This window comes from Nannobrachium achirus (genome assembly GCF_963921795.1).
Source record: "Nannobrachium achirus genome assembly, chromosome: 16".
Lineage (NCBI taxonomy): Eukaryota > Metazoa > Chordata > Actinopteri > Myctophiformes > Myctophidae > Nannobrachium > Nannobrachium achirus.
This window is the reverse complement of record NC_137823.1, coordinates 50,662,315-50,734,403: the sequence shown is the minus strand read 5'-3', so window position 1 is coordinate 50,734,403 and position 72,089 is coordinate 50,662,315. Positions and strand designations below refer to the sequence as shown.

At 41.4% G+C, this 72,089-nt stretch overlaps 2 protein-coding genes across 2 annotated transcripts; one reads left to right on the top strand and one right to left on the bottom strand.

Moving 5' to 3' along the window:
* Positions 1-45,618: 45,618 nt before the first annotated feature.
* baalcb (BAALC binder of MAP3K1 and KLF4 b) lies at positions 45,619-49,399 on the top strand (the record flags this gene model as incomplete). Its single annotated transcript, XM_080745023.1, has 3 exons — positions 45,619-45,805; positions 48,269-48,471; positions 49,250-49,399. 3 exons carry the CDS (start codon positions 45,619-45,621, stop codon positions 49,397-49,399), a joined length of 540 nt encoding a protein of 179 aa, XP_080601149.1.
* Positions 49,400-51,206: 1,807 nt separating this feature from the next.
* On the bottom strand, positions 51,207-55,907 carry nme6 (NME/NM23 nucleoside diphosphate kinase 6). The gene is made up of 6 exons (XM_080744371.1): positions 55,760-55,907; positions 55,408-55,503; positions 53,837-53,939; positions 53,298-53,337; positions 51,578-51,738; positions 51,207-51,378 (listed from the first exon to the last, which is right to left on the bottom strand). The coding sequence occupies exons 2-6, from the start codon at positions 55,498-55,500 to the stop codon at positions 51,227-51,229; spliced, it is 549 nt and encodes a 182-aa protein (XP_080600497.1). The 5' UTR covers positions 55,501-55,503; positions 55,760-55,907; the 3' UTR covers positions 51,207-51,226.
* Between the last annotated feature and the right edge of the window lie 16,182 nt (positions 55,908-72,089).

Below are 72,089 nucleotides of genomic sequence, written 5' to 3'. Positions count from 1 at the left end.
GGCTCTGTCTTCCCTGCCTGGGCTTTTGGTAGCCATTGTACTGGAAGGAGTGTCTTGTAGGTCAAACTTTGAGCCCAAGACACACCAATGGACAAGCCAAAATCTCAAGACACAGTACCTTGAGATTGTAGACCTGCTATTTATGATATGTTTTTAATATAAATATTATACAATCCCAAAAAACAAAACAAAAAAAACATCACAAAAACACAAACAAATTAATAATGAATGAATATATTATGTATTTATTCTGGTGTAATCTACACTGGATAACACAAGATTGGACTGGATTACTATACTATGTACGATTCGGTAGAGCTACTCGGACCACAAGGTCATGGGTTCGATCCCGGGCACCACCAGGGACAAACTCAGCATATGAGTACACGTACAGTAGCATGGCTTGGGTGCGGCGAGTACTGGGAGCTGATGGCAGGTGTAGCGCGCCACCTCAGCGATCCATCTCCCAGGGATCTAACGGGGCTAGACTCCTGCGTTCTCGGCTGATGCCGATAATATATAAACTAGAAAGGTGCAATTCTGGGAAATTGCAAGTTTGGTTGCACTGCGAGGAATACACTGGTAAATTAATTCTGTCTTACCATTTATATTATATAATCCTGTCTGATTGGATCATTATATTGTCCAAGATGATCTTACAACCCAGATAACTTCAGTTAAAAGGGTAACAAAAAACAGGCTCACTTTAGCTGGCATAAAAGTTCTCTGACCTGGAACAATAGTGTATAGAAAAGATGAGTTATGTTTTCATTTACTGTTTTCTATCGTTTTAGTGATTTTAATTATTGTGATTTCAGTGGGTGGGCTCATGCGTACAAGTAATTAATATATATTTTACACACTGTGTGCCCTATTTTTGCAATCAGGATTTAGGGGATCCTAAATCCTCAATTTGGGGGTTTATTATTTAGGAAGGGCCGTTCCTGCACAAAAGTTGCTATTTTGGGCACCTCCTATATAGTAGGTGGTTTGGCATTACAATAATATAACCAATCACTGTTCCAGATGCCATTGCCTTTAAAAGAAGACTTGCAACCCATTAATTGAGGATTTAGGTACCCCTAAATCCTCGAACTTGAGCTCTTTCCCTCTCTTTGCATAAAAGAGCGGTGTTGCCTTGGAATACAAAATATTGATACAGAGAATTATCACTCACACATTGCTCGTTATTGAGAACGTTAAATTAGAGCAATCAGCTTGTGTTCTGGATTAATTCAATGAAATGGTCTGTGGTTATAGCAAATGCAGATTAAAAACATTCATTGTATTAGTCTTTGATAAGCTTAAAGCTATACTGTGTAAGATGCTCAACTAGTGGTCAGTAGCCCTATAGCAAACCGTGGTCGCGTTCGCGTCTTTCGGCCGTTTTTCGTACCTTCACACCCCCGCGTCTGCCTCCACCTCGCCGAGAGCTATCTTTAGAGGGGTCCCTGGTTCCTGTGCGTTCAGGCATTCCGGAGAAACGGACTCCTTCACCCTGCCTGGTAGGCGAGATTACCTTTTGAGCATAGAGACACACGGGCGACTACAAATATGGCCGCCATAGCGACCCCACTTCAAGATGCGCTGTGATTGGCCGGCAGTGTATAACCCTCGCTGTGATTGGCCGGTAGTGTGATGACGTAATTTTGCCGCGAAATCCGGTCCCCGGTCAGAATCTTAGAAAACATATTTACAGAAGGCTTTAGGGGATGAAATTAACGGAGTTGGTGTTCTAAAACTTTAGCGATTTAACAGTTAGGACAATTTTATGATTTGTTTTATAAAAAAAGTTACATGGTATAACTTTAACTGTCAACTGCTGATAAAAACATGATTTTTGAGTGTACAGGTGGTACTGACAGGTCAGGTTGACATGCAAGGACAGGGGATCCATGGGGACAGAGCAAATTGCCTTGCCCGCATTTTGCGGGGTGGCAGTGGCACAAAGTAGGGCCCTATAAGCCCATTCCCAAGATGCACCCAATCTTTCATGGGCAGATGTGACTTATGGAGGCTAGAAGTGTGACTGTAATAGTAATAAAGAAATCGCCGGCTTCTTGTGTCTAAAAAGACATATTTAGCCACTTGTACGCATGCCCCTACCCACTGAAATCAAAATAGCTCAAATCGCTAAGACGATAGAAAGAAGTAAATGAAAACATTATAACACTCATCTTTTCTTTTCTCTAATTACAAGAGAGACACAGCATAGGTGCAGTAATAACTAGTCAAAATGGATCCTTAATTAACAGAGGATTTGTGCTGCGTATACAAAAGCCTGACGACCTGGGTTTGAGTGCACAGAGATGAACCTTGGCCTTATGCACCACCACAGCCCCGGGGTTATGACTATGGAGCCAGTGGTGGCAGAGTACTGGAGCCGGGAGAAACAGAGGTGTACTTATGGTAGTGCAGGCGTTTCGGGCAGTATTTTGATGGAATCGTGCACTTTATGAAAGAAGCATGAAATTTGGCACACAGTTAGAACATGCCATATGGAACATTTTTGGCTATAGGGGCATCGCAGATTTGTCTTGGGAAACTTGTGGGAGCCAATCAAAGTTGGGCTCTCATAGACTTTACTATAGAGTAAAATAATACAAAAAATAAATATGCTTTAAGTAGCATGTGAGGGGTCAAACTAGGTGTTTTTCGGGATTCTGAATCCAATGCAAACATTTATTTTGCAGGAAAACCATTCCTTGGGCTAAAAACGGACCCCATATAAGTGATAAAAGTATGGTTTAGTGATGAGTCATCACTTTTCAACAGTTTTGTGGTGGCCGTTTCTCGGAAAGGAATGTTTTTCGTGCAAAACAAATGCTTGCATTGGATTCAGAATCCCGAAAAACACCTAGTTTGACCCCTCACATGCTACTTAAAGCATATTTATTTTTTGTATTATTTTACTCTATAGTAAAGTCTATGATAGCCCAACTTTGATTGGCTACCACAAGTTTCCCAAGACAAATCTGCGATGCCCCTATAGCCAAAAATTTTCCATATGGCATGTTCTAACTGTGTGCCAAATTTCATGCTTCTTTCATAAAGTGCACGATTTTTGCCTGAAACACTCCCACTATGGAGGCTTAAATCAAAAGAGAGCTATAGGGACGGAGGAGAGCATGTATGGTTTCCATACAAAAAGCAGTGGTGTCTGGTGTGTAGTAGGGCATTCACCAAATATTCAAATATTCGAATATCAAAGTCACTATTCGACGTTGTTCAAGTCGAATATTCGCTTTTTTTTTTGTCAATGCCCCTGGTGGATGAATTTGTCAATGCTCTATACCAGGGGTTCTCAAACCTTTTTAGGCTGCGACCCCCAAAATAAACATATTTGAACTGGGGACCCCCACCCTGACAAGCACTTGGAATTGTAGGTATTACATTTAATGTGACTCGGTTCCGCAGATAAATATTGTGAAAATAGCAGATCTACATGCTCACAACGCCTCGTTGTGAGCATGTAGATCTGCTATTTTCACAATGCTCGCCTCTTGCTTGCTTAATATTTAATAGTTTGGCCAGTCCTGTCGAATATTCGACTATTCGAATACTTTGAGGTCGAATAATTCGAATACTAAAAATCACTATTCGTGAATGCCCTAGTGTGTATGAAAGGATATTATAAAGGTCTGTGTGTATAGTCTTACAATCCTGTAACATTGATCCTTATTATCTGACTATTACTACTGTATATGTATAGAGGCAGATGGCCTGTTTTCACCTCCCAGATGTTAACTACGTGAACCCTAGCATGTCTGTGAGAATAGACAAACATCTGTAGCACACAAAGTAGTGACTCAGGTGAGGAGATCGTTGTGGTTTTTTGATTGATTGAAGAATTTATTAGAAGTTTGCAATAGAAAAAAGTACAGTTTCATGACAGTACAAATCACTGGTACAAGGTCAACTAAAAGGAGATCCTAGAAAGCCGAGGCTTATTTCCACAGGAACCACACTTTAAGTATCTCATATAACATTGAAAGACAGACGGATAGAACATAGTACTTTATCTAGGATAATATCAGTTTCAAAAGCATAACATCAAAATACAAAGGCAGAAAAAAGAATAATAAAAAAAGGGGGGGGGGGCATGGGGGCTTAGTCTATTTACAAGTCACGGGTAGCAGCTGTCTGAAGTTGACTTTTCATACCAATTTTGAAGGAGGCTAGGGATTTGCTCTCCTTTAGGGCTTGAGGAAGGGCGTTCCACATGTTGATGGTGTAGCAGGAGAACGAGTTAGAGCCTTGTTTAGTGTTAAATCTACGTTGATGATGATTAGTGGAGCTGCGTCTGGTGTTGTGGTCGTGAACATCCTTGACCTTTAAGAAGTAGTTTGTCAGGTACATGGGAATCTTGGAGGTGTAGTGTATCTTGTACACCAGGCCCATTGCAAGATGCTGTACTCTGTCAGCTACTTTGAGCCATCCCACGCTTTCGTGGTGATGATCGGTAAGGTGGGTCAGAGGAGGGAGACCAAGCACAACCCTAATTAGTTTGTTTTGGGCTGTTTGAAGCTTCCGTCTTATATGGTTTCAGTTAAACAAAAGGCATACCGTATGTTCAAAATGCAGTCTTGAATACTGCAGGTTGAATGTTTATAGAGAACATGCCTCATTGTCCTACTTTCTTTTGCACAGTATAAAATACCAACTAAACACAAGTATTTACAAATTCCAAAGTCGTGGTGATTGCAGCAGATAAAAAGCATTTTTGATTGATCCCGCAAAACTAAGTTGCAATGAGAGTGAGTGGTTGACACGTATAGTTACAGTGCATCTGAAGAATTAAGGGAACATTTTGTTCTCTTAAATTCCTTGAGCAGATTGTCAACTCTGACCTTGAAATCATTTGCATTCACTTTACTGAGGGAATGTTTAGACCCCAAAAGAATGGATTTGATTTTACCAAGGTGTAATGACATGCTTGTTATGGGAAAGCCAGAGTTCAGAACTGAGAGCTTCCTCAACTTGCATATTGTCCTCGCCAGAGACCAGGAGTGCTGAGTCATCAGCTAACACAACTGCGAAGAACTTTAAATGTCAAAATGATTGATAACTTTGACAGAGATTTAAGTCTTTGAGGTTGAGGAGTGTTTAGTTGCATTTTAGAAGGGTTAGAAGGGAATCACTGAATGAAGGATTGATGTATGTAAAGTCCTTTGTCCACTTAAAACAGGTATAGTATACAAACATTTTAAATTAAATGAAGAAATGTGAAAATGTAAGACTGTAGATCAGCTCTGAGATGATCTTTATCCTGTCCTCCATCCGTTAGCACCCAGACCCATTTGCCTTACTTTAAACCAGGGGTCTTCAACAGGGGGTCCGGGACCCCTAGGGGGTCCTCAGAGTTACTACAGGGGAGCCGCCAAATCTTTGTGTGATAGAAACTTTTTTGCATCCATATTCGGAGAACTTTAGACAAAAATAGCAGATCTACTGTGAGCTTGTAGATGGGCTATTTTTGGCAAAGAGGTTTGGTGTAGGGGAGAAAAAAAGCAGACTAAGTACAGAGTGAAAGGTCAAGTTTATTAAGTATTGATGGTTCAAGTGGTTAAATATCTGAAAACACAAATTGACATGAACCCAAAATACACTGATGATTGTGCCGTCAAACGATGAAACTATATGGTATTTATGCGTTGTGGGGGTCCCTGCTTAATCTCTCTCTCAACTATAAGGGGTCCTTGGGCTGAAAACTTTGAAGACCCCTGCTTTTATACAATATGAATGGTCGTTTGGAGTAGTAGGAAATATGTAACATGGTTATGCTGAGCGTCACCTGTCCCTGCATGACTAATTTGTTTTTGTCGTGGTTATTGAAGGATTATACATTCAGAAAGGGGAGCAGTGCACTGGTGGTTTCAACCATGTCGGGGCAAAAATAAAACACAGCAGAGCGGGATCCAATTAATTCAGTAATTTTATGTTTCAATTCAACCTTATCTTTTAGACCGCTGAGACAGAAATTAAAGCCCTTTAATGTGTCATAATTATGTCTCTCTGAATTAATCTGTTGTGTAAGTTCTTCAGACCTCTCTAGTGTTCTGAAGTATTAAAGGGCAGAAAGGCTGTTAAGTCTCTCACCCAGAGGTGAAGGATACCATTATAATCTAACAACTACATAATGCTTAATTATACTGGCTATGCTCAATTAATATGTATCATTTTGTTGTACAATGTGCCAAAAATAGCAGGTCTACAAGTAAGGACTCTCAGGTTTTTGTGTAATTTCTGCCATTGTGCAATGCTGTTGCTCCTATACGATTTGTGCGACACAACTAGAGCTTGACTAAATGGGACTGGATGTAAAGTTGAGTCTACTGTAGGCAATAGGCTACAGTTTAAGTGATCAATCATACCGGCACAATTTTGTATCGATTGTATTTGTTGTTAGGTAAGATTTTATATTACTTTCCTGTATCATTATGATTATGATGATAATTATGATTATGATGATGATTATGAATATTTCTCTTACTTCTGCTAGGCTTCATTGTTGCTCAATATGACACTCGTTCAATTAATTAATACATTCGTGTTAAAGGCCACTTGATAAGCAAGTATCCCATTAAATGAATTTCAAATAACTGTGGAAAGTGAAAAGGTAATGGGAAAGAAAAAAAAACGTTTCTATAGTTACAGTGCTATTTTATAGTGCATTATATCTATATAACATTCACACAAAGAACATAAAGGAACTAAATGTCTCACAATATCTGGCTATCTTGAAAGGAAACTGGAACTGGAACTCTTACAGACTTGAGCATGCATTAACATTTCTCCTGCCAATGCTTTCAATTCTTCCATTTAGCAAAGACATTATCTTCCCCTGTTTTGGATTTCTTAATTAACTCTACGTCATACTTGGCCAAAAACCTTAGTGTTTGCCCTTCACTGTCACTGTCTCAAGCCAATGCAAATGAGGAAGAGGGTGAACAAATAACATAAAATAAATAATAAAAAAAATCATTCAACGCTTAAAATCAGAGTGCTTTTATACAACTATTTCAAACGCAAGGTTGTGCTTGGAGTGTCATAAAGAAAACTGGGCTGGAAAAGAGTTTTTCAAAGATAACTAAACCCAATGTAAACTTCTGTCTGCACTCTTAGCTGTCTGAGTGTATTAATTATGTGGGAGAATGTCCAGTAACAGAGGTAATGGAAAAAAGTAATTCCACCCTTTTCAGTGTTTTGGAAAAGTTCTCATTTCCAGGTAGACGTGTCGCATCATTCAACAAACAGTGTGATCTCTCATCATCTCTGGTAATCAAATTGCTTGTTTTCCAGGCTTGTCCACCTCACATGGCCTCATGAGCTGGTGCATGAACCCTGAGCCATCTGTGATCCATTAGCGAGATGAGTAGGGTTTGGAGAGGGGAAATGAAGACAGAGCTGTTAGGCACACGTTTTTGCTTAGAACCAAACCGCTGCAATGTTGGTTATATATGGGCATACAAGGGATTCTGTTAGGGATCTCCATATATGGGCATAAAAGGGATTCTGTTAGGGATCTCCATATATGGGCATAAAAGGGATTCTGTTAGGGATCTCCATATATGGGCATAAAAGGGATTCTGTTAGGGATCTCCATATATGGGCATAAAAGGGATTCTGTTAGGGATCTCCATATATGGGCATAAAAGGGATTCTGTTAGCTGTTAGTGATCTCCATATATGGGCATAAAAGGGATGCTGTTAGGGATCTCCATATATGGGCATAAAAGGGATTCTGTTAGGGATCTCCATATATGGGCATGAAAGGGATTCTGTTAGGGATCTCCATATATGGGCATAAAAGGGATTGTATCCCAGATGATGCCCTGTTAGGAGATCCACACTAACAGAATCCATATATGGTCCTACCGACAGCTGCTATAAGCCAACCCTGGCTATAAGGTCTGAGTCGAAGAAATGCTTCTTTCCTGGCAAGAATTGCCCCTTTATACTGTAGGGCTCGTTTGTGTATTGTATGACATCACGCCACATCATCGGCTGAGGACTGTGTGATGTCATCATATCTCCATATATGGAGACATAAGTTGCTCATGCCCAAATATGGGCTGGTGAGGTCAGACTTAGTGTGATGCGTAGGTTATCTCCATATATGGAGATTCAACTTCAATGAGTAACCATGGCAAACTGTCAACTGCCCGTATGTCTTGATAATTGGTAAAACAAACTTGTGGCCTATTTGTGGAGATAAGCGACCAACGGTCGCTTATCTCCCGATTAGGGAGTCTTACTGGTATATATTGTATAGTATATATAGTTTGTATATTTTCTTATTTTGTATTTGTTTACCCCATTTTCTCCCCACCAATTTAGTCATCATGCCAATTCAGTTTCACCCTTTGTCAGCCTTCTGATTGGTCCCTGACTGACCTCTTTCTGCCTTGTCCCGCCCTGGTTCCGCCTTTTTTATGTTGAATTTGCCAAAACATAATTTTTGGAGAAATAAAAACATGCACACTATACTGCACCTGAGAGGCTCCTTTTTACTGAAACCAAGTTTAAAATGAGAATTGAATACACAAAATAACAATAAGAAGCAACTGAATTTCAATGGTAGTGGATGGAGAGAAAGGACATTTGTCCCACCAAGACACAGCAACCAATGGTTGCGAAGAGAGGCGGTACAACAGGCGGGACTTGACAAAGGGTGAATTGATTCCTCCCCACACACACGGACGGTTGTCAATGCTGTTGTATCTGACTGACTCACCTGCTGGTGAGGAGCCCCCACCGGGAGGATGTACAACCTCCGCCCGACGCTCCCTGATGACAGGTGCCGCCCCAGTCCAAGCAAGCCGCGGTCGTCAAGGCATCGCCTGCGGACACTATAGTGTCCGTAGAGGGGCCCACATGAAAATATATTTTAATTGTAATTTTGCGCATATAAAATGTGAACTGTTTGTTTATGCTTATTCGTTGTAATGATTAAAATCGCTATGATTTATGGCTCTGGTTGTCCGCCACGGCACCACATTTCATTTCCTCATTTCCTCAAGGCTGACGATGACGAGGAGGGGAGCAGACAGAGGGGGGTGGGGGGAGGGGAGGCGGGCATGCAGACAGACAGATCAAAGATCAAATAGGGAGCTGCCGTTGTATCAGGGGCGTCAATTGGGTATGGCAGGGGTATGCAGCTGCCATACCCTGGGTCCAGGGGGAAAATAAAAGTTACTTTTAAATATAAATCCATGAACGTCTCTTTGCTATCTGTACTGGTTATTATGTTGTTAAATGACAGTAAAATAACTATGATAATGCTAAATTTAACAAAATGGTCACTTTAACAAGGTATTATAATTATATTCTCCCCTTCTTGACAACATGGTATATTCCCAGGTTCCGCAGGTCAGCTGCACAGGTGCAATGCATTATTGTTAATTGTGGCACGTTTACTAACAGTTTAGCTGCACTTGAACAACCATTCCAGGCTGCCATATCCAGCCCAAAAAAAACATAGAAACGGGGGAAAAAATGTAATGTACTTCTTAAAATGTATCATGCCTGTTGCTAAGGTATGGCAACATGACTGGTGTCATGACTGGCAAGACAGCAGTCATGTTGCCATACCTTAGCTTTTTCTGAACTGACGCCACTGCGTTGTATCCCCTTCTATCCCTTGGAATGCACAGGGCTCTCCCAATATAATATGACTCAGACATATTGGTGGCGATGGTCGGATCGTCGGTGCAACGTAGGTGTGAGCAGTGGTGCATTGGTGATTCAATGTTTGGGGGGTCGCTTATCTAGAGACGTCCCACGCACATTGCTTAACACCTACTATACAGGTCTATTGATATGCATATAGCCTCGTTTCTTTGTTAAAACACTGTGTTGGGACACAGAAGCGTTGGCGAGGTGTGAGTTTTGGGATCAATGCATGTCCGTTTGCATGAGAGGCGAGACCCCTGCTCAGAAAAAATATGGGCGTCGGGGGGCGCTCGACCCAAGACTAATTCAACACTGGGTGTGAGGGCCACGTACTGTAGCAGCCCGAACCTCTAGCTATTTACATACTGTAGGCCTTAAGTGATCACTTTTTTGCCACTCTCAGTTGTTGTTTTTTTCTGAAAGGATGCCTCAGGCTTTTTTCTTTGTTTTTTAAGTGAGTGAATGGGGTTTGGCATTCCTGTAACTTGGCTTGTCCCCTGACAGGGTGAATAAACTGTCAGGGGGGAAAATATTGTCCCAATATGTGTGATGGTTCAGGAGATGGACTGCTCTGTAGCCCGAATCTTGTATTTTATGAGAGAGTATTGTAATGTGCCAATTTCAAGGTCAGAGTGAAATAGCACATGGATTTTTCATTTTTGATGTGCTACGTTCCACCACACTTTGTATCTATGATGAAGTGGTCCAACTTATTCATTGTTTACTGACTGTACATGCTACTTGTGTGTGGATGTAATATATTCTGTAATGTGACATGTTACACTATGTGTAGCCAATACTCTTACTGTATACTTATAGGAGTGCAAAAGTTAATCAAATACTGGTACATCTATTTAATTGATTATAAGAAATAATCAGTTTGAATGCAACATTTTCAAAAATGTTCAAAAACAGCTACAAGCACACAACAGTGAATGAATAATCGCTGATATATCTTTTTGTATTTCTTCTGCGTATATCAAAACAAGAATTGACACAGTCAATATATAAGCTGGTCAGATGAAAAAAAAAATGTTTTTTGAAAAAAAAAAAAAAATGTTTTTTGAAAAAAAAAAGTTTTGGAAAAAAATGTTTTTTGGAAAAAAAAAGTTTTGAAAAAACTCGGGCGTGCTCAAACAACAGTAATAACTGCGTATTACCTTACTGTACTTTACTGTACTGTATACTGTACCTCACTGTACTGTACTGTACATATTCTGTGTTCTATATCTATGAAGTCTGTGTTCTAGATCTATGAATTTTGTCACCCCCCCCCCCCCCCCCGTGTATGTGTGTGTGTGTGTGTGTGTGTGTGTGTGTGTGTGTGTGTGTGTGTGTGACTTTTACTTATAACTGAGTACATCTACAGTGCAGTATTGATACTTTTAAGATACTTTTAAAAAAACAAGTGTAAAACATTTGAGTACTTTTTCCAACAGCTACTTTCCCCCATAGCCTGGAGGACTCCTGCTAAGTTTACAGTTGCCATATAGCCTATTACTCTATAAATCTATCTGTGATGTCTGATTTTACTAAAACTAGCATGCTTATTAGGCAGTAGTGGGAAAAGTACTCGCATTCTTTACTTAAGTATCATACAAGTGGAAGACTTGTATTCAAAATTTACTTGAGTACAAGTATAAAAAGTATTTGTATTGAAATGTACCAAAAGCAGAAAGTACGCATTATGCAGAACTTAATGTAACCAAGGTGTTCAAATAAGTGTATTGATTGTAGGCATTTTCCAAAATCTTGTGGTATTTCACTGCTACATATCGTTCTAAATATATGCTTTCTTGTCATTTAGTACAATGAATGTGTTACCGTGTCTCTAGAAATGTGCTCATTATTTGTGAAGATACTAACTGTAATTCTCAAAGACTCGCATTGGTTCATTCAGCACATCGTTTTTGCTCTGTTTCATTTGATATTAAAATGCAACTCGAATTAATCTACTGTGTGGACACTGATCAGATGACAGGAAGAAGCAGCTCATCAATGAATGTACTTTGTGTTGCTTTTGTAAATTGTGTAGGGTACGATATTTTCACGACTTCACACCAAAGCCCATATCATGGTCATAGAGTTAAATCATTGACAACTTGCATACTCGTTCAGTTCATATGTTAATGCAGATGGTATGCAGATGGTGTGACACATCACCTACTACAGCCTACAACGATGCCCAGGGCAACACTGCATATTGTCTATAAATGGCTCACAGTTTAAATAACGTACGGTTTATTTGGACAATCATCTGTAACAGATGAAGTATAATTAAATACGACGTGATTAACGTTTGTTTGACATCCTCATCACAATTACATTGGATGCATCGCGTTGATTAAAGTGAATGGCTGCTATAGTTTTGCTAGTTTTCATCACCTAATCACCTTCCTTTCATAACCTAATCTCTACGTTTAGAATTGAAAGAAGAAAAATAATGTTAATGTTAGTATGAAGCTAATTATAAAGCTTAAATGGATGATGATGTCAACAATGACTTGTGAAAATCAAAGAATGATAGCCGATCTACAAGCAATCATACAAACATTTTGTACTTTGATGCCAATACTTTTGTACTTTTACTCAAGTATAGACCTCTCTTTTCTTCTGTTTCATTTATCACAAGCAGGCTGGCCACAGGCACCGCCTCAGTGTGAAGGAATGGTGCTCCCTGCTGGACAAAATATGTCATTACAGCAGTACAGATCTGGAGGGCCTGGCCAATGGATCATGAGCTCGGTGACCATGTGACATGGACAGCCAATCGGCAAATAGGTCCCCTGAATGTCTCAGGACAATGTAATCTGTTTAAAGAGCTGGTCCTGCTGACCAGCTAAAAATCTGTAAATCGTAAAACTGTAGAGTGCAGACTCACTCCCTGTCTTCTGCCTTAATCTGAGGACACACCTCTTCAGACTTAGCCCATGCCCTAGCACTTACCGTAGCACTTTCCCTAACCTGGGCGACCTTGCAGGCTTATGCAAAGGCTTAAATGTTATTCAGACAGCATGTTATGTAGACGGATGCCAGGTCATTGTTCTACTGTTTATCTACAATTTTAGTTACTATTTCTATTTCTATTACTATTACTATTTCTATGCATGTGATGTTTTACCTTGATGCTGTCCTTGCTTATTGTAGAGAGTCTGATAAATTCCTGAATCGTATATTATTGTAAATTGTAGTATGATTGAATAGTAGTTACTATGTTTTATTGTAGTCTACATTTGATGGCGTACAGAAATTGTGAAAATACCCAATTTACAAGTTGTGAGCACTTTATTTATTATAATTGTTCATTGTAATGGAGACAAAAGATTGAAAGTAATTGTGATAGTGATTTGAAGTCATATAGCTTATCGCCCAGTCTTGGATCCAGACAAGGTCACACTATCACTTTAAGCTCCTGACTTGAAAGCACAGATCACAGAGAAAGAGTTAATGAAAAAGAGCTACTGTGCCTTTCAGCGGCCTGTTTTTTGAAAAGTTCTCATTTCCAGGTAGACCGAGCCTTACCTCATTGCAGGCCACGGCACGGGGCGGAGTGACCGCGGCAAGGGGCGGAGTGAACGCGGCGGTTATCGTGGGCTTCGGTGACGTGTGCAGTGGGGCGACGGTGAGATTCGAACTAGTGATCTCTGGCACTCAAGTCGGCGACGCTATCCATTCAGCCATCAATGCTGATGTTTATCGTGGGCTTGCCCAGGCCTTACGGCCTGGGCATAAATATAACGATTGCATTCACCACGGCTTCGTAACTCGCGCGGCGCTCCGCCGGCCGCGCGGCCCTGGCCCGCTCTTCGCGGCCACTCGCGCCTGCGGCGCTCGGGGGCGAAGAGCAGGACCAAGGTCCGCTGGCCTGCGCGCCGCTTGCAATGTCGTGGACAATAATGTAGCGTTCACTCCGCCCCTTGCCGCGTTCACTCCGCCCCTTGCCGCGTTCACTCCCCTTGCCGTGTTCACTCCCCTTGCCGCGTTCACTCCACCCCGTGCTCCGGTCTGCAATCAGGTATACTTGGGTAGACCTGTGGAATCATCCTACAAACAGTGTAAACTCTTGTAATCAGACTCTTGTTTTCCAGACTGTACCTCACATGTCCACATGAGCTCGTGCATGAACCCTGAGCCATCTGTGATCCATTAGCGAGATGAGTGGGGTTGAGAGAAGAAAGTGAGGAGAAAGCTGTTAGGCTATCACAAGTTTACTTAGAATACAAGCCGCTGCAATGCCATGCTATGTAAAAGGTTATCTTCTTTAGTCAAATGTCTGTGTCTTTTATTCTGTTTAATACGTTGTTCATTTTAGTTTGTTTGTACGTTTTAGTGTATTTAGGAGGGGATATGAAGTTCTGTAACAGACTTTTGAAAGTTTGTAGTACATGTTTTCTTCACTGTATTTTCACCGTGACAATGATATTCTTGATGGTAATATGCCAACATTGATCAAATCTTTTAACCACTTAGCATCCCTATTCTGGGACAAAACTTCATAGTGTAGAAGGGAAAAGGGTATGGACCCATGGGGGACCCCAGTCAATGAAGAATATAGGGTTAAGTCATGCACAGGATACATGTATGTTTCATTTTGTGCTATTAGTGTTTGAGTGGTTATCCCCTAACAGGGTGAGATACTGTTGCCATCAAGTGGTGTGGAAAAATACTGTCCAAGATGTGTGGGTTTCTCGGGAGATGAGCTGGTCTGTAAGCAGGAATCCCTCTTTTATCCTGAATTTTATGAGTATTGTAATGTGCAAAAAGTTTACAAAGGCACGCACATCCAAACGATAAAATCCGAGGTGCTAGACAGCACAGGTGGGAACAGAAAAATTGAGTCGGCACTGGATCATGCGCCCATGGATATTCATTAGATTATTACCTAGGGGTGTCGCACAAAAGTCTGGGCCCTGGGTACAAGGATTCACTGAGGGCCCCCTATGAATGTTCTTCATAGGGGGAGGCCGAGGGGGTTTAACCCATTTAGACTTGGGACGCATTATTACGAATACGTTACATTATGTTTTGTGCTTTTAACTATTGAAAAATAGCAGATATACAAGCTCACAGTGTTGCACCGAGTGCCGTGCTGCGAGCTTGTAGATCTGCTATTCTTGAAAAATCGTGAACATTTGTGCAAGTCTGAATATTTCAAATAAGGCCCCTCCACCTTGGGCCCTAGTAAAGTCCCACTTTTCCCCCCCTTGTGACGCCCCTGTTATTACCTACAAAGGGGACATTTTGTGCGCCAGACTGAGGAAAAGCTATAGGGGACAACTTTGGTGATAATAATCAAATAAATATCCACAGCAGCATGATCCAATGTTTCGCAGACTCTATTTTCTATTTAGAGTATATTGTAATGTGCCACTTTCAAGGTCAGGGTGGAATAGTACAAAGATTGTTTTTTTCCCCCTGATGTGCTTTCCTGTGCACTTTGTGTATGTAGTCTATGGCAAACCTATTCATCGTGTGTGGTGATTGTACATGTCAGCCTGTGGGCCACACATGCTGGGCAAATACATGTATACAATCAGGTATTTGGCCCAGCAACCCCACACACTGTGGGAAGGTAATTTAGTCTGTATAATGTGACAAGGTATGATTCACTGGGGAAATCCATGCCTCTGCTTTTGAGATCCCTCTTCTAGTGATTCATTTTCATGGCCAGTGGGGATATGTTTTATCCCTGCTTCTGGTCCGAATCAAAGAAATGCATTTCCTATTGGGAAAGGTAGACTTGAGTCTGATATGTTTGATTGCGGGCGTAGGTCGCTGTTTAGTATGAGAAATGTCACATCTTGATCTGTCTGTCTCTGTAATGTTTGGTTTGATCTTTTATTGTGCTCTGACATTTCTGTGATGTCAGGGGAACCAAATCCGGGAACCAAATCCCTTTTATGCCCATATGGAGATCCCTGTGCTGCCAGGGGACCCAAATCCCTTTTGTGCCCATATTTGGAGATCTCATCTTGACCTTATCTGTCTGTCTCTCTGGTTAACACTTGGTTTGTTGATTTATTGTTGATTGATTGTCACACTCTGACATCATGCTCTGACATCACTGTGATGTCAGGGGAACCACACTTACAGAATCCCATATATGGAGATCCCTGGTGTCATCAATATTAAAAAGCCCATATCTGTGAATGCCAATATACTGTATATACATGTCAGTCTAACCTATATACTGTAGATTATACATGTCAGTCTAACCAGTGTGTATGTTAGTGTGGTTCCCGTAACAATATATGGAGGCCAAGGACCTCTTAGTCGAGAGAGAGATGAAGCAGGGACCCCCACAACCCATAAATACCATATAGTTTTCATCGCTTGACGGCATAATCATCAGTGTATTTTGGAATACTGTCATTTCAGATATTTAACCACTTGAACCGTCATACTTAATAAACTTGACCTTTCACTTTGTACTTAGTGTGCTCTTTTTCTCCTCTACACCAGACCTCTTTGCTGAAAATAGACGATCTGCTGCGAGGTGTTGTGAGCTTGTAGATCTCCTATTTTTGGCTAAAGTTCTCAGAATATGGACGCTAGGGTTCAAGTGGTTAATATAAAAAATCTGAAAAAAACTTCTATCACACAAAGATTTGGAGGACCCCCTGTAGTAACTCTGAGGACCCCCTAGGGGTCCCGGACCCCCTGTTGAAGAACCTATAAAATATCACTTGGAATGCATCATGTCACCAAGACAATTAGGAAGAGCTCTGGATCCATACTTCAAAGGTGATGCAAGGTCAGACTATCAATTTGAACCACTTAACCCTACTTTGTTGACTGGGGTTCCCCAGGGGTCTAATACTTGACCCCCTCTTTTCCCTCCCTCTACAACTAATCTCTTAGCCGAAAATAGCATATTTACAAACTCACTCAGCTTGTAGATTAGCTATTTTCACCTAATGTTCAAATAAGGACACTAGGGTTCATGTGGTTTAATTTCCTGATCCATGCCACACAGTCAGGGCAAAAAACAATATATTTGTCAGACTTTCTGTTACTACAAAGGCAGAGTGCAGTAACTACGTTTTCGGACACACCAACTTATTTGTGTCGCCCAAAGGTCAAATTAGCCTTCATGATATTGGGGGATGAACAATTAGCTCAAGAACAGATATATAATCAGTGTAATATCACTTTTATGCCTTTATCTCATTTGGCTGATCAGCTGTAACACTTTTAAACCCATTTTTTTGTGAAATTCCTGTACGTAGTTACTGCACTCTGCCTTTGTAGGGCTAGTATACTTCTCACTTGATGCAAAGCCAAGTCTTTCACAGCAAAACAAACTTTACAACCATCGTGGTGTTTGTGTAAAGTTAAGTCGAAGCTCAGCCCACCAAATGCAATTTACATTGCGGTACCTTCCATACAATCGGATCAAAAGTGTTTCGTACACTGTATGGTTACTAGTGCAACAAATCTACTGTACAAGTAGACGTGGACATATGAGCGTATCGGTGGCCTCCGCTGAAGATGCTGCCATGTTTTTTATTTTTTTATTTTTTAGGTTTGACGGACATCTGGGCTTGGGGTAAGGGGTTGAAGGTCGCCCGTGCCCGTTCCTCCCTTCTGAGTTGTGTGCTTGCACTAATCACATCCTCAGCCTTGACAGCTCATCCATCTTCCTCATCCCGCTCTTCCCTCTTCTGCATCCTCCTCCTCCTCATCGTGGCCCTTTAACCCCCCTCAGGGTAGGCTGCGGGGTTGTGACCTCATCGGCCAAATGGAAACCGTCTCCATGCATCCCTGTTAATTAGCAGGTGAAGCCATGAGGAACACGCTGGCCTCGGGGATCACATCCTACAGCGTGGAGCGGACGCAAGGTCGGGACACCATGACGCCGGCAGTGACGCCATAACTTGCCAGCCTATCGTAGATTCCTTTCCTTTCCTTTCCTTTCCATGCTCTGGTCTGAGTGAAAGGGTTTTAGAAATATGTATTGTTATTAGGGATGGGACGATACGCAATATTATCGTTTATCGTGATGAAAAAACACTCACGATAATCGTATCGCGGAGATTAAATTTATCGTGATATAGTCCTCCGTCATGCACTGGGATCAATTCACCTTTTATTTGCCGAGCTGCATATCCGGTACCACTTAAACCCTGGTTTAATTGGTAAAAGGTACTTATACATACTTGATACAGTCTTGTTTTCATTCTCTATCAAATGTCTTTGCCAAAAAATAGACGATCTACAAGCTCACAACACGTCGCAACGCGACGCGTTGTGAGCTTGTAGATCTGCTATTTTTTGGCAAATGTTCCACCCCAGGTTAATGGATTTTGATTATCGCGATAATATCGTAAATCGTGATTTCTTTTGTCACGATAATCGTGATATGAAAATGTCATATCGTCCCATCCCTAATTGTGATTGCTGCAATCCAGACCAGAACTTATTTTAACGAATAATACATTTCAAGTTACCAATCTGTATGGCAGTGTGTTATAATGATACAATATAAATGAAGCATCGCTTTAGCTCATGCAGGGCACAGGAGTCATATACTGTACAGTGTACACCTCAGCTGTAATCAGCTGTCAGCCTGCTGATTGCTTTCATCAGCCACTCTTTACACCAATCACACCTAATTCCCTCAACAAGGCGGTCCGTTTGAAAACGGCTCCCTTATACTCTGCTTTTCAATTTCTGCAGTAGCGGGGCAGTTAAGGAGAACAATACTTCAGTTCTGGAAAGAAGCACCAACATTTTACAGAGTGTACCTCTTGGGTCATTCTTTAGAAAAATCACATTAGACACTTAATTTTCAAAATGGCCGCCAGTTTTAAAGATGGCCGCCTTTTCGGATATGTTTTACAGGACGCCAGCCAGTTAATATCGAATTTTCATAATATTAAAGTTGTTTTGTAGGTTTTAAAACATCCAGAGTTCATTTATTACACTTTTAAAGCAGCCAGAATAACCTTTCTGACTTTTGGTTGGGGTCTTTCCTCACCTGGGACCTCCTGGACAGACCCCTGAGCCTATTTCAGTAATCGCTCTGCTCCTGCTCCAGAACAATGTTAAATTAGATCTGAAATATGCTCTGAAATAAAAAAAATGACTGGTAGCAAATAACAGAGGTCTTCCACGGGGGGTCCGGGACCCCTGGGGGGGATCCTCAGATCTACTACAGGGGGCCTGCCAAATCTGAATTTCTTTTTGAAACTTCGAATGTTTTTATGTATCCTGGTTTTATGTATTGTACTTTGATGGTTTATTACTATTCTCAGTATTATTTATAATGTTTTTTTGTGTTAAACAGTTATGGTTGACAGCTGTTACTGCAGGGATTGCAATAATGAAGGTATTGCAACTTTTCACTTTGGGTGCAGAACATTATTTCCATTTATTGCACTGCACTCACACTGACCAACACACACACACACACACACACACACACACACACACACACACACACACACACACACACACACACACACACACACACACACACACACACACACACACACCTCTTTGTTATTGTCACCCCAAAACCCTCACCTTATTAGAGCCCATGGTCAATTACGCCCAAAGAGATTCACTACAATACAGTAATTTCAGACATGCAGGATATATTCGTCTTCATCATCATCATCTTCAATGTCCAACCTAATAGTGTTGACACAGTCTCCACCATAGCATAGAGTGAAAGGCAGGTTATTTGAGCAGCTGCACCGTCCCTTACAACCTGCTTTGCAGACACATTTGATGAGCTCAAGTACTGCCTTTGGAGCAGGGAGAGCAAGAAACCTGACTGGAATATACCCTACACTCTCTGAATTCCATCTATTTTCTTCGATTGGTGGAAGCACAGGGTATGGTATGGTCAGGTATGATTTATCCTGCACAGAGTTGGCGCGGAGGTAATGTGGTAGCAGTGCAGCACGAGTTGGAGGTAGCATCTCACCCTCCAAGTTCATTGACAGAAATAGTTCCCATCTGAGTAATCCCAGGGTTGTTGGACCTTTTGAACTGTAAACATGGCATGCAAAATGTTCCGACTGCAATGTTGCAATCTTTTTGGTGATTCCAACAAATGTTCTTCCCCAGTCAGCACCTGAAAAACTATGTACGCAAAGGAACCCTTGACATTTGTAACATCCAATAACTTGAACTCACTCAAATATATAAATTTCCTTTTTTTGTACCGGAGGCAAGGACTTGATAAGGAATCGGGGTATCAGCCTCTTCATGTGTTTGCACTTCCTCAAAATCATGTCCCTTGATGAAGGTATCCTATTATGATGCCTACTTTGTCATACCTGACAAATTGCCCTGAGCTTCCATCAATTGAAAAAAATAGATGGAATTCAGAGAGTGGAGGGTATGTCCAGTCAGGTTTCTTGCCCTCCCTGCTGCAAAGGCAGTACTTGAGCTCATCAAATGTGGCTGCAAAGCAGGTTACAAGGGACGGTGCAGCTGCTCAAACAATAACCTGCCTTGCACTCTCCTCCCTGCAAATGCTATAGTGGAAACTGTCAACACTATTAGGGAGGACATGTATAGTAGTGAATTTCTTTACAACAACAAAGAGGTGTGTGTGTGTTGTGTTGTCAGTGTGAGTGCAGTGCAATAAATGGACATGTTAGACTGCGCGCCCAAAGTGAGAAGTTGCAATACCTTAATTCTTGCAATCCCTGCAGTAACACCTGTGAACCTGTCTAACACACAAAAATGTAATAAATAATACTGAGAATACTAATAAAAACAGTTAAAAAAAGAAAAGAACTTCCCCATCAAGATACGGCAGGCCCCCTGTAGTAACTCTGAGGACCCCCTAGGGGTCCCGGACCCCCTGTGGAAGACCCCTGGGTATTTGCTACTACTCATTTTTGCTTTCAGAGCCCAGTTACAACAAATTTAATGCTTCAGTTATGATCTAATTTAACATTGCTCTGGAGCAGGAGCAATGCGATTACTGAAATAGGCTCAGGGGTCTGTTTGGGGGGTCCCAGGTGAGGAAAGACCCCAACCAAAAGTCAGAAAGGTTATTCTGGCTGCTTTAAAAGTGTAATAAATGAACTCAGGATGTTTTAAAACCTACAAAACAACTCTAATATTATGAAAATCGGACATTAACTGGCTGGGGTACTGTTCAGAGGCAGCCATCTTGGAAACATGGCAGCCATTTTGATTTTTCAGTGTCTAATGTGTTTTATCATAGGAACAACCCCTAAGGAGTACTTGTGAAAAGTTTTAGGTTTCTTTCCACTTCTGAAGTATTTTAGTGCAAAAATGCATTTATCTGCCCCGCTACAGCTCGCTGCTGCTGCTGGCATAAAGCTTGCCTCCACCACCCCAGCCTCGACTTTATAGTTTATAGTTCAGACTCAGAGTCTTGCATTGCTCAAACGTTTAAACTGAAATGTTAAACTGAAATGTGTGCATTGTTTAAACTTAAATTCAATGTTTGCACGGCTCTAATCTGAATTCCATGTTGTATGGCTTTAATGTTAAACTGCATTCGAGTTTGCATGACTCAAGTTGATCAGTCTTACTATGGGCCTGCTCTTGTATAGCTTTGGGGGTTTTGCATAGCGTTTCCTGATTTTTGTTTAGCATGCTGCATCTGAACATCTTAAGAGCGGAACATCAACGGCAAGTTTAACTTTCTTTATTACATTTGTTGCAATAAATGGTTAAATCTTTATGATGTGAGAGTTCCTGACTGAACTAGCTCATATGCAGTGGTTGGAGCCAGGTGATCTCCGGAGAAGCTCATAAGCCCAATATCTCCCCTGGCCAAGCAGGGATTCCTTCTTGGATAAGGGGGAGATGTTTGGCCTTCCACAAGGGGGACCCTGGATCAAATTTCAGGTGTTATAGATTTACAATTATCGCTCACTGTTGGGAGAGGACATAAAACTCACAGATTGAAGGTTTAACATGTATTGTTATTAAACCAGCAGCCTTTTTTCCCCATTGCTTTATAAATGCCATTGACATATCCTTTATGCTTAGAGGTGTCATATCAACACCTTTTGATTGACAGTTGTTCTGAATACATTGACATGGCATTTTTTCCTGCAAGCAAATCAAACTGTCAATGTTTCATATCGTCACTGTCGGGCAGAAACCTCGTATCTCCAAGTTTCAAATGTGTATGTTTCTTCGTAAAGTAAAGCCGTGCTTCATCGTTCAAGACTGTCACACAAAACTAGTGAAAACAGCCGCTCCACAAGCACACAACGCCTCGCGATGCAAGGCGTTGTGTACTTGTAGATCGGCTATTTTCACTATTTTAAATCGTTTTTAAAATGACAAAAAAAGGGAAGGTTTTGGACATACAAGTTTTCCACCCGACGATATAGTATCACTTACTGTACTGTACAGTGTGCCCACAGATACTGAGTGGTTGAAGCCCCTGTCCTTGGAACCACTTATACCTACTGACCAGGGATCAAATTATGCCTCCCACATCGTCACTGTTGGGTAGAAACCTTGTATCTCCATCATTCAAATTTGTAGGTTTCTTTCGTAAATAAATAAGATTGCTGTGAAAAGACAGCAGATCTACAAGCTCACGAGGCATCGCATCGTTATTTGTTGGAAGCTTGTATAGATCTGCTATTTTTGAAAAATGTTTTAAGTGTTAAGTGTGTCTCTAGGTTTTTTAAATACATATTGAAAAGGTATTAATAAGAGCTTGTTACTAAATAATAACTATTGGATCAGTCGGAACACTGGTTCTTTTTTTTTCTCCATTTCCGGAAAAGTAACAGTGGATACAGTACAAGGTTTCCATCCGACAGTGACAATATGCTCTCAGTTTTCCTACTGTCTGTCTCAATGACAAAAACAAAACAAAACACTTAGAGGGGTATACTGTGTTCTCTAAATAACATAAATGGATAGATAGCTACATTCATTCATTAATTAGCTATTTTAAGAGTAGCCCACAACGCGTCACTGCTCACAATCAGCATTATGATCCGTTATCATCATCACCCGTGATTAGCATAAACATTGAACTCAAGGCCGCAGTCAATTAACAGTTTTTCGTTGAACTGACTTGTTCAACTTGACTTTGTCGGCATAGGCAAAATGCTTTATAGAAATAGACATGAATCAGCACTATAGCGTCTGCCAAAATGAACGACAAAGTCATCCAATAACAACGCCACAGGATACTGTTGGTCAACACCCGCTTTTTGGATCAGATGAATGTTGAAGTCGGTCCAATTAGCATCTGGCTAACGTAAAGCTTATGCATCAGCTGTGGTTGTTGGGTGTCTTCAGTTAATGCAAGTGGTGAAAGAAGTGTTCAAAATGTTGTGTGCCTCAGGATTTAACGAAGGTAAGGGGATGTACTGTACTTGTACATCAAGTCGCCTCACACCAAAAGATTGGCTGCCCAAGTGCTCTGTGATAACATGGATTCACTCACATGTGGTGGAACGTGGGTGAGTGAAACCATTTTGTTCCCAAGGCTACTTTAGGATGATGGTAGGGCATTGAACTAATGAGTGTGGGGAACAGTGGCCACATGATCCTGGTATCAGCAGCAACACCTGAGGGGTGTGATGATTAAGCACTTAGATTGCCTCGGGGAATGTTGAAACATGTAGCGTCCGTGCACCCTCTTGATGCCACATTGATTCACCCCTTAAGGCTTTCTATGAATAATTTCCAAAGCATAAAATCTTCATGGATCCCTTTTTTTTTGTATTCGACAAACAGAAATTATGAGAACAACTATTAAGCATAGGCTCTTACTTTTGCCAATCTACTGAGCTATACATTTGTACCTACCAAATAATCAACCGTTCAATGAAGAGAAAATAAAACAAAATGTGTGCCTCCTCTGAGCAAAATAGCTCTGGAAAACTGGTCCTTTTAAAGTAATATTGGTACCCATCTTCAGATAAATCAGTGACATACTGTGAGACGGTGAGAGTGCCTCTACACAGGAAAATCCTGAGAAGCAGAAGGGACCTGTAGGTGTAAAGATGGACCATAGGGTCATAGATCTTTACACAGTTAATTTGGACCTGCAGGACTTTACAGTGTACGCCTCACCTGTGTAGTGGTGATTGCGACCGTAGTGTAAGTGTAAGTAACTCCGTCCGTCCGTCCGTCCGTCCGTCCGTCCCTCCGTCTGTCTGTCAGTCTGTCTGTCACACCTCACACGTCACACTTTTTCCCTGCTTATATCTCCGCAACCGTTGCCCCGATCCATGCCAAATTTTGCACACACGTTCCTTGGCTGCCAAACTACAACCTCCAAGGACCCCCGGACCCTGGGGGACCCCCAGATGTAAAAAATGACCAAATGCGCAAACATGACCAAATGACCACCCCAACGGGGCTGCTCACGGGGAATTCCCGGGGACCACCGACTCCTGGTGCTCCAGAACGGATGCAAAAGTGGTGGCGCCCCCAGTGGAGGACCCCCTACACTGCAGCTCACATAAAATGCCGTAACTCCGGCTAGGAGCGACCGGGACAGCCGGGGCCGGTACCTATTCGTCCGCCTTGCCGGCGCGGAGACCCCACCCCTCATTTCTCACATGGCCCTCTTCTAGCGCCACCATGAGGCCGATTCTTGCAAAACACATTTTTGGACACTGCTCCTACAATTTTCCCCCTAAAATCACGCAAATCGGTACACAGTATGTCTACACTCATCCCATCAACATGAATCTGTCCCATATAGCGCCACCTCCAGGCCGATTTTTAAAAACACATTTTTGGACACTGCTCCTACAGATTTTGCCCTAAAATCACGAAAATCACTACACAGTATGTCTACACTCATGTCATCAACATGGATCAGGAAGATTTTGGCAAAACACATTTTTGCCCTATTTGTGGAGATAAGTGACCTACGGTCGCTTATCTCCCGATTAGGGAGCCTTACTGGTATACAGTGAGAGGCATAGGAGCAGCCAGCCCCTGCCGTTCCTTACACTTTAGATCACTTTCCCCCGACAGTTGTGTGATTAGGTGAGACGTCGTCAACTCCCACTGCTAGCATTAAGTCACACTGCTGAGAAAGGTTTTTCCACCTCTACTTTTCCTCATTTCACTCATTTCACTATGTTACCTGACATGCTTCACCCGAGGTAGATGGCTGTGGGGAGTTTTGTTTGCATCTTTGAAGGAAGGTGTCTGGAAGGACTGTATTGGTAATGGTTGAAACAATGCAAGACATTGCTGAACTCATGCACTGCTATGCTATAATAACACCTTTTACCATGCTTAATTTATGCTCTGTCATACAACAGCATCACTCGCCGAAAATAGCAAATCCAAAATCACAACGGGTTGCAAGACGCAACAGGTTGTGAGTTTGTAGGTCAGCTATTTTACTCCCTCTTCCGACAAGCCATAAATCTGGCTTAAGCGGTGGAAATGAGGGTACCCAGCTCTGAGAATGGTGTTCAACATATAATCCTTGGCTGTCCTGTCTGTTCCAGTTGTGAGGAGCATTTATCAAGCCGTGAGCTGGGGATGATACCGTTTCCATTACAGTGAATCAGCAGTGTATGAAACGGTCCCATCTGCTGCCCTGCCTGTTCCTTTGTACTGTTATGCACACATCTGCCCCTCTAATGTGGATTCATTCTGTTTCATATTGATCCTGTAAGAAATAGGGTTTGTCAATGATGTCTGTACAGATGGAACAGCTGGGTGGAGCAAAAAAAAAAAAAAAGCTTTTACAGGTGAGCTAACTTAAAATGAGTCCAGAGGCTTGTTCAAGGGTACTGATTCTTATTGTCAAATAAGATAACGTGTAGCCCAGTGATGTCATTACGTGTACATCCCGCATCAAAAACTCATTCAAGTCGCCCAGGGACTCATTCATGTCATGGTCCTGGGGTCCCGGGGATGCGCCTCCATTGGAGTCCATGTTAAAATAATTTACTTCTTCTACTTAAGTTGCTATATTAGTTTAGATAGTTTAATTCGTTTTTTTATGTATTGTGTAAGATGAACACTGTAAAGATTTATTATCAGTTAAACCTGGAACAGCTAAAAACTATTTTCACTAGTGGTTCTCAAAGTGGGGTCCTGGGTCCTTGAGGGAGTTCCAGGGGGTCCCCAGATAAATGATAGTTAGGAACCAAATAGAACTTTATGGGTCGGTAACTCGGTGAACAAATGGAACCAAATGCACCTGTTCCATTTGTACTCTAGTATTTTAACATTTAATATAAATTGGGGTCCCAGTGATATAAATATAATTAAATGGGTGTCTGTAGCCTAGTGTATTTAGAAATCCTAGTTCTAAGTTCAAACATTAGCCAAATTGTAAAATAAATATAAGAAATAGGCAAACATTTTGAAAATAGACGATCTACAAGCTCACAGCGCTCGAAAACATTGTATTGAGGACTCATAAAACTTTTCTGGGACCCATTTGAATGACCACCTGTGGGTCCCGGGACCCATTAATGCTGTTGGTACAACATAGGTTCAGGAGGGAAGACCACACCGGAGAACTATCTCCCCACTACGTTATTGCCTTCAATCTGGCTGACTTCTACTCCTCCCAAGCTCACCTGCTCGTGATCCCATTGATAACAACTCCTCCCTTATCTCCTCCCTGAAACCAACCAAGGGTTGTATTTATACACGACCGCCTCCACCTGCTATCCTCTGATCCGTTTCTCGCATGGACACACACAAGCTCAGGCTCACCAACGCGTGCCTGGGTCAACCGAACCGATTAACAATATTAACTACAAACGTAGGCCTACAATTCCTCCTCCTACAACCCACAACAGATGCCTCGTACTCCAGCGATGCCATCACTTCTATCCAGCACCAGCAAGCGAGACCAAACACCAACCTTACAGTCTGTTTTCATTCCGTGGCCACTAACTTAACATGTTCGCCAGCGGCCCGGTTCACACGCCGTCTCGCGGCAGTCCCGGCTCGGCACATTACAACACCACCCCAGTCCTATCCTCACACAACCAGTCAGTCCCGTCCCGACCGCCACGGTGTTTCAAGTCACCTCCGCGGCTAGCGAAATAGCCTACTTCTCCCACGCCGCCATTCAAGCCGGCTCGTTCCACGGGACCTCCGCTAGAACCCACAGCGATGACGTCACCCCCGATCCAGAGTTCTGTCCAACACCCAAAGCTAAGTATTTTTCACACACCCGACTCCTATACCCACAGCACGTCCTCACCTACTCATTTGCCAACCTCCATCATTCTACATTGATTCACTGAATACTATCAGTCCCAACAACAATACAGGCTAGAGCAATGGTACCGTCGTGACTGGTTCACCTTGTCACATTTCACTCAGGTTTTTCATATCACTTACTTCAGCCTCCTCCATACCAAATGCATTTCTATGTCACAACGTTTTCACGTCACAAATGTTCAATAAATGCAACTCTACTGGCGCTCCGTACCCGCGCTGTAACAGCCTCCATTTCTAACCTCCATTCCCCCCGTTAACCCACGCCGGTTAATTCCATTATTCATTCCATTATTCACTCCAGTGTATTAATTCCAGTGTATTCATTCCAGTGTATTCATTCCAGTGTATTCATTCCAGGTCCAGTATTCATTCCAGTGTATTCATTCCAGTGTATTCATTCCGGTGTATTCATTCCAGGTCCAGTATTCATTCCAGTGTATTCATTCCAGTGTATTCATTCCAGTGTATTCATTCCAGTGTATTCATTCCAGGTCCAGTATTCATTCCAGTGTATTCATTCCAGTGTATTCATTCCAGGTCCAGTATTCATTCCAGTGTATTCATTTCAGCGTATTCATTCCAGTGTATTCATTCCAGTGTATCCATTCCAGTGTATTCATTCCAGTGTATTCTTTCCAGGTCCAGTATTCATTCCAGTGTATTCATTCCAGTGTATTCATTCCAGCGTATTCATTCCAGGTCCAGTATTCATTCCAGTGTATTCATTCCAGTGTATTCATTCCAGCGTTTTCATTCCAGTGTATTCATTCCAGTGTATTCATTCCAGTGTATTCATTCCAGGTCCAGTATTCATTCCAGTGTATTCATTTCAGCGTATTCATTCCAGTGTATTCATTCCAGTGTATCCATTCCAGTGTATTCATTCCAGTGTATTCTTTCCAGGTCCAGTATTCATTCCAGTGTATTCATTCCAGTGTATTCATTCCAGCGTATTCATTCCAGGTCCAGTATTCATTCCAGTGTATTCATTCCAGTGTATTCATTCCAGCGTTTTCATTCCAGCGTATTCATTCCAGTGTATTCATTCCAGGTCCAGTATTAATTCCAGTGTATTTATTCCAGTGTATTCATTCCAGGTCCAGTATTCATTCCAGTGTATTCATTCCAGTGTATTCATTCCAGTGTATTCATTCCAGGTCCAGTATTCATTCCAGTGTATTCATTCCAGTGTATTCTTTCCAGGTCCAGTATTCATTCCAGTGTATTCATTCCAGTGTATTCATTCCAGGTCCAGTATTCATTCCAGCGTATTCATTCCAGTGTATTCATTACAGCGTATTCATTCCAGGTCCAGTATTCATTCCAGGGTATTCATTCCAGGGTATTCATTCCAGTGTATTCATTCCAGGGTATTCATTCCAGGTCCAGTATTCATTCCAGTGCATTCATTCCAGTGTATTCATTCCAGTGTATTCATTCCAGCGTATTCATTCCAGTGTATTCATTCCAGCGTATTCATTCCAGTGTATTCATTCCAGTGTATTCATTCCAGGTCCAGTATTCATTCCAGTGTATTCATTCCAGTGTATTCATTCCAGTGTATTCATTCCAGTGTATTCATTCCAGGTCCAGTATTCATTCCAGTGTATTCATTCCAGTGTAAACTCACTGGGTTCATTCCACCATCCATCAAACCATTCACTCCTCTCCAACCCGGCCAATCCCCCCATCCACAACAGCAACCATTCACTCACCACAGTCACGGCGTTCCGCCGCCGTCCTGTCACCTAAGCAAAGGCGTTTCCGCCTTCTCCCTGTCACCCAAGCAAAGGCGTTCCGCCTTCCCCTCGTCTAAGCAAAGGCGTTCCGCCTTCCCCTCGACTAAGCCAAGGCGCTCGCCGACCTTCCTGTCACCTAACCAAAGCGTCGTCGCCGCTTTACTTAGCAGGTGTTGTCGCCACCTTCCTGTCACCTAACCAAAGCGTTGCCGCCGCTTTACTTAGCAGGTGTTGTTGCCACCTTCCTGTCCCGAGGCACCTCCCTGGCCTCTTCTTTTTCCCCATTCTACCTCCAAACGTATTTCCATGCCTCCATGTTCTCCAAATAGAAAAGAGGTCACTGCTACGATTACCCTAACAGGTCCGGTATTTTTTCCAGGTCCAGTATTCATTCCAGTATTCACTCCAGTATTCACTCCAGTATTCACTCCAGTATTCACTGCTACGATTACAGATCTTGTCGCGGCTTCTTTTGGGCCCTGTACTGTCCAGCCGCTCCGTCCTCATACACCCGTACAACCACTCGTCACTCCTATCTACACCCCATATCGTTCACACCGATCGAACTAAACTAACCTTCCTTCACTCTCCCGGGTTGTGCCCAGGACAAGATCTCAAGGGTGTTTGCCTCTAACTAATGCATGGATCAACATTCCATCTGACTTAACTTACAACTAATTCACACCAATGATGCTATTCATCCGAATTTCTAGCATGGCCCAACTACCTGTCCACTTCTCACCCTGTCCTGTCTCCCACCACATGTTCTCTCCATACCTCCCACTATCCCATAATCAAATGCCTCGATCCTATACCTGCGAAGTCCGTCTACATCCGTTCCAGTGGTCCAACCCTGCCCATGCCATGTGTTCGTGACAAAGCAAGCACCACTTTTTGGGGCCTTAAAGCGTAAATCGGCGCCACTCCAGATCCATGGACCTCGGTGCCACTCCAGATCCATGGACCTCGGCGCCACTCCAGATCCGAGGACCCCAAAGCCAAACACCCAGGGTTCATCGCCCCCTGGAACCACTAACTGCTACCTGCTAGCACCCAGATCAACAAGCACCCATGCCTCTTCAACCCATCTACATCACACAACCCATCTACACCACACCATCCTCAGTACATCCCTCAATCAGTCTCCATTCATACACACCGTATCCATTCAATAAATACAACCCAACTGATATTGTTTGATGGTGTGGTCTTTACTAGTGAAATGCTGTTGGTACAACATAGGTTCAGGAGGGAAGACCACACCGGAGAACTATCTCCCCACTACGTTATTGCCTTCAATCTGGCTGACTTCTACTCCTCCCAAGCTCACCTGCTCGTGATCCCATTGATAACAACTCCTCCCTTATCTCCTCCCTGAAACCAACCAAGGGTTGTATTTATACACGACCGCCTCCACCTGCTATCCTCTGATCCGTTTCTCGCATCCCTCCACCACCCCAATCTCCACACTTTTCTCATGCGCTCCACTAACATTTCCTCATCCTTTCCTTCAGGTTCCAGGGGGGGCCTTAAAGCGTAAATCGGCGCCACTCCAGATCCATGGACCTCGGTGCCACTCCAGATCCATGGACCTCGGCGCCACTCCAGATCCGAGGACCCCAAAGCCAAACACCCAGGGTTCATCGCCCCCTGGAACCACTAACTGCTACCTGCTAGCACCCAGATCAACAAGCACCCATGCCTCTTCAACCCATCTACATCACACAACCCATCTACACCACACCATCCTCAGTACATCCCTCAATCAGTCTCCATTCATACACACCGTATCCATTCAATAAATACAACCCAACTGATATTGTTTGATGGTGTGGTCTTTACTAGTGAACATTGAAAACCTAGTAACATATTGTTTGTTTCAAACGGCATCGACACACAACACAGTTTTGTTGCATCTCATTAAAATATAGCCACAGATACAATACCAAGCCACTCTGCCAAATTAGTTACTTGATTTGTGCAACTTGATTTGTGCATTCTTGTCACTGGATACAAAATGCATCTCACTTCTCCGTCGTTGATGCCAAGTGGACATTGGACGGTCATTCAATCTCAATGCTGTTACAGGAACACTACTTGCCCTTATGAAATAAGAGATCATTTGCTATAGTTATTAAGTAGCCTTGAAGGGAATCCATTGTAAACTGTCTGGGTTGTCATTGTTATCTCCTTCATGATTCATGATTATTCAGAATTCATTATCATATTTCTTTTTATAATGCCACCTTTAAAAAAATGCTTTTCATGTAATGGAACCTGGCCTGAAGTCTTAATTCTGTTAAATCCTTACTAATCAAATGATATGACATGACATTTACCAGACAAATTACAAAAATGCCAACAAGTGAGAAGGAACCTGTACAGCCTATAACTATATACCAATCTCTTCACAGAAAATAGCTATATACAAGCTCAAAAAGGCTTTGCCGTGATGTCTTGTGAGCTTGTAGATCTGCTATTTCTGGCGAATGTTTCCCCAGAATTAGGGATGCTATGGTTCAAGTGGTTAAATGTCATGTCTTATCATTATGTTATAAAGGGCAGACACTGAATCTAGATTAGCATTCCAATTGCTAGTAATGGATCCATAAATATGGGTGAATGCCTTTGAAGTGTCTGTTATTGCTTCCTAGTGCTGACATACAGTAATATATAGTGATTTGTCAAGGAGTACAGAGTAATTAATGAATTAATCAAAGACTGGCTCATTGGATCCTGATGGCAGAAATCATGTCAAAATGAGAGTAAAGAGAGAGAGAAATATGTCCTACTTTAAATACAGTTTGGATAGGAAATTGAAACTTTATGAACCCACAAAAATATAATCAGACACATTTTGCTTGAGGACTGGCCTTCACAACTGATGGCCTTTTTATGGTGTGTCTGCCTCCAGGTATGTTCATTGTCGTCACTGTCAGGTGCAAAACTGTTCATTTTCAGGAAATGGAAAAAAGTTTTCAGGTGGATCCTAGAACATTATCATTATTTATAAAACCTGCAGACTTAACCACTTTCACTTACATTTTGCAGAAAATAGCAGATATACGAGCTCACAATGTGATGCGTTGTGAGCTTGCAGATCAGGATTTGCTACTGTGTGTCTTGTACGATATAATAGGACAATCTTTTGTGGGGAAAAAAACATTTTACAAGTTGAAATATGTAGGTCCCTTCAAAGGTAGGCTGATCACATCTCTACCTACAGTACATAACAGCATAAAAGAGAATAGGATGTTAACTGCTGCAGTCCACCTGCATCTGGAAGTATATGCCTTCGCCATGTTTCTGCACATTTAGTTATTCAAGTTGTCCTTGTCCCATATAGACATTACACTTAACAGCTGTGTGAGTGCAAATAACAAGAACTTGTGCACACTTGATTGGATTTAACTGTGCTCTGTGCAGGGGCGTCACAAGGGGTAGGAAAGTGGGACTGAGTTACCAGGGCCCAAGGTGGAGGGGCCCTAGTAACTTTAGCTATTAAAAAATAGCAGATATACAAGCTCACAGCGCGGCACCGAGTGCCGCGCTGCAAGCTTGTAGATCTGCTATTTTTGAAAAAGTCGTGAAAATGTGTGCAAATCTTTGAATATGTATTTTTTAAGCGAACATTTGTAACTAAAATTTTGCTTCCGGGGTAGTCCCTGGAACTAAATATTTTGAGATGGGGGTCCGTGGCCAAATTCATATCATTTTGGGGGTCCTTCAAATGAAAAAGTTTGAGCATCACTGACATGGAAACATGGGTTTCTTGCACACATTTTCACAATCTTTCAAAAATAGCAGATCTACAAGCTTGCAGCGCGGCACTCGGTGCCGCGCTGTGAGCTTGTATATCTGCTATTTTTCAATAGTTAACATTCATGGGGGGCCCATAGTGAATCCTTGTACCCAGGGCCCAGAATTTGGTGTGACACCCCTGGCTCTGTGAGCTGAATGGAGGACCCACTCACTGACCATTAACTCCTTTTTAATGTACACAGTAAATGTCTCTCAGTGTATATCCATGGAAAGGGGAAGAAACACCAACAAAAGTCTAGCTGAATGAACAACAACTATAACTGCAAATTAACTGTTCCAATTTGATTATATTAAATGTGCTTTATTGTCCACAAGGGATATTGATTTTGCTCTGTTCAGTACAGATCAGAAAAGACAAGACAATAAATGCACAGAGTAAATAGCTAAGCACCACAATAGACAAGCACTAAAACAAAAGACAGAAAACAATAAACCGAGTACACAAATTCTCGCACTCTCTGAACAGAGTCCAGACTCAAGTTTGGTGGTTAGGTTATTCATGCATCAATATTGCCAGGAAATCTGAGTCTTGGCTAACATCATCCATAGACCCATCTTGTTAATGATAATTAATAATATAGTATATATAGTGTACATGGTACATGGTAGTCAGGTTATTGCCCCACAACCTTAGAGTGCTTGAATCTCAAGCCTAATTTATGGTGGTGTACAACAGTGTTGTTGCAATGATCGGTGGAGTTATAGGTAAAAACACGAATTGATTTGAAGTGGCATTTCTTCCTCTGCCTAGTGGGAATGTGTGTGCACAATTTCACCATTATTGCACACTGCGTTCATGATTTGAGGCATTTTGTTCAAAACTGACCAATCCTGCAAAGTTCAATCTTAGCCAATCAGGATGGAATATGGAAAATCGGACAGATCCATGTCGATCACATGATTTTTTGACAAAATCTGTTGGAGTACTGTGCAAAGATTAGTTTTGCAAAAATCTGCGTCATGGTGGCGCTAGAACAGCCTCCCAAGGTTCTGAATTGGCATCCAGGGAGTGTGTGTGTGTGTGTGCACAGTTTGGCCGCGGAAATTAGCTGGTAACAGACGGACGGACGGACGGACAGACAGACAGACAGACGGACGCACGCACGCACGCACACACACACACACGCACACACACACACACACACACACACACACACACACACACGCACCGACAGACAGACAGGGGTGAAAACATAGTCTCCACCAGGCCAAAGACAATAATTTCAGTGTAACGAATGTAAATCTGTTTTCCTGACTTAATTGCTTGGTCTCAACTCTCAACTTTCATTTAGTGAACTATGTGCCTCATTCGCTAACAAGAATTGTGAGGCAAAATGTGTGTGAACCCATTCCTGTTGGGTCCCACTCCCTACACGTTTTCAAGGAGCAGAAGTCGTGAGATGACATGTTGTTTACTCATGGGATAAATAAATAAATATTCTTTTTGTCTTTCTTTCAAACAGAGTTTGTCAGTCCTTGGCTTATCTTGTGTTCCCACACCTGGCCTGCATCTTGCTGTGGTGAGTGGTCTTTAAACCAAGACAAGCTATTTATTCTGTATTGAACCTAATATAGAGCAACTCATAATGTCTTATTTTGCTGAAAACTACTGCTCTCAAAGAAACAATACATGTTCAGTATACAGGTAAACAGTAAATGTCCTAGTACTGTTAGGTGTGGTGTTTTAAGAAAGGTTGTCTACCTTTCAGACAGACAGACAGGCACCCATTGTACCTGTCTGTCTGTCTGTCTGTCTGTCTGTCTGTCTGTCTGTCTGTCTGTCTGTCTGTCTGTCTGTCTGTCTCTTTTATGCCCATACCGTATATGGAGATCTCGGTATAAATCATGAACGGAGCATGCGATTTCCGTGAAAGTTTGCACGCACATTCCCTAGAGGCCAAGGACAAATCTGCATTTTTCACATCTGCTTTTTATAGAGCCACTTTTATAATACTAATTTGTTTATATTACACCATAAGATTCGGTCCAAAAATCCCTCTGTACACAATATCTCTATAGTCATGTGATCAAGAAGGATCTGTCTGATATTTCAGATTGGAAGCCATAATAACTTGCCTGACCTGGCGGAGACCTGTGCTCAGAGGAGAACTTTTCTAGTTTGATATATTTAGTTTCTCATTATTTTCTAATGTTATCTCAGATTTAATCCAGAAAACGTTTAAAGTGACTCATACAGTATAGTGGCATAATAAGGAAATTGTAAATTGCATTCTGTCTGACAGTGGAAGGCATAGTCTGAGATCAGTGGTCTTGGTTCATTTGATTTGGATGTAAGAGAGGCTTTGCTCCAAGTTCTTATTTAGTTTGACTTTAAATGGTTTATTTTATGTTCTTATTTAAGTTTGTTTTCAAATAGGCTAGTCCCGAAGAAACTGTCATACTGTAACTTCTGGCTATAAATATCTTTCTTGCAAAAGAACCTCAATGATGCCCAATCATTTTGACAAGTACAACAGCAGCTGCTGTATGTGTAGGTATCTTGGCAGCAGCAGCATTAACCAGCCTGCTGGTGTTGTCAATGGTTGAGCTGCCTGTGAGGTAATAGAGCCTATGAGGTATACTATGCAGCACATGTGATCACTGTAGAATGGATCACTGTGTTGAAGTTCAACTTACCAGTGTGGGGGGCAAGGTGGCGCAGTTGGTAGTGCTGTCGCCTCACAGCTAGAAGTTTCTTCTACGCAGGGGGGCGTGTTCTCTCCTCTGCATCATCAGTGCCCATGCCCTAGGTGTGGTTGGCAAAAGGGCCTTTCTGTGTGGAGTTTGCATGTTCTCCCCGTGTCTCCTAGGTTAGGTACCCTCACAAAAAACATGCAGTAATCCTGGTCTCTATACTGCCTCCCCCTGGCCAACCGGGGCGCCTGATGGAGGGGAAAGGAACTGGTTGGAATAACGTGTTCCTTCCACGTGCTACGTCCAACCGGTGAAACTCCCCCCTGTCAGGTGAAAGAAGCAACTTGGACTCCTCGTGCATTGAAGCAAGCATGAGGTCAGTGTATTGTCTGTGTAATAGACACTGGGTGAAAAAAGGGTTACAAAAAAAAACTTACCAGTGTGGAACATCAAACAAACCAGAGGCAAAATATCAGGGATTTAGAATTAATATTATTTATTATTGTTGCAAAACATAAATATAGTACAGCAGATATTCTCTTCTTTCTGCAGTTTGGCGTGATTGTATAACACAGCAATAACAGAAACAACTAGAACTGCACTCTGTCAAGGTGCCTACTTGTGCACCAGCAGAGTGCACCATGAGGTGCGCTCACCGACCACTGGTGATGCCAGTGACATCACCACTGGCATCACCAGGAATGGTGGTCCCTCATTGGCTGTTAATGATGACGTTGACAGAAATGCTGGTCCCTGATTGGGCTACGGGCTTAAACAAAGGAGGACACCGACATCCAGCCGATCGCAGTACTTGCACGCTCTGCTTGCGCAAGTAATGATAAGTAATCTACCAAAATGAAACATCTGTCCTAAGGATAACCATGAATACTAATATCTCTGTGTCTGTCGTTTACTGAACTCCCAATAATACCTTTCCTGGAACAGTCCTTGTTCAATCCTTTCAGCCTATCAACCTATTATTAGTGTAGCCTAATGTGAGTTTTCTTTAGGTTAAACGTTCAATTCAAACTTGAATTCGCTCAATTCTGGCATGCTTTTCTTATGAGAAATCCTTCAGGGTCAAAATGTTCAGAGGCATTTTCATTTCAGTATATGTAGTAAAAATAGAAAAGGCCTTTTCAAATGAACTTCCTCGAGATGTAATCTGTTATATCAATTTCACTTAGGGAACTTTTACAGGGATCTTGGGAAATATGCAATCATCACTAAGTTGTGCTGCAGTGGTTTGCTAATTTGTTAACCATATGCTTCTATTTGAGCTATAATTCCAGAAGACATCCTTCACTTGAATACGTGCAATGAAAGCTCAGTCAAGCTGGATACTCTCCATCAGTAGTTTGTATTTCTAACAAAGCAAGACAGCACTGTTGAGGTAGAAAACATGAAAATCTGTTCAGCTCCTTCAGTTATTAATTCACTTATTGGCAAATTTTGTCTATAAAATGTATGTAATAGTTTCCTTGTTTGTCAAACTTCCATGCACTCTATCACCTTTACATAATAATAATTAGTAAACCCACATGTTTTTGGGGCATTTTATTCTGGAACACTTTGCACTAATGAAAAGGTGTCATGTAGAGAGCAGGGCTTGATGGATTGGATGAAAACAACCCCTGGAGGGCTCTTTGGCACCGCTCTGCAGGAGAAACTGAGATTGTCACTGCTGGGCTAGAGGAAGCCATGTCACTGCCAAGTAAAAGCCCAATGATGTGATTGATGCTACTCAACCACCACCTCTAGACAAAGCCCATTTGGCATAGGTCTAACCAGTCTACCAACTAGTCTACCATTGTCTTGGTAAAAGAAAATCTTTGAGCGTTGCTAAGCGCTCCTACAGTACGTCTGGCTTTGTGTGTATGTATGAGTGTCCCTATGAGTATCCGTATGAGCACAGAACTCCATGTATGGAGATAAGTAACGTCACAGACAGAACGGGCCATATGAGTGTCAGTTTGAGTGTCTGTATGAGCATGGAACTCCATGTATGGAGATAATGTATCCATGTATGGAGATGCACGTGTGTCGTGTACGAGGAGAGTTAATGCTGATTTATACTACACTGGTGTGTATAAATTAAGCATTAAACTAACAATCCATATCAAGTCCAATATGGGCAATGATGCTTTATGTCTACCATGGACAGTACTTGAACTGAACTTATTTAAGCTGACTAGCCTACACCGTATAGCTTCACTTAACATTGTGCTACAGCTCCACTGCATTTGTACATGGTTAGATTTATTATGGCCCCATTTATTTAGCTAGTTTTAGTAGTGATATAATTTATTCTCTATTCATATTTTATCATTTAAATGTGATGGAGGGGACGGTCATTTACATGCAAGAAAGTGGCAATGATAAGACTTGGCATTGAATGATGGAAATGATTGAATGAATTATGGATTTTTTTATTATCCCCATGTGTCTTCATTAATCTGTGAAATGATCATCCCCTTGAATCATTTGCGTGTAAAATAAGTGCAACAATCAGAGCAAAAGCAGCAAAGAAACAAGAAATGGGTGCTCAGTAGAGGCCAAATGTCTGCCAAGACAGAAGGCATGTCTGGGGGATGTGGTGACAATGTTTTGGGGTTGTTCACAAGTAAGTATGAAAAGGTAATGGGTGAAGAGATGTAATAACTCTCATTATGTAATTAAATTGAAAAGCAGATACACTATTACAATACATTTCTTATGTGTGAAAATTGGTAAAAAAGAAAAAAGATATTGTTAGTATAACATTACATTGCATTACATCTAGATTATGTTTAGACACCACCATCAGTGTTATAAGTGTCAAGGGCATTCATGCCGTCTGGAACATATAACTTATACATGTGCTGGGAATGAGCCCCACTACAGGGACAGAGGTGATGACCACAGAGAAATGTCAAAGATATGTCATAATGTCCAGGACACTGGGATGAAGAGAAGCCAAAACATGGCTTCTGTCCTTGGCTACAAGACTCAGGAGACTCACGAGACCATCTCATGATCCAGTGTTATGTTTTAACTGTCCAATCATAATGTGACATGTCTTCCACTATGTGTTCTTCGGACTATATTACAGAAATGAATTATGGATTGTAGAAGAAGAAGAAGAGAGAAATGATTATGTTCCGCTGGACACTGACTTGTATGCTGACTTGATTGATTTAATTCAATTAACCGAAAACGGATACAGTACACTGTGTGGACTCTTTTCTTGTGTGGAGTACTTTTAATCTTTTGGGGAAACTGTATTTATGTAAAAGCGCACGCACGCACACGCACACACACACACACACACACACACACAGGGGTAAAGACATGACCACCTTTCAGAAATAAAAATGCTAATGTGCAATTAAAATGTTTTATTCAGAATAATTGTATTGCCAGGTTTGTTATGTGCATAATGAGGAATTTGTCTAAGTAAGGTTGCTGCATTACATTGACGCAACAGTGTACAAATATATTACAATTATTATTTTTTATCTGGTTAATGTTTATTTTACACAAAACGGTGTGCACCATGATTGCCATGTACAGCGCCATCTTCAATCTGAGTGAAAAAGATAATAATAGATAGATAATAAAGGTCCTAATGATATTAGTGAGTGATAATGTTATAACTTGACTTCCATGTGAAGCTATACTGCACCTTGCAAAGATAGGCTATGCAATATTGCCTCACTTTAAATTATACAATCAAGAAATGACCACATAAAAGTACTTTTTGGAAGAGGAGCGACCTTTTCCCATACAAGCCAGCCTGCTTCGTTCTCCAGTGCTATAACTGAAGTCTTAGAGAAATCCTAATGACAGTCTGGATTTAGCTCCTTCACCACTGCACATTGGCTCACTCGCTCCCTTTTGACAGAATTGACCAGAAAGCAGTTAGGCTTATAGCCTACTCTTCTCTTCCCGCTCATCAAAACTGTGTGTAAATCAATGGAGAAGGCTTATTATTCATTATCAAACTCCACCAGCCGTGTGAAGTAAAGCAGCAATAAGGAACACTGCAGCTAATCCACACACTTTAGTTTACATGTAGCTCACACGCACAAACATTTGATCATAAATAATACATTATACTATATTACCCTATATTAAAATTGCCTAGAGGGTGGGTCAACGGTGGGTGGACGGTGGATGTCACAAACATAACATAACATCCAGGCTTGTGAGGCGCACCGTTGCACCGATCTGCACCAAACTTGGCACACGCACTGTTCAGGGGCCACCATCAGAATAGCCACACCAGGGGGCACTTGTGACCCCCAGGGACCCCTGGGTGCTACAGGCGCACAGCTGCTCCAATCCGCACCAAACTTAGCACATATACACTGTCCAGGGGCCTGCCATGACAATGGTCCATTCCAAAACAACGTCCAAAAAATAATTTCTAACTGATTACCATTTGAGCAACTCCAGATTAGGGCCTGGTTTTTAACTGAAATGTATGCCCTGTATCTTTTTTTAAATTATTATTAATGTTCGGTAAGCAACATGGCCGTTCAATTAAGGTTTCATCATCTGGTCTTTAACTTTGGAACAGATGGACACATGTTTATCAATACTGTAGGGATTGACTTGTTAAATTCTGAGAAATATGCTTTGGGATTTTCAATTAAAATCCATGATATTGAGGCTCATTTGTTGCTAAAACACTATAGCTTAACAATGGTCAGTTTGGTCACCACTCCTGTATAGCATTTGGCAGAGCTTCACATTAATCGCCTGGGTAATGGGCAGACAGGCTTATTGACCAGCAGCCCAATAGGACAGAGGGGCAGGACATACAAATCAAACCTTGTCCAGCCCTGTATTGACCAGCCCGTCCATAAGCAGAGAGATTAATTAGCTGTGTGACAGGGGGGGAATGAAGCGAGCACTGAGCCCATGGATGACATGGGGATCTGATTCAACCTATAGAACCATGTCAGACCTGGGCAAAGGAAAAAAGATGTTGTGCCAGGGACCCCATATAAGGTTTTGTTTTGTTAAAAAATGTATAGTTTCTTTCCACATTTATTTCAAGATTTTTTTTTTAAATAGCAGATCTACAAGCTCTATAACATGTTGCATTGTGATGCCAATATACATTGTTAAACCTATATTAACTATCCCCTGGAACCCCCTCAAGGACCCCCGGACCCTCTTTGAGGACCACTGGATTAATCCACTCTTCTGCTTTTTAAAGACATGCAATGCATCATAAAGCAAAACATGAATCTGTGCTTTGTGTGCATGTTTGATTGATTGGCAAGTGGTTAAATGAAGTGACCTGTTGAATCCACATTTAAATATTTCAATTCATTTTCAGTAATCTTTACCCCTGCTAAGTGCCATGATTGCTCATTGTAAAGGGACCAGTAATAGCCTAATGAGTTCAATGTAAAGTGACATTTCTAATTTAACTTCATCAATTGATGATTTTGCACAATAAAGGATTACAAAATCACTTGTCTTTGTTGGTAAACAGTAAATGAGGTGAACTATCAATTAGCAAATTGATCTTATGATTGAAAGTCTATTTTCTTCTTATGTGACTTCCTTCGCTGACAATGATTAATCCTAATGCTGACACACACATGAGGAATTACCTTGATGAATACAAGTGATATTAAATCATTCCACTTCAAGGCAGCTGTACTTTCAAAGGCCAGTATTTGTCCATAGAACACACACACACAGATGTAATGGGGTTTGTGATTTATTGATTCCACAGTTCATTATGGAAATCAAAAGACCACACAGACCAAGACATTCAACTGTAATACTGCATAAGCTAATACCAAGATCTGTACCATAACCATTACATTTACATCTACTCCAAGGGAGGCTCGGGGGAGCAGGAATCCATTGCCAACTTCTTTGACTAGGCCTATATTTTACATGATTTGTTAGATATACTGAACAGCACTTATACCACTGAAACATGGCCAACTTACTTTTACATTAATTAACCTAACTAATAAATAATTTACAGGGGGGAAAAAAATCCCTTTACTCTTTTTAAATGTGGAACCTGTTTTGCTGGTAGGCTATGTCCATATCCAATCAGTTCATAAAAAAGCAAACATTAGGTGAGAGTGACCCCTTGTGGGCAAAACAGTAGAATTATATTATTGAGCGCACAGACAGCACTTGATGGATTTGTGGTTGCGATATGCAATGCTATTAGGCTGTTAAATCAACATTAGCCCAAATGCAGGCGAGACAACAGGCACATTGTGATGCTAAAATCTTTTATTAGCCTATTATTTTGAGACAGCACTGCATAGGCCTACTTACTGCATTTGTGACACTGACTGTGTGTGCACCGGATCGAAGGATTATTCAAATTGAATGGAAGCAATTAACACTTGTCAATCTTATGTAAATCAATAAACCCAATTAGAAATACGCCTACGTTAAGGCCTAATCTGTTTCATGAATACAAAATATATAGGCGATTGGGCTACTGACATATGCTATATATTTTTTTTTTCTGGTTGCTGTGGGTTGGTGAAAACAGGATAAATCGTGCGTATTTTTGGCGTGCAGTCACGTGTAGAGACCGGGGGAATACAGTAGGCGATTATTGTTTGACAACATGATCGGTTTTTCCAGAGGACAGAAGAGCTGCACCGAAGAGGACCGAAAAAACAAGGGAATCTGTAAGCAATAATTAACTTCGATGATTTACTGCGCGATCTGCGTTCTCTTAATCAATTGACAATGCCCTCTCTCCATCCTACTCTCCATCCCATACACAGCCTTTACATTGAATTCATTTCAAAGCATTGTATAGATAGTGTAGACAGCGACGGACCGAGAAATGTGGACATTTTGACCATAATAGGCTACATCATCTGTCCATCAGGTGGTGGATATAGATCCTGGAATGGATCTGCATCTCTTCTGTCTTCATTCTTTTTTCCTGATCTTTCTTTAAGGATGTGACGTTGTAACGAGACAAATGATTTCATATTTAGCATAGCCCCTAGGAGGCTATAGATTCTTAATTGGGAATTTATTTCACAAGCCATTGCTATAATAATAAGCTACTGTAGATTATGTTTAGGCTATTACACCGATCATGCAATGTGGAAGATTGTGTCTTTTAGGGGAATTGTGATAGTCAATATTATAACTATAGGCATATCCTGGCTTATTTATTATTTTATTATAATATTTTCATAAATGTAGTAGCCTAATCTTTCCAATAATAGCCTATGCTGTAAAATAAATCTCCCTCTCTCTATCTCTCTATCTATCTCTCTCTCTAGACTATATCCTAGTAGTCTGCTCTTCACCATATTGTCTTAAAAATGTGTACAGTAGGCTACTGTATACTGTAGGCTACACATTTTTTCATATAGGCTTGTAAAGATGACAGGCAAACTTCATGATAGGCCTATAGGAAGTTTATGTTTATGTTTGTTTAATAAAGGATCCTCATTAGAGTAAGTGGTTTATTCAGCAAGTGAGGATAATATAGGATGCCCTGTGTAACCTCTATTCAATTTAGTAAAAGGTTTTGTAACTGCAACATCAGAACACCAAACAAACTTTCCATGTATATCAACCAAAACATGGAAAACTATTTCATGAAGGTAATGTCCTTTATTTCATCCCAACTATTAACAACTGTACAGTATGTGTGTGAAAACTCACCTTGTCTCACCCGAGGATGCTACACAGCCTCCATTATTTATTTTGCTTAAGTAAAGGTATCAATACTGCAATGTAGAAATACTCTGTTAAAAGTACAGAATTCAAATGTACTGACTAAAAGTCCAAAAGTATCGCAATGTAGGCCTACTTTAAGTACTCGTTATGGAGAATGTCAAATTTCACAAGTTTCTCTCAGTGTCGAATAATGTTTCTTCCATGCTGGCAGTGGCGAGGAGCCGATAGGGTGCCAGGCACCAGGTAACAAAGGAGGACTTATGGTCCCCTACCAGCTATCCCGCATCCCCCATCCTAATCAGCCTGATCAAGCCAACCAGATGAGGAGTTGTACGGTCTTATCGCTGTGGGCAGAAAATATCTCTTATAGCGTGTATTTTTGCAACGTGGATGTAACAGCCTGTTGCTTTTCTGCCCTGTCACAGTGTCATGTGTCCATCCATGGTGGCCAGGAGTTTAGTCCTCATCCTGTATTGGCCACCTCCTCCACAGTTTCCAAGGTGGTACCGAGGACAGAACCGGCTTTCTTGATAAGCCTATTCAGGCTTGATACTACCCCCCAACATACCACCGCATACAGTAGTGTGCTGGCCACCACTGATTGAAAAAAACATGTTTCAGCAGAGTCCTACACACACCAAAGGAGCTGAGCCTCCAGCCTCAGGAGTCACCACAGAGTCAGAGTGGTGTTGCTCCCACCAAACCATGGGCCGGTTGGGGTAGCCTGGCATTGCCAGACTCATTCACACTATCCACCGTCAGCGGGGGGTGGATGAGGCGGTCTGGACCCGTGAGGCACAGAGGCGGAGGGGCACCAGAAGCCGTCGAAACATTGTTTCCCTCCACAGATGCCCGCAAATCCGATACAGCAGGGCAGGCTGTCAATTAGGGTGAGCTTGGCCCACTTGGAGTAGCAGGCCTAACTCTCCTTGTCCAGTGGCGAAACTGCAAATGACTCATCACTCGAAGCATTGACCTGCGGTCATCTAGTCCCGTACCCGGCTACGGGATCAATGGGATCAATGGCCTTTTCGGAGAAGGAACCACTGTCCGTACAAGCATAAATGAAAATGTCAAAGAGCCTGTACCACTGCCACCACCAGCTCCCTGTGGATACCGCAGTAGCTCCACTCTGGACAGCTGAGGGAGCAGTTGTAATATGTCACCACACAATTCCTATGCTCACCCTCTTGGGCTAGCACCACACCCAGGCCCTAGGCAGAAGAAGTGTACCAGAAGCCGTTCACTTCGCCCCTGGCATTTTGCAAGGCGCTTTAGATAAGCTCATCTGCCAAATGCCTAAATTGTAAATGATGTGTTCTCTATCTCTCTCTAGGCCAAATGTGAAAGATTGACGCAACTTAAGTATTCCCTAAATGTTCCCTCAAGCATCTGTGGATCAGCTAACAGAGGATTGCGTCTATCTTCAACGACTCAAGGAAAAATGAACAAGTGATCATTTGGATGCAGGTGACTAATATCAACATTAACCCAATCATTTAAGGGGACCTTAGTTTAACTATTAAGGATTGCACAATTAGACCTCCTGAGATTCTGAGACCAAGTATTTAAAATGTAAAACTAACTTGTTTGCTCTACTTAGTGGAGTCTGTAGGGCTGGATAGAAAAATGGATAGAAAAATGCTGGAGATAGAGGACATCCAAAGATGTGCCATTTTGGAAAGTGGAAACTTACATAGTATGTTTTATACCAGTAAGACTCCCTAATCGAATAAACTACCACTACACCTAAGACAGGCAGCCTCGGTGGATAGCTTTAAAGCACAGCTCAAGACCTATTTCTTTACTCTTGCTTTTAGCTAAATTTTTTAATCCCTATGCTGCTATTGACGTCCGCACGGCTCTGAAATTGTTCTTTAATGTTCTATGCTTTTATTTTTTCTTGCTTTATTGTAATCATTTTACTTATCTCTTTTTTATGTATTTTTTATTTCTAGTTTACTTTTTCTCTGTTAAGCACGTGTGCTTCATTTTATGCTCTGTAAAGCACTTTGAGCTGCATTTCATGTCATGAAAGGTGCTATACAAATAAAGTTTTATTATTATTATTATTAATCGGGAGATAAGCGACCGTCAGGTCGCAGCGTGATTTTAGGCCAAAATGTGTAGGAGCAGTGTCCAAAAATGTGTTTGAAAAAATCGGACAGATGGTGGCGCTATATGGGACAGATCCATGTTGATGACATGAGTGTAGAGCAAGTGTGTACCGATTTGCGTGAGTTAAGGGCCAAATCTGTAGGAGTGTCCAAAAATATGTTTTAAAAAATCAGGCCTGAAGGTGGCGCTAAATGGGACATATCCATGTTGATGAGATGAGTGTAAACATGCTGTGTACCGATTTGCGTGATTTTAGGGCAAAAGTTTTAGGAGCAGTGTCCAAAAATGTGTTTTGCAAGAATCGGCCTCATGGTGGCGCTAGAAGAGGGCCATGTGAGAATTGATGGGTTGTGGTTGTGGTTTGGCAGGCAAGGAGTGTGTGTGCAAAATTTGGCATGGATCGGGGCAAAGGTTGCGGAGATATGAGCAGGGCAAAAGTGTGACGTGTGACGGACTGACGGACGGACAGCCGGTGGAGGTTTTGATAGTAAATGCGACCTGACGGTCGCAATCAGAATATATCCTTATTGTTGTCTAAAGATTAATTAATTGGCATATGTGAAAGAGTTAGTTTCACTTTATTGTGGAATTTACATCTAGAGAACAAGTATATTTTTATTTTCATTTACCAATTATAGCGCAGCTGTTGGTCATTATTATTCAATATTTTATTTGCATCTTTTTTCAATGTCCTTATTCATTAAGACAATCTGCTGCCTCTCAGCTGAACTGTTGGCGCTGACAGTGAATTGTTTGGAGAACTATGGGGTGTGGGGGCAGCCGGACAGATGCCCTAGAACCTAGAAGCTATCTGGAGAGTTGGACCAAAGAAACAGAGTCAACATGGCTGACCAGCACGGACACTGACGTCCCCCTGTCCTCCATCCAGAGCATCCCATCTGAGAACTCCTCTGAGACTGGCTTCTGTTCTGAGAAAACACTCACCCATGGTAAGGAAAATTAATAATGGATGTTTGAATGAATGACAAATTGATGGATGTCCATTGTCCAACATGGAACAAAAATGCTTAACATATAATTATCTACAAATGGTTGAATTAATACTTAGAATGATTCCCTTGAGAGCATGCTATATCCACTTTGATGTGAGAGGTTTAGTCAGTGATGGTTTAATGACAGCCCTACTTTGTCCACTGCTAGCTATTGTCAGGTCCTTCATTATATATTTTGATACCGTTATTACTGATATTGTATTAACTGAAAGTAAATGTCATCCATTTGGGAATTTCATTAAAACCAGTCAGTGTTTGCTCTCCACTTGACTAGAGTAGATCAGTTAAAGGTTAATAGCCCCATTGTGTTTTGTGTTGTAATGTAATTAATTGTCATGTTATATTTAACATACAGTAATTGCATGGAACATGGAAAGTCAATTCAATTTAAATGTAATCATTTATATTTATTAAGTTCAAAGCAGGCTTACATCAAATAAATGGGCATTGGGGATATTCCACATATTTTCCCCACGCTTTCTGGTCAACATTTGACTTGTCTTTTAGAATAATAATAATTATTATACCGGTAGTTAACATACAATATTGAATATACATTTACCAAAAATAGTTCTTTACAAATTAAAATATCCCTCCATTAACCATATTAACTTCTGCTGGCCAGCCTTCCAGACAGCCAGGCTATGATTGCATAGCATACTGCAGCACTGTACAAAGCCTGCAGCCATGGATACACTAGTGACCACACATGTTAGCTGAGGGGCATAACCAGAACAGATGGTAGAGTGTTTAATCATCACCACAGTTTGTTCTTGGACACTGCAGGTGCAATTTATGCTTTCAAGTACAACTCTTGTGGGCAAACATTGTTTTGCATCTCTATGGCTACTGGTCAGGGGGCTGCCCATTAGTCTTACAGCCCATAATTCCGTTGTCCCAATAGTCTGACAAATGTTAGGTTAGTGTGATGTTAGGGTTTGGGCTAGGGTTATAGGCTCAGTTATAATGTGAGGCGTTGGACCCATGGTACTACTTAGGAACAATGTGGCTTTCGGACTAATGGCATTGGCACTACTGGTCAGAGTGGGGCAATGTATTTGGCAGACATTTTCAGACTTTTTCTCCATCAGTCGACCCATAACTGTTAATCTTGACAGCGGACAGGAACATTTCTATGGCTCATATTGTGAAAGTGTCACAGTATGGCCTATGGGGTTGATTGTGATGGCCTTTTTCCCCATTCAGTGAGCACCGCTTACAGTTACACCCCACCCAAAACTAAGCTAAATGGGTCCTTGTCACGCTTACATTAGGTTTAAGGCAGGCTTTTGTAACTGGAGTTACAAATATACTAGTAAGACACCTGAGGGTGGAATGCGACCTCAGGGTGACATGCAACCTCGCACTAAAGGGCGAGGTTGCGCCAATTCTTGACCATCTGGCCAACCACAGCGTTTCTCTGACGATTCTAGTTGTTGTCATTCTGGGGGGAGTTTGTTCATGTTTTTGTGAGGGTATCAACCCCTCCTAGGGTTGATACAGGGAGAACATGCAAACTCCACACAGAAAGGCCCTATCGCTCACACCCTAGGTTGGGTTGGCGATAGGGCTTTTCTGTGTGGAGTTTGCCTAAACATGGAGATGTGGTACAGAAGGACTCATATATGGGCATAAAAAGTATGTCATGTGACATCACTTCCTGTACAGACAGTCAGACAGACAGACAGCCATTGACTCCGACCTAACAATGGCTACTGTCTATGACGGTAGTTCCATATGACATATTGGACTAGACTATCTCCATATATAGTGTTATCCACATCTCCATGTTAGGACTCATATATGGGCATAAAAAGTATGTCATGTGACATCACTTCCTGTACAGACAGTCAGCCATTGACTCCGGATTAACAATGGCTACTGTCTATGACGGTAGTCCCATATGACATATTGGACTAGACTATCTCCATATATAGTGTTATCCACATCTCCATGTCATCGACATCACTTCCTGTACAGACAGTCAGACAGACAGCCATTGACTCCGGCCTAACAATGGCTACTTTCTATGACGGTAGTCCCATATGACATGATGGACTGGACTATCTCCATATATAGTGTTATCCACATTTTGTGTAGCCGCCCTGTACAGGAAGTGATGTCACAACTCGCTGACATCACACTGACATCTAAGAGGATACGGAAGGACATCTAAGAGGATACGGAAGGAAGGTCACTCAAGCGACACGGTTCTTCAGAGTATATGCGACCTTCGGTCGCAACAATATTCCTTGTCTGGAACTACTGTAAGGGTAACCTCGCGTCACCAGACTTTCCACCTCGGAGGAAAGCCTGATATTTGTTTTAAACGGTGTTTATAAAGATAATAAAGGTAAAAACTGTCAGTTATTTATTTTGTGTTGTTTTGATTTGTTCCAGTTCCAGATTTGTTTGAAGATGGCCTACCTCCTCCGGCTCAGGCTTACCTTAAAGTCTGTTCAGCTCTGTCTGAAGCCAATCTCAATGAGGGGAAGGCCAGCAGCCCGGCGGCAATACTTCCCCCTTCACAACAGACGGTGATGACACCTTCACCATTGGGTACCACAGTTCAGCGCAGGAGTGTTTTACGCACAGAAGAGATTGTAAGTATTATTTTTTTTGCTTATTCTGCCCTTACAGTATACAGACAGCAAAATTGGTTGTCACATTAGCCAGTCAATCACAGCCACGTACCACTCCAAACAAACACAAATAATTTAGAGCATCATATCAACAAAATTGATTCCAATTTCCACTTCCATTTTTCTATAGTACATTTATTCAAAACGTACTTGTGCTTTGACTAAATTTTTAAAAGCTATTAAATTACTTTTCTAGTAAGGTATATTGCCAGTTTTGCCTGTCCAAACAGGAAATTCAACAATTTACCCTTTTTCTTGTTCTTTTTCCCATAACTAAAACCAAAAATAAACATCTGTTTAGAAAAGGACTCCCCAATGGACAACAAGTCACTGAGTGTTTTAAACAAGGAAGCCAATCTACAGTATAGCACTGAGCAAAACAGTATGGGGAGAGAGAGGCGGTCCGGGCCTCTTTGATGATTTTTGATTGCCCTTTCTTCTAGAGTTAAGCAAAACATAATTCTAGTATTTGCGTTAAGGGAGTAGCCCTGACATAGCTATTTAGTTTGGCATTAGATATATTAAATAAGAGAGCTGTTCTTTATCCAAAGCTGTGTTAGAATCTCTTGTGACTGACCTTTGGGTTCCCATTTACAGTGAAAAAGCTAATGAACAAAGTTCAGTTGTTGTAATTGCACTGGGGCCAGTGCAGCCTTGTCTTCATTATTTCAGGATGTATGCTTGTTTTTTCCCCCTACCACGTAGCTAAGAGTAATAATTCGTTCATCTCCCTGCGCAGACAAAGTGGCAGGACAATCGGATGTCCACCAAACAGGTGACCATCACTGTGACGCAGAGCATTCGTCAGGTGGACAAGAACGGAAAGATCAAAGAGAAGTCTCTCACCACCTACGAGGTTTTGAAACCTCTTGACACACAAAAGCCTTAAAAAGGGTAGAGATTGTGTAGGGGAAAGCAATTAAGCTGATGAAGAAAAATGGAAGGTTAAAGTATTGGTGATTCTTATACTCAAAGTATGCCTCAAATATGTAGAGCAAGTACAAGAGGAATGTCTGAATTGGGATGAAATTGTCTTAGAAACAATGCAGACTCTTCAGAAGTTCTTGTTATACTAGTCAGGAGTGTTTTTTATACTTAATGCAGTATTTTTGTCAGCCTGCTGTCACAGCAGTTATTTTAAATTGAGAGATGATTTAATTGTGATGTTTATAGTATGTGAAAACTGTTGGACAAATAAAATAATTTTCTTAGCAAAGAGTAATCACAGAAGAAAATGTTAATTTATTTTATTTTATTTTATTCCTGAAACCAGGCAGCTTCTTTCAAAATCCCCAAAAGACAATCATAGCTCATTCAAATGTATTAACTGGTCTTGAATCCCAAACATTTTAGTGAGCCTTTTGAGAGCTTTTCAACACAGTAAAATCCTGTTAAATCTGCAATCTGTCAGTTTCATGTCCTATAGAGCATCGCAGTTTAAGCCCCGCCCGTCCTCATTCTGGTCCCGGAAGCTTTTTCCCCATGCATTTCATCCATAGACAAGTATTTATTTAACCGTCTTTAAAGCTTCAGACAAACCCCGGCTTGTGAGGAATCATGACAATAAACACTAGCTATTTTTTGCATACAATTAATTTGAAAGCTGAAAAAAAAGACAAGGGTACAATACTGTGTACATCATTTTTGTAAAAACTGCAGAAACTACACTCCCACAATGCCTTGCGAATTACATTTATTTCCTGAAATATATGCCATAAACCACGCTCAGTTTAGTTATCCAGGCCAGGATATGGCCTGATATGTAGTGATTTTCATCTCTGAGGCCGCTCTTATCTTCATCTTTAAAATAGTGCATCATATTTGTAAAAGAAAGACTCGCTCACGAAGTCAACATGAAGTGCGTTAATCTGCCGGGGCCGACAGGGGGTAGTAGCTATTTCCGAGGTAGCCGCGAGCTCAACCAATCACAGACGTCGATGTGACCGGATGTACATTCTTACTGCGATGCTCTATAGTATTATAAAACAGTTATTTTGGTCATACATTTTTCTAAAAAAAAAAAAAAAAAAAAAAGAATTGCTCAATGTCTCAGATTTAAATAACATTTTGATTGCATTATTTACTTTGTGCAAAGCCTAGTTGAGCTTGTGTTATTAATTAGAAATGTTCTGCATTCATCATGTGTGCATTAAATTAACATTTCTTTGTCAGAAATACCAGTACAGTGTTTGAATTTGTCTTTACAGTACATGTCACAATTTCTACTGACAATAAAAATTACAGAAAAGCTCTCTGGTCTCATGTTTTTAAGCCACTTCACAGAAGCTGCAGAATTATTTGATATAGTTGATAAATGTAATGTGATGTTTCCATGCAGTGGAGAGAAACATTGTCGAAATTATCACTATTGTTAATATTTCAGCAGAGTGCATACCTCCATCAATGCCATGTATGCAATTGTCAAGATATGCCATTTCCACCTGAGATATCACTGATTATATCATCTTGACTTTTGAACTTTTTGACCTTAGTCAGGCCAAACCAACTCCCAACCAACTCTATTTGGCAGCATCATGCTTACTCATAGTATGTGACACTGACTCTGGAGAATATGGCACAAAAAAAAACGTATTTATGCTCAGTGCTTTTGACAGTTCGAGCTTCAAGCCCACAACGCATTACGGGCTTGTAGATGGGCTATTTTTTTTTTTTTATCAGACTTTACAGCTGGACATATTCTTTGCACCGTGTGGAGTCAGCTTTCTGTTGGAAGAATGTGGATCTGTCTTTCTTGGTCGTATTTCATCTGTCCATTTCTGAACGATGGCTCTTCCCTCTCCATCCACTCCTTCACACAGAAGTCTGGGAAGAAGAAGTTGATCTCTCTGTGTGCCGACTCAATGGAATCTGGGGAGAATAATGGACCATTAATGTACATAGTTATAAATTATAATGCATTATAACGCCATAGTTTGGAGCACTCATAAATATTCAGAATGCTTTATTATAATAATAATGACACATTTTCATTGCATTTTAAAACTACATAGTTTTCATAGTTGTAATACAGTTTATAATGCATTGTAACACAGTTTATATGAGGTACCTGAGCCATGCGTACTGTTTCTTGTGTCTGTTAATCCAAACTGACCCCGGATAGTGTCAGGGGAGGTATATTTAGCCTGGAACACTTTGGTAGGTCCCATCAGTTCTCTCCAGTGGGTTATGGCATCCTCCCTGGCAAGAATGTATGCACGCATTGGACCACTGGGGAAAATGGAACACAGTAAGCTAAAATCCTGACAAATGGACCATTTTACTAACTGAGGATTGTGCAGTTCATGACAGACACTGGAATAATTTGATTTAACAAGGAATTTGTTATACAATCTACCGTATGGCTTTGTATCAGATTATGCTCAACCATACAGAACAGGGGCTGACAGGATGGACTCATAGGCGGCAAGTCTGTGGGTGACGTGGGGATGCGGCACCCCGCGGAGCGCTCCTATAGCCTATTTGCATGTATGCAAACGGGCGGGGGGTAGCGCTCGATATGACTTCAGCCCCCCGCAGCGTGGACAAAACTCGGCGCTTCTGGATGGACTGACTGTAGCCGGGGACCCACAAGCCCAAAAGCTCAAGGAATAGGGTAGGACATGTGATTTTCTGCCGTACTTCTTATTTCTGTTTTATCTATTAGTTTGGTCATTAAGGTCCACAGAATGAGAGGCCTGCTCTGCCGGAAACATCGCGAAAAAAGGTTATGGCCATTTGTATATTCACTGTCCCATTGACTCCACTAGAAATATTAAAAAAAGGAAAAACATCTGCTTTAATTAGCATCATGTGAGGGGTCAAACTAGGGGTTCTTCATGATTCTGAATCCATTGCAAGCATTTGTTTTGCATAAAAAACATTGCTTGGGTTAACTTTTGGCAGCCCAAAACTTTGAAAAATGGAAAAAAGGTGATGACTCATCACTTTTGACTGTTTTGGGGTGCCGATATCTAGCCCAAGGAATGTTTTTCATGCAAAAAAAAATCTTGCAGTGGATTCAGAATCACGAAGAACCTCTAGTTTGACCCCTCACATGCTAATTAAAGCAGACTTATTTTCTTTTTTTAAATATTTCTAGTGGAGTCAATGGGACAGTGAATATACAAATGGCCATAACATTTTTTCGCGATGTTTCCAGCAGAGCAGGCCTCTCATTCTGTGGACCTTAATGACCAAACTAATAGATAAAACAGAAATAAAAAGTACGGCAGAATATCACAGGTCCCCTCCCATTTTGGTGACTGGGTCCCCGGCTACTGACAATTCAGTTCTTGCTGTTGCTAATGATAACAACCAGGAAGATTGCTGTGGCTTCACCACTGGGGCAAACAAAATGATAGTGATGTGATTGCAGGCACCTTTGCAGGCACCTTTAGCAATTTAAAAGCTATAAGGTTAGCTATGTTGGTTCTCAAGCAATAGCCCCAGGTCTCAATTGCTAATCAAGGAGGAAGTCTCTTGATGATTGAAATCCATGTAATTGATGTTTCAGCACCTATCTAGCATTGATTTATTGTGGACTTTCTAAGCATGAAATAGAATCCCTGTCAATTGAGGTATACCTTTATGTGTCAGTTCAGTGCGCTATGTAATAAGGTCTGATTTCATTTTTCTTTGCTCAGCCAAACATAAAAAATACAATTGCTAAAGGGCATAAAAGCAACAGCACTTGCACCAATGCACTTAACGAACACTGACTGTGGTAGGAATGTATATCCTATATTAGACTACTTATGTTTCAAGTAGTCTGATGAAACATACCTTACCTTGACATGTATTCTACAAGTCTTTGGTAGAAGAATCGCCCTGAACAACAAAACAAGGACAAAGCATTTTATATTTTGCATTAATAAAGTAGGTCTATGAAAAAGGCAAACAAGAAAAATAAGAAATAGCAAGAGCAGAGCAGAGGAGAGCGAGAGACCCAGATTACACCAATTTAGAAGTGCCAGAGGCACAATTCATGTTTTATGCATTTATTTCAATTTGCAATCTGCAATTCAATGACATGAAATTGCTGGCTGGCTCAAGGAAAACTACAACAGATCCTTTTTCTAAAATGTAATATAAAAACAGAAGATTGCAGATGTTCAATCAACAAAGGAGGGGTTCAATCAGTCTTATTCTGACCAGTCCAGTTCAAGTGGCCAAGGATAAAACAGACAGTGGACACCACAATGGTCAGGTGCAGGACATTGGTTTGGTTGTCTACAAACAATTAAATTGTTGTGTGTGTGATGTGATGATGTCATCAAACGATAAAGTCGACTTCAACTCAACTTTTTACTGAGTCGAGTTGACTCACCTGCATGTTCAGCGTAAAACCTCTCAGAGTCCTGTCTTCTCCACGCCATGTCTTTACATCTAACAATGACAAACTCATTGTCCAGGATTCGCTGGTGAAGAGCCTGAAAGACACAAGAAAAAGGATAAAAGTTAATAATATACTGCTCTAGTTAATAAGTAAACCTGCCTGCATGTTTGGTTACTGTTCTGGGAGTACAGTATGTTCGGAACAACTGAGTGCAGGTTACCACAGTACAGTAAAATGGAAGGTGCTGTGATACCTGACATAATGATATCTAACACAGTGATTCTCAACCTGTGGGTCATTAACTTAATGTGCAACATTATTTTCTCTCTCAACAGTAAACAAATCAACACAATGTTTAAATGTACAGAGGCTATCTGCACATATCTAAAGTGAAAATGTTTTTTTTTATATCTCTAAAATGGTAAATTAAACATTGGTGAAATTGTCAAATATTAGAAGCAGACATTGTGAAAATAGACAAACTACATGCTCACAACGTCTCGCAACGCAAGGCGTTGTGAGCATGTAGATCTGCTATTTTCACAATAGAACCATGTTATACGAAATGTAATGCCTCAACTCTTCGTGCTCATCAGAGTGTGTGTGGGGGGGGGGGGGTCCCCTGTTAAAATACGATTATTTTGGGGATCGCTGCCTGAAAAGGTTGAGAACCAATGATCTAACAGAAAGCATTCATACCTCGTAGCCCATTTTAAACACATATACCTGCCATCCCTATTTTGGCATGTCCAATTTCACAAAATGTAAAAACAATTCAAAAAAAGAAGAAGAAAAGAAAAGACATGTTCAAGAATAGCATAACACATCAAAATGCGACACGTTGTGAGATTGTACATTTGTTATTTGCCCTACAACAAAGTATATTATGCTTATAACTGGTTAGACCACTATTTATTATCAGTATACTAACCTTGATAAAGGCTTCATGAAGCTCCAACAATACATTAATTCCTTTGAGACCTCAGGGCTGGTGAATTAATCAAGGCAGCAAAGTACAAGCTCGTCTTATGGTGCACATTGGTAGCCTACAGTCTGTGTTTTCAGATGAGCAAATCTATGGCTGTGGAAGATTAGTAGCCTAATTGGAAAATTAAGTAGTAGTTGTTTCATAGTGTGGCTAAAATAGGTTATCTACAAGTTCACATGTCGCAATGTGTTGTGAGCTTGGAGATCTCCTATTTTGACTATCAAAAAATTAAAATCTGAAGGTTTTTCTAAATTCTAAAAGTTCTCCTAAAAAAAGGATTCACCAAACAGATGCAAACATGGCAGGAACCAAGGTTCCTGTCTATAGGTTCTCACTCACTGCTTTTGGATATTAAGTTTTCCTTTTTTAATTGGAATATTTTGTTTACCATCTTAATTTGAGCCCCATTGTAACCATTTATCATGTATTTACATATTTTCTATTATTATTATTTGTATTATTATTAACCAATAACTGCCCTATATCAGTTGAATGATTGAGGATCAAATTCTGTAATTCTATTTTGTTTGTGTCCTAATTTCAGCATGGGCAGACAGACCGACATGTAGCTCACCTGTAACATCAGAGGATGTGCAACTGCATCTGGCTTAACCACCGCCAGGGTGAGCTGCAGAGCTTTAGCAAGGCGGGTCATTGTCAGTTGCATTGTCTGGAAAGAAATGAAACAAGATAACATTTTAGGGGGGGAAATAGGACATCTTAATTTAATGAAATGTAAAAAGTAGTGTCAAATAGTGATTTTAAAATATCCGAGTAGCCAAGTTGACAAATAACACACAACGTTCTGCTGGCAAATGAGCACGGTTATTGTTATTTCCCTATGGTTATTTCAATCAAATAAACCTGTGCACTAATTAGCTATGATAGTTGGATATGTCAACAGTCATGTAGTAACGGTTACACACCTTCACCGGCTGTTTTCACTTTGACACAATGATTATCTGTCGCTGGCCAGCGTGTCATCAACAGCAGAGCCAGGAGGACGCAGCGCCAGCGGCCGCAGCCATATTAAAATAAATATCAACTTATGAAACTGCATCAGCCAGAACAGCGCTCAACTAACTACACGCACCCAATAGATTTATAAATCCACGTATGCATTCAAGACAATAAAACGTTATTTAATGATACAACTGCACGGATAGCATTTGTAATGCATTTTTAATGGTCCGGGTAGTAAAGATGTCCCCCGCGAAACTAAACCACTGTGTAATAGTTCCACATTCAACGGTCTCTTTTAATTTATCATAATTATCATGATATGGTCAATTTAACAGATATACAAAAATAAGTCCTTCGTATTATGCAGAAGGACTTTTAGAAACGGGTCCCCATCCGGAATCAATGGGGGTAAATTTACTTGAATCAAATTTTTGTCTTCTTAGGAATGTGACAAAAACCAAAAAATATTATTGAACTCTATACTCTCCATGGCATGAGTAATCAATAGAAAAAAAGTCATTTTGGGGGTGAACTACTCCTTTAAAAAAAAACTTTTGGTCATTTTATTGTCTAATCAGGCTTTTAACACCCTGAACAGTTTTTAATTTGCTTGATTCAATGTTTAGATATTTCAAGTAAATGTTATCAGGCCCTCCTCCTCCAGGGCCCCACCCCATACATACCCATTGTAACTTCAAACTCCATTTTAACCATGATAGATTCATCAAAAACCCGTCTTTTTTCTGGTGACTCATACCCTCCCGTGTTTTTTTCGATAATGTTTTTTTTTTTCATTTATTTGTAATACATTGTATTTTTTTTTTCTTCCATTTTCCCAAAGTTTTTTTTAAAGTGAAATATTCCTATATGTCCAATCGTCCCAGTCAAATCCAGTGACCTCGGAACGGTCAGACCCATAAATTAGAGTTCTCAACGGGCCTGAAAATTAAGGCCCGGCCCTAACTGGGCCCGCCCAGTCGGCTTGACTAAAAGTAGCATAGGCCTGGCCCGAAAACGTCGGCTCAGGTCGTGTAGGGTCGGGTTCAGGCAGAATTTGAAGAAAATTATAATACAAAAATAGTTTTTTCGCCTCTTTTTTCATTGAGCCGGAGGCCAGGTCTGGCTTGACTAATTAGCATAGATTTTAAGCCCAACCCGGCCCGAAAACGTCGGTTCGGGTATAGGGTCGGGTTTGGGGAGAATTTGAGAACTAGACCCCAAATCCATGTTTTGGGGCGAGCGTTCCGGTTATCACTGCAGTTCACCTCCTGGCCGCACTCTATGTGTCAAAGAATCCCTGAGCAAGACTCTTAACTCATGCATCTGAGCAGCTATCAGTGGGGTGAAGCTGATTCCCTAGTGCAGGGGTCCATAACAAGGGGTCCGGGACCCCTAGGGGGTCCTCAGAGTTGCTATAGGGGGTCCTCAAAATCTTTGAGTGATAGAAACGTTTTTCTCCTGTTTTATATTAACGATTTGAACCCTATAGCGTCCATGCATATTCTGAGAACTTTAGCCCAAAATAGCAGATCTACAAGCTCACAACGCCTCAGAGCGGCTATTTTCGGGCAAAGAGGTTTGGTGTAGAGGGGGAAAAGAGCAGACTAGGTACAGGGTGAAAGGTCAAGTGTATTACGTATTGACGGTTCAAGTGGTTAAATATCTGAAAACACAAATTGACTTGAATCCAAACATCACTGATGATCGTGCTGTCAAACAATGAAACACTATAGAATCTATTAAAAGGTTGTGGGGGTCCCTGCTTCATCTCTCTCTCAACTAAGGGGTCCTTGGCCTGAAAACTTTGAAGACCCCTGCCCTAGTGGGAATGTGCGTGCAAAATGTCACAGAAATCGGATGCTGTGTGTTCATGACTCGATGCATTTTGGTAAAAACGGAGCACTCCTGCAAACTTTGGAAGCCTATCGTATAGCCAATCAGAATGGAATGTGAAAATTCAGAAAGATCTGTTTTGTTTAATGAGATACTGTGTAGGCTACCAATTTGCGTTGTATTTGGACAAAATAGTAGCAGTGCCCAAAACGGTGTTTTGCGCAAATTGGCCTCCTCCTGGTGGCACAATAACAGGTCCATGTGAAATGCATGGCACCCAGGGAGTGTGCGGGCACAGCTGCCATCTTGCCAACGGTGACAGAGATTAGCTGACAGACAGGGTAGGGTGCAAAATATTGTCTCGGGCCTTGGCCAAACCTTTCGGTCTGGCGGAAACAATAATGACAACACAGTAATTTGCGTTATATTCTCCATTTTATTCCTTACATTCTTTTCTTTAAATGCCTATTTAATTAAGCATTAATTAAGCATTCTAATTGCCTTTTTGTGCCCTCTGGGAAACACTTTGAATTGCCTTTCTTTAGTTTTGTTTCTTGCTTAATTTAGTGACACAGGAGGGGGGGGGGGACAATAGCATAGTAACAGCTATGATGGGGGACTCCAACATGAGGAGAAAGAAAAAGTCTGTCTGTGGAATCCCATCAATGTGTGAGAGATCAGACATGTTAGTTACAAACACCGGGCACATTCCACCATTCAAAATATGCCACACCCTTGAAGCAGACTTGAGGGGCCTGATGGTGGTTGTGTACAGGGACTTGCAGAGAATGTTAGAGAGGCAGGGGCAGAAATTTCTCAAGGGGCGGCCTTTTGGTGAAAATATCGAAAATAGCAGACCTCCAAGCTCACAACGTTGTGAGCTTGGAGGTCGGCTATTTTCGGTACTTGATACCACACAAAACTAAGCATAATCAAGTCAATTCTGGAGATGTGGCGTAACGGCATAGTTTTCTACACAGAGAGGGCAATTAGCCAGTAGCTATGCCCCTCCCAAAAAGCTTTTGTCCAATGCTAGCTTAGAATAACTCCCTGCTTGCCAAGTTTTGCTTTGGCAACAGCCTTGGCAAGCTGCCGGTTGCTAAGCTAGCATTGGACAAAAGCTTTTAGGGGAGGGGCATAGCTACTGACTAATTCTTTCAACATAAGATGCTGCATTCAAGTTCAGGAGAGTTTGGAAAAGGCAATTCTCTTGAATGCTACCTTCAGGTATGGCATGGAAAGGAGGGCATTTGCATTTCTTTCACCTTAGTGAAAACGGCATTCATGGTCTGGAGACTTGAATGACTAAAAGGGGCAGGGGCTCAAGCCCCCTTTGATTCATCTATGTGTGCACGTGCCTGGTTGTGGTGGTGGTGGTGGTGGTGGTGAGGGGGTGGAGGGGTGACATTCAGGGAAAGACAGAAAGAATAGTGGAGGAGGGGGGAGGTGGACGTCCCACATAGGTTTCTCCCACCTGCCAATGTCATGTGATCTGGGGTGATGGCACAGCTGTTACCTCCCATGAGGGGATGGAGAGAGAGAGAGAGGTGGGGAGGTGTGATGGGGGGTTCTGGAGAGTTGAGGAATGGGGAATGAATGATATGGTGCTGGCTCAATTTAACCACTTAAACTTCGCTGACCGCGGTCCCTCAGGGGTCTATAGTTGGTCCCCTCATTTTTCCCCCCCTCTATATATACACACCCCGATCTCGACCTATTTTCACAAAATGCTCGCCTATTATTGATGACATGCCCAGAATACGATTGGTCAAGTACCAGAGGGAGGGTGTGTGTGTGTGTGTGTGTGTGTGTGTGTGTGTGTGTGTGTGTGTGTGTGTGTGTGTGTGTGTGTGTGTGTGTGTGTGTGTGTGTGTGTGCGCGCGCGCGCGCGAGCATGTGTGCGTGTGTGCATGTGCGTGTGTGTGTGTGTGTGTGTGTGTGTGTGTGTGTGTGTGTGTGTGGTAATGTTCACGAATTGTGCAAATAGTTTTCCATAATTTCCTATAATAAGAGGTATCTCAAACCAAAAACATTTGTTTTCCTCAACAGGGGCATTGCTTGTGTAATAAATAAACATACTACCACAACTGTGACTATCTAGAATAAATGGTGGTAGCTACCAAAACATTTGACCAAAGCAGCATAGGGACAACCAAAAGTTGGCATCAAATCTAGACGCAGCATTTTGTTTTAGATATTCTTAATCATCGTAAAATATGTTTTTGTGAAGCATCGATGAACGCTTAAATAATGTATTTGTCCATAATGTGAAACTTGAAGCATCTTCTACTATGACTGTGATTAAACGGACAAATGTCCTGACTGGACCAGACTAAACATTCATCATTCCTCGGGAATGAACAGCTTTGATGGGGATACCAATAATACACAGTAAAACACTGAGTGCCATTTCATCACTGTACATTTGGGATGCCCATTGATTCATTCTGACTCTTACTCTTAACATCCTCCGCTGGGCAGCTGATTCAGCTTGTCTCCCCATCCGCAGCCACCCACAGGGGCGTCACAAGGGGGGGAAAAGTGGAACTGAGTTACTAGGGCCCAAGGTGGAGGGGCCTTAATTATTCTATGCTTTAGCTATTGACAAATAGCAGATATACAAGCTCACCGCGTAGCACCGAGTGCCGCGCTGCGAGCTTGTAGATCTGCTATTCTTGAAAAGTCGTGAAAATGTGTGCAAATCTTTGAATATATGTATTTTTTAAGCGAACAACTCAAATGTTGTTTCTGGGTGGTCCCTGGAACTAAATATTTTGAGATGGGGGTCCGTGGCCAAATACATATCATTTTGGGGGTCCTTCACATGAAAATGTTTGAGCACCACTGACATAGAAACATAGGTTTTTCAAAAAACCTTAGAAGGATTTGAAATATTCAGACGATTTAAAAAAAATAGCAGATCTACAAGCTCGCAGTGCGGCACTCAGTGCCGCGTTGTGAGCGTGTATATCTGCTATTTTTCAATAGTTAAAGCACAAAATAATGCATTCCTAGTCTAAATGGGTCAAACACCTCCCCCTATGAAGAACATTCATGGGGGGGCCGCAGTGAATCCTTGTACCCAGGTCCCAGAATTTGGTACGACACCCCTGTCCGCAGCCACCCATAAACCAGAGCTCTGTTTTATCCTTGTGGCGCTGCTGCTGCTGCTGCTACTGCTGACTGGCACTGCTGTTGCCTCTGCTGCAGTTGTCATTGCCTTTTGGTGGGAGCAGGGCAGCTGACTGATGACCTCCCCGCCACTTGAGTGTCTGCGGGCCGTGTCACATTCATTCTCCCAACAGGAGCTGTGATCGAAGGATCATGTCGAAATGTGTGTCAAATAGCACCAGGCAGAAAACCCTGCCTTTGATATGAATGTTTCTGGTGGGGTCCTGGTCTACTGAACCTTTCTACTGAAAGCCATAAATTGATAACGTGCTCCTATTATAACGCTGTTAGGGAGATGTTTGTTCAAAGTGGATAGGGTGGGATGTGTGCCAAATGCCGAATGCTTTATGCAAAGTGTAATGTGTTTGTTGGTCCCCTAATGTTTATTCATACCACTGTAACAGATACTGCCTTGCCTTTCCTCTGCCCCTAGCAAAGTAATTGATAGCTAAACTCTTGGCCCTGTTCAATTAATTCTTATCTGAATTCGGCTGTATGGTGTAAATGGGAAGATCTTTAAATCTTCAGCCATTGTCCTTGTACATGCATTTGTTGAACCAAGTTGATTTCTATTGTATTGCTGGCTGACATTTTAAATCAATAAAGTAAACTTAATCTTTATGTCATGGATTCAAGATGACTGCGTTTCCTAAAAGCCTATAATTCAGGTAGTACATAAGCAAAATGTATTTTTGTTACTTTACCAATTTTATACCTTTTTTAAAAAGAATAAACATGTGTTGGACTGTGACTGTCAGAAGAATTTACTGAACATACATTGTTTGCAACCGGACATACCGGTACTGTAGTATACAATACGGATGCGTGATAATATTCATTAAAGGAATACCACACTGCAGCCTTGTCAACCACATCGCATCTCACCTGTCTCCTGGTCACTCAGAGACGGCCTGGCCTTTACAACGGGGTCAGTGACACCATTTAGGGGAGGGGGGGGGGGCTGATCGTGACACCAAGAGCCCCTTTATGTCATAGTTCTTTGGCAAGGCTGGTGGGAACCAACGCTCAGGTCAGGGGGTCATTTCCTATTATAACACCTTTTGGGGTTTTTGAAACACAGTGGTTCTCAACCTGTGGGTCGGGGTCCCCAAATTATTTTGGGGGGGCCCCAGATGATTAGCTTAATGTGCAACATTGTTTTCTCACTCAACAGTAAACAAAACAACAAAGTTTTAAGTGTATAGTGGGGTATCTACACATTTCTAAAGTAAAAATGTAAGGACTTTTTAATGCCTCTAAAATGACAAAATAAACATTGGCCAAATTGTCAAATATTAGAGGCAGAAATCGTGAAAATAGCCGATCTACATGCTCACAAGCATGTAGATCTGCTATTTTCACAATAGAACCGTGTTATACAAAATGTAATGCCTCAACTCTTAGTGCTCGTCAGTTAAAATATTATTATATTGGGGGTCACGGCCTGAAAAGGTCGAGAACCACTGTTGTAACAGATCATAGCGAAAGTGCTACATTCTAAAGAATTTCCTGAAAACACAACATTTAAGTAGTGTACAGATAGTAGTCAGAAGTGTCTATGCTCACTCTTATCCAGGGTACATTTTTAAAAACAGTTATAAAACAATATTACATTTATATTTTCTTCATGGAACAATTTTCTTCTTTCTGCCCATTCTCCTGATACAGGTACTTCATTATACACTTATTATTTGTGAATGTTGTTTAATTAGCCAGGTCTTTGAAGGCATCTTTGGAGGCCTTAGGCCTGACATTTTAAAGTCCACATCTTAACTAAAATATTAGATGTCATAGGCTGCTACAAATATTTTCATAGTAAATTCAGTAGGTCCTAAACCAATAATTTCCATTTGGAGACTACATCACATTTGAAATGACATTTGAATCGTATTGAAACATAGGGGGTCCTCCAAATCTTTGTGTAATAGGATAAATATTTTAAATGAACAACTTGAACCCTCATATCCCTATTCTGAGGAGAACTTTCGCCAAAAATAGCAGATCTACAAGCTCTCATGGCCTGAACGTTAGACAAAAATAGCCGATCTACGTTGAGAGCTTGTAGATCGGCTATTTTTGGCAAATAGGTTTGGAGTGAAAGATCAAATTCAGCAAGTGTGACGATTTAAGTGGTTAAATGTCTGAAAAAACACATTAACACGAATCCAACATAGACTGATGACAGTGTTGTCTATGAACCTATCGATGAAATTGATGAAAATCTGAACACAATTTTGTACAACATGTAAAGGCGGTCCCTGCTTCATCTCTCTCTCAACTAAGGGGTCCATGGCCTGAAACGTTGAAGACCCCTGTTCTAACATATAATGACATAAATGTATCTATTACCGCTCCTACCCTCGGTGACCCACGGGATGTGGATCCTATACCTCTCTCTCTCACCTGTTCTCTCTCTCTCTTTTAGGCTAAATGCTGGTGCCCTTTGACCTTTCTCCTCTACCCCACGGGACTGGACTCCCTACAACAGCTGTGTCAACCTCAGCCCTGGCAACTGGCATGCCCACTGAAGGACAGCTAGTGCCATTAATGTCGTACCATGTTATGAGTCAGCAACGCCCCACAAACCTACAGTATCTGTTCAAGCACCGCCATGCTCGTCATTTTCACTTTTACTTCGTCTTGCCATGTTTTTGTATTGATTTGTGTGATCCATCATTACAGTTCTATATGATTTCATACGATGCACTATAGGCGTGATAGGTCCACTAAGTATTTTTATTATAACATAATATCCCTTTAGGGATCTGCTATTGCTCTTTCTTTTGGACTTAATAAATCCTAGCAAATACAATTGAGACACATTTGTCCCAACCTTTTGACAACCTTAAAAGCTTCTCTGCAAATACCATATAAATTCAGGTCGAAGTCAAGCTCCCAAATCATCAGCCTCTTTATCTTGCCTTAGAAACACTGTCGTCCGTGTCAACAAAGACCAATCTGAAACACACTTTAATTAGTGGGAACATTTTGGTAAAATTACGAACGTACACATTTTGAAACCGAGAAGGAAGTGCGGAGAGTATCGACTTAACACTGTCAAAACGTGTCAAAATGGACCAGTGTGGTGTCAGTTCACCACCTCCCAAGAGGATTTTCTTCCAAACAACAGGGGTTAGGCCGTTAGGTTGTTCCATCCTGTGAGTAATAACAAGGCAGTACTATAGGACGTGGAGTGGAAGACCTGGTCTGGTGTCAGCTGAAAGTATATTTATACCATGGAAATCCATGCTATACGCTGTTGGGGGAACTGGTCTGGGGCTATCCTAACTTCTACTATATGCTGTCCCGAGGGAAATTATATCCTCACGCCAAGAAAGTGTGCTGTGACCTCCCCAAAAGCAGTGGGTCATTGGCATGGGGGCAAAAGGGGTTTGACAGAGGAGGAACAAAGTCATTAGCAAACGGGGGCCCCAGTATGTGAACATGCGATAAAAATAACCTCACTGACCCAATTTGGAGCTAACACGCCACTCAAACAGCCATCTCCTTTTCTGTCATCTTCCCACTTTCGGCTTAATTGTTCTTTAGAATGACATGAAGTCTGCGGAAGGGTTTTGTGGAATAAACTCGTGACAATAATCTACTCAAGGAGTGATTGTAACAGATCTGTTGGCTCACAGCGGATGGGAGAACAAGAGGATAAAAAAAACATTGAGGATCGACTATAGGATGAAATAGAAAGAGAAGATTAGATGATGGGCGTCTTGACTCAAACAATTAATCCTTCTTTTTGATCAAACATCATTATGGGCAGTTCGGCGGCCTACCAGACATGCCGATTAAGTGACAGTGTCCAGCTGTCACGCTAAGAGGAACAGTAGGATTATCATTTATGTCTCAGCCATTGTGTCCGGTGTGAATCACTAAGAATTTAATCAGTGACAAAAGACATCTGATATTCCTAGTGCCCAGATATATCTGGCAAGGCCGCGCCACATAGCTGACATTAGTGGAAATGTTGCATTTGTGATACACCCCCGCGGCTCTTAGCCACGGGAAATATTGAACAACTGTTGAATTTACATCGACATCCTGCAGAGGAGAAAAACGGGAGGCTACAAAGATGCGATGGGTGCTATTTGTGGACGGTGAGTGCCTCAAAAATAGCGAGAGCGTTGGGTTTCAATATAAGCCCCCCTCTCTGAGCCGTAGCTTTCTGTGAATGAGGCCCTGGTTCCTAACACACTCAACCCCGGGGCTGATTTTAGAACACAGGTGTTGACCTTAGTGGAGCGGCTTGTGCTTGCAGCAGAGGAAAATGAATCCCTGAGCTCGGCACCGTTTGCCTAGTAGGCCTACAGCTGGAGCTGCTGGTCCCCATGAGTAATCACAATGTTCAAATACACGGTAGGCCTACGTCAAAACAGTCACAGGGGACAGAGCATAATAAACAAATGAAATACAATTAAATGTACTAACAGTACTTACAGCTGAAGATTGAAATTGAATGACAAGTGCAAAAAATACTTTTTGGGCACATCATTATTAGAAGGGTGTTTTTTGTTTACTTGCTCTAACTCAAATCGATAGTTCACAAACATGATTAATAATTGATGCCATGTCTCATTTAGTTCTATAACAACTATATGAGTCTTCCATTCAATACTGTAGGTTCTATGGCAGGGAATGACATCAAAAAACATTGTTAGCAGTCATGAGTTAAAATAATCACACTAAACTACACTTTTGAGGAAATTATAGATTGAGACACTCTCTCATCTACTACGTCATAGTAGTAGTAGATTAATTTAAAATAACCAGCAAGAATATCCTCTATCAGTGGTTCTCCACATGGAGTCCGGGGACACCTCAGGGGTCCATGAGGGAGTTCCAAGTGAGCAAAATAATAAAAGTCTGCACAGAATTGCTCCTAAATTTCCTAAGAAAATATTACATGGTTCAACATTTCGGCCATAGTTGGCCTTCGCCTGATGAAGGCCAGCACCAGTGAAGAACTGGATGTGCACAACCCTCTGAACTGGTTCCGAGGGGACCCCAGCTAAAATTATTGATAGTTTATCTTCACCATTATTACACATGAAAGTAATTACAATGAAATATGGCTATTTCAGTCAGTTTCACTCTTATTTCTATACCGAGTACATAGACAGTAAAGGAATTCTGGACCAACTAATGGACCATATGGGACAACAAAACCATGCCTATGTAATAATAAAACTGTTCTGACAAAAACAGATTTCATGGCCTAATGCATTTTAAACTGTGGGTCCTTGGACTTGAAAAGGTATAGAATCAGTGCTCTAATGTTCACAAGCTGTTGTTTATACTTACGCATTGATTTCCCTCTCCCTTCAGCACAAGCTCATACATTTTTACATCTAGTACTGTGAGTATACAGAGAGTATAGGATCATGATAATTACTTTCACTACATTTGTATTATTTGATTGAATACTTTATTAGTCAAAGATGTAAACAGCACGGACGTACATAACACTTGGCCTAAAAGGATAAGGATCATGGTGACTTGTTTCCATCTGGGTTGACGTGCTGATGAGTATGTGGCCAATGGAGAATGTTTTTCATGTTTGTATGTAATTGTTATATGAATACATATAATAAATCACTCACATATAATCTCCAGGCTCTTAGTTAATCTTAGTTAATGCTTTACACTAAATGTGCCTAAAAACCCAAAGAATATAAAGAAATTGACTTTTTTTAATACAATATTTGTTTTGGAACTTCACTGCAAAGAAATAATTTCCCCAAATGATAAAGAAAATGTACCATGTTATGTATTCACCGTCTATATGAATACCATATAGCTACATGGAACTGACGTTGCTGAATTTATACTTATTCATGCAGTAGGCCTATGAATTAAAAATGTAAGAATCAGTCAGCTCTCAAATTATGTGCTTTTGGCAACCCTAAACAACAACGTTCTCCATCCATATCTTACAAGATGTGTGAAAAGCAACTTGAAGTGCAGCAACGAAAATGAGATGAAACTCAACCTTGCCTTCAGCTGTGACCCGCGGGCTGCTGTAACTGCTGTTCTGACTGCCCCAAACCAATAAAACAAGCCCATAGTGCAGTTGTTTCCTTGTACCATTCGCTCTCTGTTCCTATCTTTCTCTCTCTCCCTCTTTTTTTACAAAAAGGAACCATTGACATTCAGTGTAAAAGAGAGAGAGAGAGAAGGGGTGGGTGGGGGTGGGTGGGCTGGGCAGAGAAACGGCAGGGGTGTAGGGTGTCTCGAGCCCAGTGTGAACAGCTGAGAGGTGTGATTTCACAGGCTGGCTCCCCCCTGTCAGGGCCCTGATTGGGCCGGACAGGAGGCGCAGGAGAGGCCCGGGCTTCTAAAGGACACCAACAGGTGGGAGGCCGCTTTGGAGGGGGGCATGCCCGGTGCCATAGAAAAGGCCGGTCTGCGAGGCCTGTTCCTTGCACAATTCACCGGGCCAGATATGGAGGAGGAGGATGGTTCACCACACAGTGGGAAAGGACAGGAGAGGGGAAGCACAGGGTGAAGTAGAGGAATGGTTCTCAGGCAGTGGAAGGGTAGTTTGAGGAGGTTGTCATGGAGAGTTTGCAGCTCATTGCGTCAGGGATTGAAGAGTGAGGTTGGTGTGCTTAGTTCTGTCTCTATTTGACTTTTAGTCTACCAAACAACCTTCACCGGACTATATTGGGACTAATTAGTAATATGGTTCTTATGGTCTAATTTGTGAGTTGTGACCCAGAATGTTCAGTTCTGTTTTTTATATTTACATTTGTACATTACTATAGTGCTTTCTTGTGGTAGGTAAATTCCCTTGATTTGTAGTTGTGTGTGAGAAAGATCAGGTGTCAAACCAGTTGTTAGTTTGCGCATCTTTGTTTTATGATGGCCACAACACAGTTTGGCAGGACGTCAGGGAGCGTGACACCTTGTTTTCAGTTGAGGGGAAGCTTAGGTGTTATGCAGGAAAGCGCACACCATTATGTCGGTTCCTTGAGGGGTCTCACTGATCAGGCACCACAATCTGCCTTTGATCTGCATGAGAATGAAGATCAAAGACAGATTGTTGTGAGGTTTAGCTCAGAAACACCATTAATTAGGTTTGTTTTTCAGCAGAGTTAATTGGAAGGAGGCCATTAAATACAACGTGACTGTGTAGGAGAGCATTGTAGTGAGTCTCTGTAGCTGAATGAAGCCTGATTTACGTATACTCCATCGCATGGCACCGTCATACGATGGAGTATAAATGCATCATGAGTGGCCCGCATCCTAACCTCCACTAGCGCATGGGAGGAAACTTCAATCTACTGACCAGCCACATGAGGAGACCCATGGACCCCAACCAGAGTGCATTCAGTAAAGGTATGTACAATATTTAAACAGAATCATTATTTAAACAAATCAGCATTTAAAATAAGTCATGTGCTTTTTCTTCAATACAATTGCTTACTCATAAAACATATCCACATTGGGTATTTATATCCTGTTGTTGGGCTAAATATGACTTGGCATGACACACGGCAATGTTTAGGAAATGACATGGATCGCGAGCTTTATCTCTTACTCAGTGTGTGCCTCGCCCTTTAGAATTATTTGGACACATGGGAGGCTGAAGTGACCATGAGAGACAGTTGGTCAGCCATCACGCTGGTATTTTCTGTCAGGTTGCGTGCTGAGAGCCACTGCTCTGGTATTTAGGGAAAATGAGGTAACAATATCAGAAGGACACATAATCTTTGTAAGATGCCTACTCATGAACTAAAATATTGCTATTTGCAGTATCTGAGGCTGCTATTTGATAACAAATTTAACATTGTTTCAACCAAAACAACACAAAACAAGTCACACTGTTAGGTTAAAACTTTATAACAAAATTTTATATTGGGCCTAAAAGAGACAGACCTTGAAGCCCACTATCACATGTGTCCACAGCCCCGTCCCAACCTCTCTCTCTCTGTCACAGTTAACCATTGTTAAGCCGGTTGTTCCCGCTACTCTGTGGCTATGAAAGGGTGCTTTGTGTCCCAGCTGCAGTGAATCCAGTTGTTGCTCCTTGTGAAGACATGCTTCCTTATATCCCCATATGAATACGCCAGTTATGGAATGTAAGGAAGTGTGTGGTTTCAAGGGGACTTAAGCGCCACACTGCGAAGACTGTTTTCTCATCTAATGCAAATTATTAAATTTGAAGGGCAAGTATTAGGCTGAATAATGGAATCCAGAACTATATTGTGTTAGTATATGTATTCTGTGTGTGTGTGTGTGTGTGTGTGTGTGTGTGTGTGTGTGTGTGTGTGTGTGTGTGTGTGTGTGTGTGTGTGTGCGTGTGTGTGTCGTGTGTGTCGTGTGTGTGTGTGTGTGTGTGCGCGTGCGCGTGTGCGTGTGTGTGTGTGTGTGTGTGTGTGCGCGCGCATGTGTGTGCGTGTGTGTGTGGCCCCTCCACTAGGACAACAGGTGAGAACCCTGCTCATCTCATGCTCTCCTTCACCCCGTGGCACGTGGACTAGTTACTCCCAGGGCCACTGATAGGGTCTCAGGGACCCCCTGGAAAATTCCTGCCCTGCCCCAACTGCTGACAGTCAAGGGGATTGACAGAGCACAGCTGTCACCCATTATAGCAGTGAGAGGGCTTTCAGAAAGGGGGGGGCATGGAGAGGGCGAGAGGGAATCAGAGAGCCAGAGCAGGGATGTTATGTAGAGCTGTCATTGTTACAGTAGCTGGATTGAGTCGGGAGGACATTGGGAGAGATTGGTGTTCCGAGATCTGTGTTTTGTTTGGTAACATAATGACACTTGTCTCTTGTGTTCGATTACTAAGGAACAGTGAAAACAGTCTGGTGTCACCATTATAATAAATCTTTATTGTCATTGTGTCAAACTTTCACTTTGCTGAATTTTGTTTTTTCGTCCTCTTTCTTTTGTTAGGTAAGGCTGAACAAGACGTGTCGTGATGTCCTGACAGCGGCTGGATGACGACACCACCATCCACCTCTTTCCATCCTCTCGTTCTTCTCCCTCCCTTTCCTCTCTCTCTCACTCACTCTTACACTATTCTCTCTCTCCCTTCCATCTTTCTTCTTCTTCTGCCGCCCCCTGCAACCTCCTCACATCCTCCTCTTCTGTCTGTCGCTCTACCTCTTGCAGCTGAAGCAACACGTCTTGCTGTGGCTGGTCAAACGGAACCAAGTCAGGTGTTTCTGTGAGGTTTGGTCCCCTTCAACCAGCTACTGCGTCGTGAATTCAGTCAGCAGACATCAGCAGGAGTGAAAGACAGCGTGATGTCGTATCGTTAATGCTGCATGTATCCAGTTTAGCCACAATAATGTTTTTTTATAGTTTTGCATTTGCCATTAGTTTTGTTTAAAGTGGGTTTGATAGTAGCTTGTCTAGTCTTAGTTTTTTATTAGTTTTAGTTTTTTTATTGTAATGTGGATTACTCAGGGGCAAGATTCAACAAGGCCAGAAAAATAGTAAAAATAGCTGATCTACAAACTCACAATGTCTCAAATCATGACACGTTGTGAGCTTGTAGATCTGTTTTGCAATCCTTGAAGATTTTTGATTAAGACTTTGATTAAAACTAAGGACATTTTCTCTATGATTTGTGTTAGTTTTAGTTTCAACAGCTACTGTTTCAGTTTGTTAGCATTATATCTTTATTAAAATGTTTTTTTTTCCAATTCTAGTTTTTGTCCTTTTGTTAGTGTTAGCTAACTTTACTAATCCTGATGATAACAATGCCTTTGCTGTTTGAGATATTCTGTTTGATTTTGTCTAGCCTTTTCTTTCATTATTTGCCATATGGCATCTTTAAAAGCAAATAAAGTATTGAGGTATAAAGTGTTTATTTTGTTTTTCTCTGTTCCTTTGTTGATTAGCTACACAATGTGGTTTTCTCTATACTGTAGATCATTGTTTGACAAGCCCATTTCAGAGTGAGTACTGGAAGAACAAAGTGGAAGAAGCAAAACAACCACAAATCATTCCTTAAACGCTATATTTTCCGGGTACACAGCTCAACAAAACTCATTGTAAAAGACAAAGAACTGCCAGCACTCCCAAGTACCTTTAATTCATATTAAGAAAAGGCTTTTATACAAATTAAAAGTACCTCAAGGACTTGGGAGTGCTGGCAAGTCTTTGTCTTTTACTGGAAGAACAATCTCATCACACTGAACATTTGGCCAATATGCATCCTTTTTGTTCCAATTAGACAATTGTGTTGCAGACAGCCACAGTTCCAAGCATTTGTTTTCTTACATTCAATAGACTCAATTCATATAATTTTCACAAATCTGAACCTCTTAAGCCCTAAGATGTTGCACGGTGAAAATAGCCGCAATTATTATTCTGTTATATTTATTATTTTTGCCTATAATATGGAGGACAGGGTTAAAGTGCTTAAAGGACAACTTTGTTTTTTTTACAACAAGGGTTCATATTTTAGATGCATGCAAGTCACCCATTCCCAAGATGCACCACAATCTTTCATGCTCAGATGTGACTTATGGGGGCTGGTGTAAATAGTAACAAAGAAATTGCCGGCTTATTGTGTCTAAAAAGACATATTTAGCCACGTGTACACATGCATGCCTCAACCCACTGAAATCAAAATGCTAAAATAGCTAAAACAATAGAAACAAGTAAATGAAAACATTTTAACACTCATCTTTTCTTTTCTCTAATTACAATCTAAAATATAACCCCTTGTTGTAAAAAAACAAAGTTGTCCTTTAAGGCTTTCACAACGTCAACAGTTTTGAAAAAACCCCTTATTCAATTATCACAAAAGAGCAATCAGATGTATTGCCTTATTTAGTCATGTCTAAACATTGTTGGTAGGTAGGGCTGTCACGATATGACATTTTACATGACAATTAATTGTCACTCAAATAATTGGCGATTAAAGATTTAATTGTGTATTTGTCGTTGATAATTACATTTCTGTTTGGCTTTTAGGCTTTGAAGTTGCACATGGCAGATATGACACAACACCTAAATACACAAAGAAATTACTGACATATTCGACAACTTACTACTTAAAAAATAACATTGATAGTGGAAATAGCCGATCTACAAGCTCACAACGCGTCGCGATGCGACGCGTTGTGAGCTTGTAGATCTGCTATTTCCACTATTTCTGACATTCACGATTATGACGATTATGACAAAATAATTGCGATAATGTCAAATAATCACGATTAGACGATTATGTAATAATTGTGACAGCCCTATTGGTAGGCTGAAGTTCATTGGGGTCATATTGAGTCTGTTCAGACAAGCATTCAGCACCAAGGATAG

What these genes read in the sequence shown, in the direction of transcription:
- nme6 (XM_080744371.1), bottom strand. Translation starts at nt 55,500, where the DNA reads ATGCAACTGACAATGACCCGCCTTGCTAAAGCTCTGCAGCTCACCCTG. An exon ending in CACATCCTCTGATGTTACAG is followed by an intron (nt 53,940 to 55,407) that starts GTGAGCTACATG and finishes TGTGTCTTTCAG; the next exon opens with GCTCTTCACCAGCGAATCCT. An exon ending in CTTGTAGAATACATGTCAAG is followed by an intron (nt 51,739 to 53,297) that starts GTAAGGTATGTT and finishes CATTTTCCCCAG; the next exon opens with TGGTCCAATGCGTGCATACA.